At 34.6% G+C, this 72,089-nt stretch overlaps 3 protein-coding genes and 2 pseudogenes across 4 annotated transcripts; 3 read left to right on the forward strand and 2 right to left on the reverse strand.

Moving 5' to 3' along the window:
* Nucleotides 1-8,668: 8,668 nt before the first annotated feature.
* On the forward strand, nt 8,669-16,101 carry LOC143583799 (kinesin-like protein KIN-12F). The gene is made up of 16 exons (XM_077066010.1): nt 8,669-8,952; nt 9,512-9,646; nt 10,223-10,306; nt 10,388-10,513; nt 10,614-10,673; nt 10,761-10,814; nt 10,924-11,016; nt 11,090-11,185; nt 11,345-11,493; nt 11,650-11,784; nt 12,101-12,230; nt 12,326-13,288; nt 13,376-13,456; nt 13,781-13,870; nt 13,954-14,682; nt 15,824-16,101. Exons 1-16 carry the CDS (start codon nt 8,716-8,718, stop codon nt 16,067-16,069), a joined length of 3,408 nt encoding a protein of 1,135 aa, XP_076922125.1. The 5' UTR covers nt 8,669-8,715; the 3' UTR covers nt 16,070-16,101.
* A 1,313-nt stretch (nt 16,102-17,414) lies between these two features.
* LOC143583803 (putative polygalacturonase At3g15720) lies at nt 17,415-22,695 on the reverse strand (annotated as a pseudogene).
* Nucleotides 22,696-26,690: 3,995 nt separating this feature from the next.
* Nucleotides 26,691-29,916, forward strand: LOC143583813 (chloroplastic import inner membrane translocase subunit TIM22-2-like). The gene is made up of 5 exons (XM_077066018.1): nt 26,691-26,964; nt 28,306-28,370; nt 28,459-28,531; nt 28,603-28,656; nt 29,585-29,916. Exons 1-5 carry the CDS (start codon nt 26,691-26,693, stop codon nt 29,827-29,829), a joined length of 711 nt encoding a protein of 236 aa, XP_076922133.1. The 3' UTR covers nt 29,830-29,916.
* A 4,018-nt stretch (nt 29,917-33,934) lies between these two features.
* Nucleotides 33,935-36,168, forward strand: LOC143583814 (small ribosomal subunit protein eS8). Its single transcript, XM_077066019.1, has 5 exons — nt 33,935-33,948; nt 34,035-34,107; nt 35,009-35,349; nt 35,731-35,896; nt 35,989-36,168. Coding segments are annotated over exons 1-4 (420 nt in total). The 5' UTR covers nt 33,935-33,944; the 3' UTR covers nt 35,733-35,896; nt 35,989-36,168.
* Nucleotides 36,169-39,996: 3,828 nt separating this feature from the next.
* Nucleotides 39,997-48,126, reverse strand: LOC143583804 (glycerophosphodiester phosphodiesterase GDPDL3-like; annotated as a pseudogene). The gene is made up of 9 exons (XR_013144246.1): nt 47,997-48,126; nt 44,719-45,009; nt 44,308-44,420; nt 43,722-44,223; nt 43,548-43,586; nt 42,690-42,974; nt 41,716-41,858; nt 41,059-41,549; nt 39,997-40,286 (listed from the first exon to the last, which is right to left on the reverse strand). The product of XR_013144246.1 is annotated as a glycerophosphodiester phosphodiesterase GDPDL3-like (transcript).
* Nucleotides 48,127-72,089: the final 23,963 nt, after the last annotated feature.

Consider the following 72,089-nt stretch of genomic DNA (forward strand, 5'->3'; position numbering starts at 1 on the left):
ATAGGTTTTATCGTATTTTGATTTGCTCAATTCTATGAGATTTAAAAAAGATACTAATGAAGAACAGGGCTTCTTGAAAATTGATACATGCAAATAATTTAGCGAACAAAAGTAATGAAACCATAGTTTAATTACTAGGTTATTGACCCGTGTACGACACGGACGAAAATATAGAAATCGCCAAGCAAACACATAAATAATTTCAAACGACAAGTTATTTTCTAATATATTTTTTGAGACAACAACATGAATTTTAACTACAATTCACATTCATACGTACAAAGTATTGAAATACATAAACTTACAAAGAATGACTCTACATAGTAGAATGTTTACGAAGAAAATTTAAAACTTTAAAACATAAACTTCATTAACTTTATAAAATAATATTGAAAAAAAACAAATAAGCTTCACTAACATTAGTCTGGAAAGCAAGCAAATCAGAAAATAAACATCCGGGAAAGGTTGCCGATAATCATCCAAGAATGATTCGGGCTTCTTTTTTTCCTAGCCGGGAACACAGTTGATGATATAAACATTCATGCACCAATCTAACAAACATAGTGACTAACTGACTGTGAAGATAATTTTTACATTTCATATGAATAGTCTTGCATCGTAATAAATTAAAGCACGAACAAAGCGCATTTAACAACCAGAACCAAATCGAAACATTTTTAAAATGACATGTTTTGACCACAATCAAATTGTAAAGTTTTAAGAATGACTCATTTAAACCCGAACCAAATCGATATCTTCTAAATTTGACCCGTTAAGACCTGAACTAAATCGATACGATTTTAAAAGACCCGTTGAAACCCGAACGAAATCGATACCTTTTTATATTGACTCGTTGACCATAACGAAACCGACACCCTTTTAAAATGGCCCATTTAGACCCAAGCCAAAGCAAATCGAAACATTTCTAGCCGGGAACACAGTTGATGATATAAACATTCATGCACCAATCTAACAAACATAATGACTAACTGACTATGAAAACAGTTTTTACATTTCATGTGAATAATCTTACATCGTAATAAATTAAAGCACGTCCAAAGCGCATTTAACAACCAGAACCAAATCGAAACATTTTTAAAATGACATGTTTTGACCATAATCAAATTGTAACGTTTTAAGAATGACCCAATTTAGCCTGAACCAAATCAATATCTTCTAAATTTGACCCGTTATGACCCGAACTAAATCGATATGATTTTAAAAGACTGTTGAAACCCGAACGAAATCGATATCTTTTTATATTGACTCGTTGACCGTAACTAAACTGACACCCTTTTAAAATGACCCATTTAGACCCGAGCCAAAACAAATCGAAACATTTCTAAAATGACTCACTTTCATAAATGAAAATTGAAATAGCACACTTGAAGACTAAGAAGAAAAATGAAGGACAGCACATACATCGGTCTTAACTTTTAAAATCATTTCTACCAAATGCGAATTCATTATTACCTGTTATGAAGATCCAAAAAACTCTATAAAGCTTCAATGACTTCAACTCACTTGAAAGTTGAAATTCATGTGAACTTTTCACTTAATTTTTAAACCCTTCATATTCTTTTAATTTTCAATAGACACTAAAACCAAACACCAAAAAAACTAAATACAAATTGTAATGAAACTAAATTGAAAAAAAAAAAAACTAAAACAAAACCAAAACCGAAAACGTAAATAAAACTAAATACCAATAAAACTAAAACAAAAACCAAAATGAAACTGAAAAGCTAAAACAGATAAATCTGAAACCGAATTAAAAACAAAAACTGTAAAATCCACGAAACTGAAACGAAACAAATTTATAAAAACTAAAACCGAACAAAAATTAAAAACCGAAATGAAACCAAAATAAAAAATAACTATCATGAAATGGAAAGAAAGACCCAAACTCATTAACACATTTATTAATAATAATATAGTAGATTAGAATATGTTGAATGTAATTAAGTTAGATGTAATTTAATATAATTTTGAATTATTTTATTAACAATAAATTATAAGAATGCATATTATTTATGAAAAGAGTTATTACTTTAATAGTATAGTAGATAAATTTTAAAAATCGAAAATTATTGTATTTTCTAAGAAAAAGTCTTAGAATACAATTGACTTTAGCCCTTTTTTATTACATCAAATTTCAAACATATGAAAACTTCTCATATGACTTAGAAAGTTAATTAAGGCCGGCAATTTAGACATGTAATTGGATACACGACATAATCATATACGACTTTTAACAAGTATTGTGTATGATCGTAACAGGTTTCGTGTACTAAATAGATAGACACGAATCGACCTTTTAATTTTCGTGTCTAAACAGATAAATATATGTTTGCTTGTTAAGTACTCGTTAGTACCTGATTAGATTTTTTTATAACTAAAAATATAATTATACTAATATGTATTGCACCCTAACTACTTAACGCTAATTCTTCACCCATACCACACCATTGTTCGTTCATCGACAACTGCAGCGGCACACCCATTGCCACATCTTCGTTCTCCCTCCTCGCAGCCCATATATCCGGTCTCCCTCCTCACACACTATGCAGCGGCAACACCGCCTTCCTATTAGTTGCTCTCACCATCAGACACCGTCTCCTACAACCAGTTTTCTCTTAAGGTACCCAAATCGAGCCCTCTTTTGATTCGAGTATAGTTATATGCATCTAGTTAACTTTAATTAAACAGGTTTTTAAAAATGTGTTTCTAAGCAACTCTTATCGTGTATACCTAGTATTAACAGGTCCGTATTTGAGAAACAGTATACGATAAGTTTTGGTATCGTGTACAGGTATACATGTTTCGTGTTCGTGCTAGCCATATCGCTAACATGTACTTAAACATGCATAAATAGGTTTTGTCCATATCTATCACTTACTCTTTATTTATTACCTATTCAACCTCTTGAGTTATAAGCAAAGTTTATCAACAATATTAACATTATAAATCAAAGAGAACTTTCAACAAAACATATTCACCACTTTAGTTTTCTCCATCCATTTTCAAGTCAAACGTCATAAAACATAATCAACTTTGGTTATCATTCATGTGACTCACCACTAGGCCAACTTCTAATGGTTGATTAAACTGGTTAATACACCATTTTGAGTCTTTGACGGTTTAAACTCAGTTTAGGCTTATGACACTATAGGACCAAACCCAATCAAGCATTTAGATGATGCATTTGTGATATGGCTGGTGAGTTGATAGAGAGAGAGACGAGATAGAGAGGGTGGAAAAATCATTCTCCAAGTGCATGTGTTTGTGGTTGTGATCGCATTTTTTTATTGTGAGAGGGAATAAGAGAAAATGAAGAGAGAGAATGGTTTGCGGGAAAGAGAGAAAGGTTATTAATTTAAATATATGATTGCGAAATTACATGAATACTCAAACTATTACTTTAGTTGTCATATATAAGACGGTCATGAAATCGTATAGCTACATATTCTTTTGTCTCGTCCACTAATATATAATATATATGTCTAGTTAAATTGTCACGTATGAGTATTTATGTAGTTATTACAGTTCTTTAAATTTGATACGACTTATTTAACAATAAAGTATAAATATTTAACGGATATACTTTTTGTATGTATTTGTTTTTGAAAAAGTCAGTAGTAAAAACAAATATATCTCCATCAAACCATGCTCATCCATAACATTGTGCCTTCGCTAACTCCAATTTTCGCAATAGAGACATGAAGTTGATAACTATAGTTGATATCATATGCCATTCGACACGTGGCATAGTGTAATTGGTTATTAATTTTTAAACATAAATAAGATTTAAGTCTAGACAAATATATCTAGCACGACCCGCTTATTACCCATATCAACCGAACACGACACATTAAAGAACGGTTAATCAGCACGCAACACGTTTAGTAAATTAGTTAGCATGTTAAACCGTTTAAGGGTTTTTATAAAAGCTCATTGTTAAAATTCGAAGTTAAATATTTTAATTAATTTATTCCAACTTTTAATTTTTTTCAAACTTTACATGAACTTTTCACTTCCAATAATTTTATGTTATCAGCCATTACCATTAATTCTTCGATCGTTTCTGTTCGGCTCCGCTAATCCGAGCTAAATATGTATAACCAAGTTTGCTGATTAGAAACGAGAGATTATGAAACAAAAATAAATTAAATTAAAATAATCTTTCATTTTCAAAAAGTAAACTCTCATACAACAAAGAAGCATTTCCAAATTCCTATAGAGTTGGGGGTGGATGGGACTAAAACTGGATTTATTAGGAGACTTTGTTGATTTGATTAATGGATGTTGATTACACTTGTTTGAACCTATCAAGAACCAAAAAATACAAACCACAACTTCAATAATTGTATCATTTTAGATTTTTGGAACAAAAAAAAAATTGTACATTGCAAATATCATGGGAAAACTTTAATCTCAAGATAATTTCATATGGCTTGGACATGTACCAAATAAATTCTAATATAAGTTAAAATGGAAAGGTCGAAAGTGTTAAGAGTTGTGACTTTATATTGGTTGATTGAGTGTGATTATCTTGGATCAATCCTTAGTAAACTAGACACTTGTCAATAAAATTAATCGAGCAAAAGTTAAATACCTTTATGTTAATGTTATTTTACGGAATCAGGAGCGGGGAAACACCCCTATACTTCAATAGAAGGCTTGCCTCAGCAAGTCGATCCATATTGAAGGATTAACACGTGACCGCTTATTTTTTTGTCGTTTGAATTTCTTGATTAACTCATTAATGTATCACATAAGATTATTGAACACATACCGTTATATAGAACAAATTTGGGCAACTCAACCATTTCACATGATTTTGTTTTTAGTAAAGTTTGGGTTAACATGTTTGACTAGCATAATGTAAAATACAAGGCAACTCGACCTTATTTTTAAGAGATAGATTTACCGTCTTGATATATTGACTTGTAAGAAGCTAATTATATGAATGCAACTTCAACTTGAAAGGATTTGATTAATCGTTTTCAAGTTAGGCTTACGTCTTTGCTACAACTATGAGATCTGAAGCATAAACGTATATATATATAAAATTATTATTATCCTCTAAACATAGAGAAAGTATTCAAGAAAACCACATCTCCTAATATAGAAGAATACCGTTCTTATAAAAAAAACAAATTTATCATTTATTTACTTATTAAACTTGCTAGTAATTTGAAAAATACTAACTAAATAGTATATGAAAAAATGATATAATGAGCTTATATTATTTAGATATTGAAGTTATATTATTGATATAGTGTATGTGACGTCGTGGCATGTCTAAGTTAATATGTAACTAGTGTGTTGCCCGACGCATTGTGTCGGGGTAGGTCGGTAAAACATGAATGGTGGTAAAATTCAAGCGTTGAGTCTGTAACTCGACGCAAATTTGGTCGGTTTCGGTTACGTGTGTTATTGTACATGAACTAAAACCAAAAATAAAACAAAAAAATTATAAAAATCGAGGTGGACCAGTGGGGCGGCGTTAGGTGGTAAAACTCGAAAATTGGTAAAACCCAACAGTTATCGATCCCTGACATTGAGCTGGCCGGTCTACGAAAATTCGGCCGGTTGTCGTTGCGTTAATGGAACTAAAACAAAACACGGTGAGTCTACGAATTATGTTGATTTTTGTCACGTTCATTCTGATACCATAACCAAAACAATTTTCTTCCTCAAGTTGATAACCATAAAATATATTCTTTCCATTCATGACCATTTAAAAGCTTTGTTTTCAGTTTATTCTTAGCCATGTAAGGCCTTGAGTCATTTGTATGGCTTCAATGAGGAGTACACCATAACTATGACAGATTGACAGCAAAGCCCTCTAAGGCTGAGGGGTGTGGGGCGCTAACCTGGGCGCGTGAGCCCCTCTGCTCGCGCCCCCAGGCGCTAACCCCACACCACCGGGGCGCGAGCCGGGGCGCGAGCGGGGCGTGAGCGCGGAAATCCAAGCAGGCGTGAGTGTGGTCGCGGGAGAAGAGAGAGGAAAAGCTGGTGGGCCCGCCCAAAAGAGCCGTTGATCTCTGTTTTTTTTTAAAAAAAACCTTTAAAAACTCCTATATAATACCCCAAAATCAACCCATTTCAACCATATCAAACACAACTTCAATCTCCAAACTCATATATAATATCCCAAACTCCTATATAATACCCAAAAATGTCTGGAAATTGGTACCCAAACCTAGATTCAGATTATAGTTACGACGATTTATGGTCGTCACCAGACCAATCGATGTTTTATACGGGGTCGCAAGAAACATCCGGTCGATCCGGTCGATCAAATGCTGATGGAAAAGCGAAAGGAACGTATCCGAAAGAGGTTGATCGAAGAAGACCAAGCCGAAGAATAAGAATAATGTTTTTTTAGTACTTTAATTTTTATTTTATTTTTAGATATTAATGTGTTTTTTTTTAATGTGTGTTTTTTTTAATAATTTATGAGTTTTTTTAATAATACGTTTTTTGAATATATTTATAAAAAAATAAAAAAAAAAATCCGCTGGAGCCCCTCCACACCAGGGCAGGGGCTCCAGCGGGGGCTCCAACACCCATCTTATCCAGTTTCTCTCTCTGTCACACGTCACAATATTATTGGCTGGAGCCCCCACTCGCGCCCCCGTTAGAGCCCCCACACCCCTCAGCCTAAGTTGGTAGTCAATGCTTCATCAACCAGTATCTAATGTAGAAGAGACAAAAGTAATAACATGTATACTAAAAATTTGAAACAAAAATTCTAATGCAAATGCAACAGACCCTAGAACCCGGGACACAACAAATACACTCACATCTTCTAAGATAAACACCACAACCATCCAGCCAAATGCATCACTAATATTAAAGCATAAAACTATTACTAAATTACTAAAAACATATTTCTACTACACCAAACTTCTTAAATATATTAATTAGGTAATATCCCTTCAATTTAATATGCATATAATTTTTTTTCTTTCTAATTTTACTCTTTACATCAACATATTTTTTAGTTACAAATTTTTTATATGTGTAATAGACTATAGTGAGTAGAGATCTTAGAGCATCTCTAAGACTATGCGTAGTGGTTTTGTTTCAAAACGTTTCCATCTTCCTCTTCATTGGCCTGAAAGAAAGTCAACTCCCACCATGTGTTTCCTAATAAACGCTCAAGCCCAAATTCGCCCACAAAAATGCCCAAAAAGTCAAACGCCCCGGGGCGGTGTACCCCGGCATGTTGGGGCCTTTCCCCCCTCCAAAACACCCAACTACATTCGGTCTAATGGGAATGGTGGCAGATGATGTTTTTTTGGCCGTCACCTCGATCTCTCTCCTATTTGTTCTCTCACAAAAACCACGAGGGATGAGGATGATTTCTCTCTCTCTCCCCTCTCTTCTTCTTTCACGGGCAGCTATCAATGAGGAGCATTGGAGATGCTCGTAACTCCATACATTTTACGCGAAAGAAACTTTGATGTGACGAGTAGGTTTAGAGAAAAAAAGTAACTACGCATTTACATAAAATGTCATAAGTTTAATATAAATGAACTGAAACAACGTAATTAATAAAGTAAGCTTGAACAAGAGGGCCTTTAGCCTAGCGGTATAAAGTTGTTGGATAAGGTTTTGCTTTCCCAACGAGTGAAAGTTCAAATATCGCTTTCTCCAAAAAGAGTGATAATCTAGAAATAGAGTTCTATTTGCAGTTTAAAAAAATAAATAAAATATACCAGGCTTTGCGAGTGACCGTATTAATGGTACCATATTCTTATTCATGCTCAGTATATTAGACCATGCGCTATGGTTTTAACTTAAAGCGTTTGTTAAAAGTATCACGTTATTGTCATATACGCAGTGAAACTTTAACTAACCAGCCATTTCACAAAGTTATAATGGTTAACTAAACAATTAAATAAAAGAATAAAAACCATATTGGAAAATACTCATCTTTTGATCCAGGAAAAACTCTCACCTAAGGCCAACACCAGTGAATACTCGTCCGAAGGCACGACAGTGCGGTGAGATAAAATTTGTTCAGTTCAAGGATCTAACTAGTGAACTAAATGTCGGGAACAGGAATCAAACATGTGTCACATAAAAAACCAATTCCCTTCACTACCAATCAACCACCAGCTCATTGACATACTTTTTTCTTTCTAAATAAACTATAAATTACTTTCCTACATATTTTTGAAGATTAGTACTAGAACTGAAAATATCGATCCCGAAAATCACAAATTCTTGGTACCGGTACCATACCGGTAAAAATTCGAGAAATACCGATACCGTACCGATTCCGAAACTCACCACTTTGGTACCGATTCGGTACCAAAGATACCGGTATCGATTCGGTATCTAAATTAACAACGGCTCCATCCAAGGGCAAAACTGCACTAAAAAATGAATACACATGATTTAATAAGGATACATTTTTTTTTTCAAACAAAAGCAGTTAATTTAATGATATTCCAAATCAAACACATACAAATTCCAATCTGGCAATCCTTCATAGATCCGGATCCAAATTAACAACGGCTCCATCCAAGGGCAAAACTGTAACTTCACACTCAACTCCAGTATAAAACCCAAAATCCAACGGTCTCTTTACCATTTTTCAAATTCAAATTCAAACCCTAAAACGCTCCATTAACACACACTAAAAACACACAGTTAACTCAATTGAATCGAATTCGATATTAACCGAAGGCGTACACGATGTCGAATCCATCGATCTCGAAGCACCGAACATCCGGAAGCATTTCGATTCCCTCATTTCGGAACTTACTTCCACGATCTGGATCTGTAAAGAATAAGTTGACTTCAAACCCTAACCCTAGGTTATCTCGATTCCACTCCGAAAACGTGCCGCCGGAGGATCCGAATGTTGCGGCGGAGGAAGTGTGTGTGACTGTGAAGGAATCGGTCTCGGTTTCGGCTGATCCGCATGTTAAGGTTCGGTTTCGGTTTTTCGGATTTCGGTTTTTGACATTTGAGTTTCAAAATTTTAGGGCGAAAAGAAAGGATGCCTAAAATAGTGAATTTTGTTAAAATTTATTAAATAATTTGTGAATTTTGTTAAAAAATAATTTTGTGAATTTTGTTAATAAATAATTTTGTGAATTTTGTTAAATATTTATTGAATAATTTTTTGAATTTTGCTAATAAATAATTTTGTGAATTTGTTAATAAATAATTTTGTGAATTTTGTTAATAAATAATTTTATTAAATTCATATAAAATATTTAAAATAAAAATATAAAAATCTAGAAATTCGGTTCGGTTTTTTTGGTTTTTAGTACATGCAAAACCAAAACTGAACTGAACCTAACAATTCAGTTTTTACAAAAACATAAAACCAAACCGTAGGTTTTTGTTTCGGTTTGGATTTTTCGGGTTCAGATAGGTTTTTTCGGTTTCTTGCACACCAGTTAAGGTATAATTTGAGTAATTGATTTGTGTTTTCTAGTATTTGAAGATATAATGATTTTGAGTGTTTGGATTATTTTGTTAGGTTATTGCAAGGATTAGGCCTCGGAATTCGCATGAGAAAGGAGATTTTACGGTTAGGAAAGTTTCGGATGATTCGGTGGCGGTTGGGGATCGGAAGTTTACGCTGGACGCGGTCCTCGATTCGAAATCAACTCAGGTTTGTTGAATTGAATGTTCCATTAGTTTTTTTTGTTAGTTATGTTTAATTAAAATGTGTTTGCCCTCTGTAAACAGTTTGAGTGTGGTTGTTGACAAAAATCTGTCTTTAAAATTAAAATTTTATTTTGTTGATGATAAGAATTAATGTGGATGATTAGCTTGAGGGCATGTAAAGAGTTGTTTAGGTATCTTTGTAATTATATTCATTGTAGTTTGATTAGTCTGAGTGTGTTTGTTAACAAAAATGAGTTTTTAAAAATTAAAAATTTAAAGACATTGTTAAACTTTATTATGGTGAACAGTTTGAGTGTGTTTGTTAACAAAAATGAGTTTTTAAAAATTAAAATTTTAAAGATATTGTTAACTTTATTATGGTGAACAGTTTGAGTGTGTTTGTTAACAAAAATGTGTGTTTAAAAATTAAAATTTTATTTTATTGATAAGAACTACGAAGAATCAATGTCTAGCTTGAGGGGCATGCTAGGAGATATTAGTTAGGGTTTATTGAAATTATTTCTATCTTAATTACAAGATATGATTTGATTTGTTTTACATTGTATTGGTATTGTACTAGGAGGATGCATTTCAATCAGTTGGTGTGTCCATGGTTAAGAGTGCAATGGCAGGTTACAACACTTTGACATTGGCTTATGGACAGGTAGTTTATCCACTATTTAGTAAGTAAATCTATGGAAACTATTTGGTGGCAATATCTTCAATGGTTGTTAATATCCTGCAGACTGGAAGTGGAAAAACTTATACAATGTGGGGTCCACCAAGCGCGATGCTTGAAGATCAGTCAAGCTGTGGTAACCAAGGAATTGTTCCACGCGTCTTCCAGATGCTGTTTGATGAAATCCAAAGAGTAAGCTATACTGTGTTCATTCTTGATTTACACAAAAGAGGTATATATGGTATTATGTTCTTAATATTTATCATGATTTATGTTCTAACTTTCAAATCAGGAAAAAGACCAAGCAGAAGGTAAACAGATAAATTATCAATGCCGGTGTTCCTTCCTTGAGGTAGGTGCTTTCTGGCAGCTTTCGGCAGCTTTCATCTGTCATGCTCTTTTTTTTTTAATCTAAATAATGAATTTATTGTCATCACAGATATACAACGAACAAATTGGGGATTTGCTTGATCCGACCCAAAGAAACCTAGAGGTGGATATTACTTCCTTATATTTGGAGTTTTGATTGTTGTTAATCAATTTCTTTTATTCTTTCAACTCCTTGTTTTGTTGTTGTAATAAGGAAGTTAAAATTAATCCAGATTAAAGATGATGCTAAACATGGGTTTTATGTTGAGAATCTGAGTGAGGAATATGTGATGGGCTATGAAGATGTTACTCAAATTCTGATCAAGGTAAGCAGTAATGATTTTTCTTAAACATATGATAAGGGTACTCTTACATCTAAGTTGCTTGTTAATGCTGCAGGGCCTCTCCAATAGGAAAATTGGAGCAACAAGCATAAACTCCAAAAGTTCAAGATCACATATTGTGTTTACATGTGTCATTGAGTCTTGGTGCAAGGTATTATGAGCTTTCAAGTTAAATACTGCCTTTTTTGTTGTTTGAAACATTGAAGTGATAATGCAATATTCTTAGTTGCATGCTTTGTCTTATGATTTTGCTATTTGATATCAATATAGTACAGTTTTGAACCTTTGTAATCAAATTTTGATTCATCAGGGTACAGATTCCAAGAATTTTGGTAGTTCAAAAACAAGCAGGATTACGCTCGTGGATCTTGCTGGGCTCGAGAAGAACAAAACCAATGACACTGGTAGAGTGTGTGTCAAAGAAGGAGAATTTGTGAGAAAATCCATATCACAACTTGGGTACGTCAATTTGTCATTTACATAGTGCATAGTGCATACCATTTGGTAACAAAAGATAGTTATTTTCTACATCGACTCAAATATACACTCTATAATTGCCGATAAAATTGACACAATATGATAATTAATGATTCCTTATATGATTACTTTGTGCAGAAACTTGGTTAATATCCTTGCTGGAGAATCGAAAGACATTCCATACAACAATTCTTGTTTGACTCATTTGCTGAGGGAATCACTTGGTGGCAACTCAAAACTTACTGTTATATGTGCTATCTCCCCTGATGACAAGTAAGTTATCTAATGAGAGGCGTAAATTAGCTCAAAATATAAATTATATTGCATAAAACATCATAAGTCATTTGATTAAAGATAACTTTTGTAATTTGCAGAATATTTTAAACTATTACTCTATTAGAGGTGTCCAAATTTAAATACTACATATTTTTAATCATATTTGATCACTAAAACCTCCTAAATCTCTTTATTAAAAGTTGTAATATTATAGATATGACAATTTATATGTGTGGGATATCAAATGGCTTGAAAATATTCAAATATGTAATTCAAATGATTTGAAACTCTAATATCTTGTCTTGTAATGCAGGTCTTCTGCTGAAACAATAAGCACACTCAGATTTGGACGTCGAGCAAAACTTATACAAAATAACCCTGTCGTAAATGTAATAACAGAAGATGATGTTAATGATCTCAGTGATCAAATTCGTGAACTGAAGGTATTAAGTTATTACTTTCTCTACTTAAAACGATAATTACTTTGTGACTCATTAACTAAAATAATTTAACATGAGTTGAATTTATTTGATTCCAGGAAGAGCTAATTAGAGCAAGAACAGATGCAAGTTACTCATTTGGATCCAACACAATCTGTAAAAACGGAAGTGCACGCCAAAGCTTGAATCAGTTAAGAGTTAGCCTTAACCGTTCATTGATCCTCCCACAAATCGACACTGATGTGAAAGAAGAAGTAAATATTGATGAACATGATGTTAAAGATTTACAGCATCAGCTGGATCTGTTACATAGTTCTTCTTCTGATGATGAGTTTGAAGATTCCAGAGGCACAAGGTTCTTCTCTATGGGTGGTTATAGTGACGTGGCAAGTGAACAGTATGCCAGCTGTCAAGAAGAAAGTGAAAACGAAGAAACTAGCCCAGAAGAACCTGAAATTGATCTTAAAGTCCAGAACACTAATAGCATTTCGGTTACTGTTGGCAGGCCTTCTGATGCATTCAATGGTCCTATGTTATCAGAATCACCAAAAGTTGATAATGCTACGAGAAAGAGTGTGGATTTCCCTCGAAATAATGTAGCCCGTGAATCATCAAAGATTAGTGATAAAATTAGGTCATCGTTAAGATCAAGTATGATATTTGGGGGGCCAACTGATAGCATTTCAGTTGCTGTTGGCAGGCCTTCTGATGCATTTAATGGTCCTATGTTATCAGAATCACCAAAAATTGATAATGTGGTGAGAAAGAGTGTGGCTTTCCCTCAAGATAACGTAGCCCGTGAATCATTAAAGATTAGTGATCAAATTAGGTCATCTTTAAGATTAAGTATGGCATTTGGGGGGCCCACTGAATCGTTGGCGGCTAGTCTTCACAGAGGGCTGGAAATTATTGACAATCACCAACGGAATTCGGTTTTGAATAAGTCAATGGTTGCATTGTCTTTTGATCACTTGGCTACAAACATAAATGATGCATATGTTCAAACAGATAGCAAATATATCTGTTCAAATTGCCAGGAAAGAGGATCTAGTAGTAATGAAGTAAGAATGAACTTTGATTCAGGTTTTCAATTAATTTTTGAATGTAGTTTTTTTTAACTTAATTGATAATTTTTTTGTCAGGTTGAGGTAGATGCCATGAAGAAAATGAAAGATCTTGAAAATGTTTGCATGGAACAAGCAGCAGAGATTGAGAGGTTGAATAATCTGGTTAGATTTCTCTCACAAATATATTCTCATATATATAAGTCGAGTTCAGTTCTGTTTTATTTTTAAACGGGCCATAGCAATTGAAGGAACACTATAACCGGTCAAATGGGTCGAAGTTGTCCGAACTGTATTTTTTACACCGATTTTTGGTGTAATTTTTTTTAAACAATCACGAGAAAAATGATTTTTTAAAAAATCACTCGAATAAAAACTGTATCTTACTCAAAATGTTTTGACCGGCGACCCAACCCGTTATAAGAACTCATTTTCGTTACCTTTATTCAAACAATGCAATTTAATCCTTTTTTTTTTCTCAACTTTCAGGCGTTGCAATATAAACAAGAGAAAGAAGGTTTAACATCGCCTCTTGATGAGCTCAGTAATGGCAGCATTTCACGTAACAGTCAAACAGAGGTCAGCCCACCTCATCTGATCATTAAGAAAACACACATTTCAAAACTTTCTTTTTCTTACCGTTTATTTATGATTTAATCCAGCTTCTGAGATGGAATGACGAGCCAGAAATCGTAAAAGAAACATTCGATGCAAACGAAAAAGAATCACTCCTAGAAGAAATCAAGTTTTTAAGAACTAAACTCCTTTCACCACCCAACAAATCATTAGACAGATTAAGATCATCATCAACCTCACTAATATCACAATCAATCCAGTTAAGGAAAAGTGGCACAAACCTTAAAGGAACCGAAACGTTAGAAGATCTTCAAAAGGAAAGAGAAAGATGGATGGAAATGGAGAGTGAATGGATATGTTTGACTGATGAGTTAAGAGTTGACTTAGAAGCCACGCGACGTCGTTCTGAAAAGATAGAAATGGAACTGAGATTGGAGAAGAAATGTACTGAGGAGTTAGATGATGCACTCATGAGGTCTATTAACGGACATGGTAGAATGGTGGAACATTATGCAGATTTACAGGAGAAGTATAATGAGTTGGTGGAGAAACATAGGTTGATATTGGAAGGGATTGCAGAGGTGAAACGGGCTGCGGCGAAGGCTGGAGAGAAAGGCCATGGGAAGCGGTTTTCGAAGTCGTTGGCAGCGGAGCTGTCGGTGTTGAGAGTGGAGAGAGCTAAGGAGAGAGAGTTGTTGAAGAAGGAGAATAGAAGCCTTAAAACTCAGCTTAGGGATACTGCTGAAGCTGTTCATGCAGCTGGTGAAGTGCTTGTTCGGTTGAGAGAAGCTGAGGAAGCCGCGGCGGTTGCACAGGTACCTTTTAAACTACTCTGTTTATTTGTTTGTTTTCCATGTACATGATTTTGTTTTGAAAAAATATAGGGGGAAATAGGTCAACCCAACCCGTTCTGGCTCTGACCAGATTTGTGTTTTATCATGTTGGCAATGGGCCTAATTACGTTGGTCAACCCAACCTGTTCTGGTTCTGGCCCGTTTTCCTGTCCGACTGACCATACTGGCCCGATTTGTGTATTACCATACTGTTCTGGTTCTGGCCCGTTTTCCTGTCCGACTGACCATACTGGCCCGATTTGTGTATTACCATACTGTTCTGGTTCTGGCCCGTTTTCCTGTCCGACTGACCATACTGGCCCGATTTGTGTATTATCATGTATAACGGGCAACGGGCCTAATTACGTTGGTAAACCCAACCCGTTCTGGCTCTGACCCGATTTGTGTTTTATCATGTGTATCGGGCAACAGGCCTAATTACGTTGGTAAACCCGACCCGTTGTGGCTCTGACCCGTTTTCCAGTCCGACTGACCATAATGACCCGATTTGTTTTTTATCATGTGTATTGGGCAACGGGCCTAATTACGTTGGTAAACCCGACCTGTTCTGGCTCTGACCCGTTTTCCAGTCCAACTGACCATACTGACACGATTTGTGTTTTATCATGTGTAACGGGCAACGGGCCTAATTGCGTTGGTCAGCCCGACGCGTTCTGGTTCTGACCCGATTTGTGTTTTATCATGTGTATCGGGCAATGGGCCTAATCATGTTTAAAGGGTTGAATTGGTCAAACATGTAGAAAGTCGTTCAGTTTGTTTATTATAAAATCAAATAGATCAAAAGTCACTAAAAAGTCAAATGGGTCGAATTGATTAAGCGGGTTGAGTTAAATGGGCTGAACCGGTTATTCGGTCAAACATGTCGAAAGTCACCCAGTTTGATTTTCTTAAATTCAAACGAGTCGAGTTGGTCAAACAGATCCAAAAGTCACTAAAAAGTCAAACGGGTCGAGTTGATTAAACTCATTCTATATAAACAATTTGCTCTTTCTATATAAAAAAGGGTCAACTGAGTCAATTAAACATGTCAAAAGACACTCGATTGTATTTTTATATATTGCATAAAGCTCATGAACCGCTATATATTTATACAATTATGCAGGAAAAGTTTGCGAACGTGGAGGAAGAGAATAATAAGTTGAAGAAGCAATTAGAGAAACAAAAAAGGAAGCACAAGATGGAAATGATTACAATGAAACAATATCTAGCTGAAAGCCGACTGCCCGAATCTGCATTGAGACCATTGTACAGAGAAGACTCGGATATTAAAGTCAACGACGACGTTGATGATGATGATGATCAGGCATGGAGGACGGAATTTGGAGCAATATATCAAAACCATTATTAAATTTTAATCATTTGGCAAAAAAGTTGATGAGTTTGGTTGGTTGATGACAGGAAGTTGTGTGTTTTTATTCTTCATTTTAAGTTTCTACTCTAACCTTTTGAGTCTAACAATGTCATTCATCAATTCATTGCATATGTTTTCAACACCGGGACGAATGACAGCATCGTGTTCATAAACTATTGGAACGACCGGATTGTCCAAATCGAAGCAAGTCACATAGGAACTTTGAACTAGCAAATCTATAGGATAAACGTTGTTGGATATTTTGGCATATGTGGTTGTAACCCGTCCTTATAAATATAGGTTCTATTGTTAATGTCTTAATGAAATGATTCGGATCGTTAATGCAATATACGTTTTTTAAGGTATCAAAACATGATTATAAAACAAAACCCATTTTGGTGCGTGACGTCGTGACGAACTGACGCCTTATGAGTTGTGGATGTCAAGAACACCTTTTTACATGGCGACGTCCTGGACATGGTTTAATCAGTTCTCCTGTTTCGCATCAGTCAATGTGACACTTTGTTATTTGTGTACTTTAAAGGGCCATATGTTGTTTATTTGCTCTTCTACATTTGGATGATATTGTCAACTTCTAACTTGGGCTTTCGGCTATCAATAATTGCTATTTTGTTGAGGGAATTTGCTATCATGACCCCGCTCTAGGAGAGTGGGAGGGCGTGGAGGACAACCGTCCCAGGCCCAATCACCCACGGAGGCCCGGAATTTTTTTTTGGAGAAATAACAAAGGTAAAATCTATAATTCATTTAAGTCAGTTTTATTATTATTATTTATATACTTTTACTTAGAGCCCATATGTTTGCTCGCCTTCAGCCATGAACTTTAACAATCTCGGGGGCGGCCCTATTGCTATGACACATCTCGGGTATCTCTTATCGTTTAATGGGATCACCACTGCCCAAGACAAAAACGTGCTATTTCCCAATTCAGATCACGAATACTTTTCAATTTACACCCTTTGTTAAAGTTTAAAAATCATTTGTAAAATTAAAATATTATTGTTAAACATCTTTTTACTTTGAAATGTGATTTAAAATAGTTTTTGATCATCAAAAGATATAGTTTAAGCTTGTATTTACTCCCACCAAAAATATAACTATAATATCTTTTAATAAAATATGTAAAAATTTTATAAACATCATCAAAACAAATTGTTTTGAAATAATAATAATAATAATAATAATAATAATAATAATAATAATAATATGATAGCATATTGGCCTAGTGCATATACTTGAACAATGTTGTGAATAAAACTGAAAACAATACTTTGATTTATGAAGATGTTATATAGTTCATTAATAATATTTTTACATCAATCTAGCTGCATTTAACAGCTGGGTTGGTAGAAACAAATTTCCCTTTAACATTTTTACAGTAAGAAATATTGTCACGGCCGGTAAATCCAACTTGGTTCGTAACAATTTCAGTACACTTATATTTGCCACTGCAGTTGAAGGTAATCGCTTGCTTTGTCGCTGAAGACCCGTGTATGTTAAGATACTTCACATCGCTCACCTTTACCGCGAGGTATGTTGGCTATATAATAAAACAAGTGAGTACAATTATCTATCATCTAATCTCACACTGTTTCAGACGACTGTTTGACCTATAACTTTCAAATTTGTATGGTCAAAACTAATGTTTTAAAAACCGGTTATTAACTTGTACTGGATTTGCTTCAAAAATGGTACAACTTGTTCGGGTTGAACAATTTACCATGTGATTTTATATTAATACAACTTCAAAATTTAAAGAATAACCAAAAAGTACATTAATAAAAAGATGTAAAGAAACAACCCTTGGATTTGCGGATAAGAAATTGGTTGATTAACAAATCGTCGATTTTAGTGTTTACTCGTTTTAATTTTATTCGCTAGGTTGAAAGTCATTTTTAAAAAAGATATGGGCCGCAAACAAATATCAAAAGTCTATTTGGTTTAAAATCGGTTTGCCGGTTTAAACCTATATTTAAAAAAAAAATTGGCAGTTCGATGTTTTAGCAAACCACCCAAAATATCGGGCTCTAGATACCGGATACCTTACCGAAATCTGGTATAATTGGTTCAACCGACCGGGTTTTAAAACATTGATCAGAACGGCCGTTTAGACCAATAGTTTTTAAAGTTTGACTTTTTGGTCAAAAGTGTTTTGTGGACAGTCATTTAATGATGTGAAATCACATGGGGGCAGCGTAGCTATAGTATGACCCTATGGTAATGTGACCAAAGATACAAATACACTTACTGGCGCTGGGCAAACCGAATTTTTATGTTTGATGCAGTAATGCTGATCAATTATGATCGGATTTTCTACGTTAACCATATGAATATCTTGAAACACGATCCCTATGCCCAGTTCCACCCTATGGTACAAGAACACAGTTAAAGCATATGTTATTTAAAACGTATAAAGAAATTCTATCATGCAAAAGTTGTATTTAATTTTACCGGTACTGTCTTGATTCGTAATCCATTTGTGGTCCCAGTGATGTTACAGTTATTCACTCGTACTTTTTCAACAGTGTCATGTCCACCTTGTTCCCCAAGGCTTCCAATACTACACAAACGCGCCAATAATGGAAAAAAAAACATAGAAAGAAAAAAACAATATATGTTCATTTGATACCTTATACCATGACCAGGTCCGCAATTCACCCTCGTGACATTGACATCGTACATGCCACCATTTATCGCAACACAATCGTCGCCTATTTTGTTGCATCGAAAAAGATTAACATTGCATTATAAAAGAAAGAGATATTTGATTTTAATAATCCAAACTGTCCCATTGCTAAACAAAACTTTAAAGATGTACCACAACAATCCCAAAAATATTGACTTATTGGCCGCCAACGAGTTTTTCACTAACGTGGTTAGATTCTGTTAGTTTTTTATGACGTGGAATACTTTAAAAAAAGTAGTTCGGTTTGTTTACTTTTGTTAAAAAAAGTGGTTCGGTTCGTTTATTTTTGTTAGAAAAGTAGTTCAGTTCGTTTATTTTTGTTAAAAGAAGTGGTTTGGTTCTTTTATTTTGGTTAGAAAAGTCATTCAGTTCGTTTATTTTTGTTTAAAAAGTGGTTCGGTTTGTTTATTTTGGTTAGAAAAAATTAATTTTAATTCAAAAATATTTTATTTACCACAAGCAGTCCACATCACTATTTTTGCCACGTCATCAAAAACTAACGAAATATAACCCCGTTAGTGAAAAGCGCGTTTGCGGCCAATATGTCGAAACTTGGGATTGTTGTGGTACATTTTTAAAGTTTGGCTTACCGCTAGCCAATGGGACAAAGTTTGGATTATTAAAATTCATTATCCCTAAACGAAACTAGTTAATATTTATGAACCAAGATGTATAAATCAAATATATACCGGTTTGGATATTAGAGTCGTGAATATTAATTTGTGACGACGCACTGAGGTCGATCCCATCAGTATTCTTGCTGTCTCGTGGTGCTAGAATTCGAAGGTTTCCCATATCCACATTTCGGGAATTAACAATGCTGATATGCAGGCTCGGGCTGTCAACATGAGTTGTACCACTAAGCCGAAGGCCATTGCATCGATTAAAATGTAAAGCCTAAAAACGATTCACATAGTTACATGTTAGTTTTCTCAAACTCGACAACAGTATATAACAAGTATACACTAGACATGTTACATACCGTTGGGCGATTACATTTTCTAGATGCCACCTGAAAAAAATTAAAACATTTGAAGTAGCAAGCTCTTTATGTTGGCTGATTTAAAACTCGAGTAGAATTTAGAGATTTAGAAAATTAACCTCGTCTCCCCACCACATCGAGCCTCGACCATTGATTTGGCCTGGGCCGCTAATGGTGAGACCTTGCACCCCAGTGAAATATAGCCAAAAGCGGTTCTTTGCGCAATCTTTCCATCCATTTAGTGTCTTTGGTGCAACAATGTTGCCCAAAAGCTACTCATCAAAACAAAAGGTTCAATATTATTTAAATGTGTCATACTCACTTTCATACTGGGGGTGCTATTTAAATGTGTCAGAAGTTACAATATTATTTAAACGTGCAACAATAATATTTAAATTCAGGTGAACAAAAAAGGGAATATATCCTTATATAAGTAGAAAAACAAATCAATGACATATATGTAATATATGTCAACTAGGGATGTTTGGTATTCGAATAGGACTTGAGGAACTTGAAATTCGATTCGACTCACATTTGAATTTTAAGGTTCGATTAGATTTGAAATTTGAATTCAAATTATACATTTTATTTTTATTATAAATATACATATTTATAAAAAGATAAATTACATAAGTTAAGTTATAAAGAATGAAAATTGAAAATTCGTCATTTTGGTTGTTAATTCATGTAATTGGACGCCACCATTTTGAATATTTATGATGTTAGAACTTTGAATGATTTATTTGTTGTATGGACTTGTATTTTTTGTTGTTAAAATACTCAAATTTGTAGTGGTTTTGAAATTGGAATTAAATTAAATTTTTTTAGCTTAATTCGAGTCGTATCCTTTGAATTCGATTCTACTTCATATTTACTTCTCGAATCGAATCGAAATTCAAATTAGCTATTTGGCATTCAAATCGAACTTGTAGAATATATTTCGAATTCAAATCCAACTTCAAAATTTCAAATTCGAATATTCGAAATTTGATCCGTTGAACACCCCTAATTGTCAACCGCCAAAGATATTCAAGTAATATACTTTTTATGGAAACCACGTCATAATTACACATTAATTAAATTAGTTACGCAACATATATAAGTTATTGCATATTAATTAAATACGCAACATGTAAAATAATCACACAAAAAATAGTAAACATATAAAAATAATTACGCAACAAAAATTGCACCACTTATAATACTCATGCAACTTACTTTAATTATTATGCAATCTATATTTAATCATTTGTACGCTTTTTACGTTAAATGTCTTTCGTACAATCCCATGTCCCAAATTTTTATACAAAGTTTTTATAATTACTAGGGCCTTATGAGCTCTTTAAAATTAAAAAAATAAAAAATTGATATATGGAACTTAAACATTTTGAAACTTTTAAATTTGTTTTATTCAAATTGGAAGTTGCTGAAAATATAAAACAAAGTCGTAATTTTATTTTATTTTGTTTTTTGAACGGGCAACAAAGTTGTAGTTGGTCTTTACCATTTTTGAAAAGCATATGTTTATTTTGAATCAATAAAATTACATAATTTATATAAATATATAAATATTAAATATTGAGGTTTAATATTAAATATCGAATTATAAATTTACGTATGGTCTCACTCAAAAAAATTAACGATGTTTAATGCAGGGTATATTTATGGAACATGTGTAATTTGTATTTTGGCACTTCATATTTAATAAGTTTTTATTTGTGTTTAAAACTTATGATAATTAATAAAATGAGTTAATATTCGTGACACAAAATGCCAATAATAATAATAATAATAATAACAAAACACATCCCGTTAATGAGTTATAGATCAACTAATGTTACCTGAACATGCACCGCATTGGATTTGCATGGACCAAGGAATGTAATAGGACCTACTAAAAACGATTTCCTTGGTGGTATGACAAATGTCGGATTTCGTGACTTATCTTTACATAAACCATCCCAGGCTCGATCGAAAGCCTGTGAACATAACCCTAGTTAGAAAGCATTTAACTAGGTTTGTGGTTTTTAATTATATTTGTAGTACAAATATGGATTATAATATTCTATTTCTAGATTGAAAAAGAAGACAAACGGACAACAAACTGTGTCGTTTGCTTTTTTTGGCTAGCAAAATTAAGTCTTTAATTACCTTAGTGTCATCCGTGTTTCCATCTCCTTTTGCACCAAAAGTTGTGACGTCGAAAGTGGCTGCACTTGCAGTTTGCGAGCTAAATGAAATGTAGCAAAAGCCCAAGAGGAATAGAGTCAAGAAACCCTGCAAAGAGGAGAAGATGAGTAATGTAAGTGTAATGAATCTGCCATGTTTAAAGCATCATTGGCGGTGATACTAAAGAATTTTATTTTTTATTTTTTTTACCATTTTTTAAAGGTGGTATTTTTGTTGTTTTGGTTTGCAAGCCTTGGCTCCTCTACTCAATTTATATTGTGAGAAAATGTAACTAGATTAAGTGCATGCATGTGTATGTGTATGGAGATTTAATTTTTGATTATATTGAATGCATGTTTGACTAAATACACAATGTGTATGAAAGGGCAAATATAAAATAGTCACTTTGAGTCTTGACCAAAAGAAAATCGAAAATGGGCATCAAATGTTGAGTTTGCTCTCCAAAAGGAGGTTGCGGCGCAGCTTGTTGTCCATTTACCTGCTAGCTCATCATAATCGTTTGGATGTTTTTAATATGAATCAAATTATATTGTTGAAAATTAAAACAAAAAACAAAATGTCCGGGCATCAAATTTTCCTTTTCGAAACTAGTATCCTAAACATTGAAGGAACGGCTTCACTTTAGCCAAAGCACAACTTTAATTTGTTCTTAAAAGAGTAGTTCGTTATCATTGTAGCCTAATCAATGAAGGAAGGGCTTCACTTTTGTCGAAGCACGATTCAACACCTTTCTAGCCTAATCATTTCGCTTTAGGCCCCTCCGCAAGACTACAACCTGTTTATGACACGTGTCACAAAATGATTATGTCACGTCAGTAGTTCGTGTTTATTGTGTGCGACCCAAATTGTGCCTAATAGAGCCTAACCAACTTATGTGTGGATATATTAATTGGCCTATTTTGACAATACTTACTTTTGAAAGTGAAAAATCCTATGACTATTTTGGATATTTCTTTGGTCAAAAAGAACATTTAAAATTTTTATCTTACGTGTTTCATGTGTCATGGAATTTATATTTACAACTTTTTAAAAAGTTTTTAAAATAATAGTAAAAGAAACTTTGTCCGACAGTGAGTTAATTTTCAGGGGCTAAGTGACAAATAAATATGATCCCAGTGAGTAAAACCCAAAACCAGTCGTGTTTAATGAGTATCTGGGTATGATCGAGTATTTGATTGGCATTAAAAATACTCACGTATAAAGGACACACGATGTATTGCCATTGTGATATGCGACTCGATTCTAAGGCAATGTGTAATGGACGTTGATTTGGGGTGATAAAGGGCAAAATGGGCGACAACACCCCCCCTGGCCGATATGTTGGCCACAAGGGGGGGGGGGCGACGGGATTTTGTTGCATGTTGGTGTATTATTATTATAATAGTATGTGTGTTTGACATATATATATATGATTAAGTTCATGTGAAAAATGATCTTAGTGTGCGACAAATGTGAGAATTCAATATGGATCACTAATTTAATTGTAAGTTTTAAATGTATAAAAATAAATGAAAATGTTTTAATTATAACATTAAATACATTTCTCTTCAATTATTATAACTAATTAAACCATTAATTTCTCTCTCCAATTAAATATAATTAATCAAATTCAAATAATTAAAACATATATATATATATATATATAAAAGATAAAACCATTATAATTATCTCTCTAGTTAATATAACTAATTAAACTATAATAATTAAAAAGATAAAAATGTATAATATATTGGACAATTTTTTTTAACAAATATATATAAGCTATATGAAAATGTATATAACCTACACATGTGTAGGTTATATGTATTTTCGTGTAGGTTATCTATAATTGTTGGTGCTGAAATAGCAGTGTAGGTTTATGTTTTTTTTTGTGTAGGTTGTGTATTTTTATTGATTTTTAGTGTACGCATGTGTAGGATATATGTATTTTTCATGTAGCTTGTATCCCTCCCCATTAGGGGAGATTTCAAATGAGAACCCCTTTGAGTTTTAAAAACTCGAAAGAACTCAGTGTAACGATTTTTTTTTAATTTTTTTTACGCATGCGTAATATATGTATGTTACATACACGTAAAAAAACTACAGAATTTTTTACGCACCGAGTCGACTTTTTTACATATGTGTAACGGACGTAAAAGTTATTGTAACCACTTACATCTTTATTCTCTCTCCTACTTTAATTTTTTTGCCAGATTTAATCTCAATCACATATTCCAATCCATTTAATTAAATGTGTGGCATATAATGGAGTTCTTACAACTCAACATGGTTCTTAAAAGATCCCTCCCTACATATATAAAAATTAGTAAAAAAATAGCAAAACATTTTTTTTATGTTTTCGATGTTTTGTTTTAAATGTAACAACATATATTACATGTAACAAAAAAAAACGATGCTACATAGGGTTTTTATGAGTTTTCACAACTCAAGTGGGTTTTCATTCTGTACTTTGCCTATATATATATATATATATTTGTTGATGATGAACTACATGTGTATGTTGTATGTTGTTGTGTATGCTATATGTTCTCTTACGATTAAAAAAGTGTAAGTTATCTATTTTTTTGTGTAGGACTCAATGTTGTATGTTTTTTTTATATTATAATGCAAACATGTGTGGGATTTTTTTATTTTTGTTTTTGTTTTTTTGTTTTTAGTATCATATTATTCATTCATCACAATGTAACTAAGTATTAGTTTGTGTAGGTATATTAGTTGAGAAAAATTATATATGCATCGCAAGAACTTGTAGCGTATGAATAATTTATATTTGTGTATAATAAAAAAACAAGATAGAAGAGAAATAATTTACAAAAATATATGAATTCTTTTTATTTTTTTTAATTATTATGTTTGATTAGTTATGTTATTTGGAAAGCGAACTTAATGGTTTTATTGAACTTAATGGTTTTATTAATGGTATTAATGAAATAGACGATATATTTATTGTTGCAATTAGACTATTTCATTTATTTTTAAACATTTATGATTTCAAATAAAACTAGTGGTCTATATTAATCTATCACATTTCTCGCACTAAGATGACTTCTCATCCTGAACCATCCCCCTACACACACACACACATATATATATATATATGTGTGTGTGTGTGTGTTGGGCTACAACATCACTACACCCTTAAAACAAAAATCCTTTTTTTGCTGATTGGGCGCCACATAGCACTTATTCCCCCAATTTATAGCTCCTCACTACGCATAGCCTAAATACGCTCGTTTGCCTGAATCATAAACATACTTTATTTTTATTATGTGTCCTTGAGTAATAGAATAAATTATAATTTATTAATCTACTAGTTTTTATATTTAAATTTCCTTGGCTATTAACTGATATAAAAATTAAATTATAAATGTATTTAAACACTCATAATAAACTAATTCGATATTAATCAACAAAGTGGGTACAAATATACAATAACCTCAAAACCTTTTCCTAAGTAACAAAAACTCAAACAAGCATAATAACATTGACATTAATATAGCTTATGATAAAAAATCATATTTAAGTTAAAAAGAAGTCGTCCATACCATTAATAGTACGGTTATGATACCTTGTTATAAACCTACTGCGTTGCGGCTGTTTAACGACAATAAAAATTAAAATTTAAATGCACAAAATAATATATAAACTCATATAGCCATAGCCTTGGTTAAAAAAAATATTTGAACGACTTGCTATTGGTTGGTAAAACCCACACGGTACTAAACAAATAGATTACAAGGTTAAAACTAGTCGTGACGAGTTGACTACTAATAAATTACTCGTGTAAGGAATGTAAACCGAGTAAACTAGTCGTCGCGACTAAATGACTTTTAAATAACTCGTGGACGTTGATTACGAGGCATTAAACTTATTTAGTCGTGACGAGTAAATGATTAGTGAACGTGCTCGTTACGGTTAGTTTAAGGACACGTAGCAATTTTTAATTATTTCTACAAATTACTCGTCACGACTAGCTTATAATACCTATTTCTATAATGTTTACGAATGATACCTAAAACTAGAAATTTGTTTTCATAAATGCTTATTTTGGGAATTTTCCCTTTTAAGTATCATTTGTAAAAAATTCAGAAATATGTATTATAAACTAGTGGTGACGAGTGGTTTGTAGAAACCAATTAGAACTTGGCACGTGTCATTAAAGTAACCGTAACGAGCACGTTCACTAATAATTTACTCGTCACGGCTAAATAAGTTTCATGCCTCGTAATCAACGCCCACGAGTAATTCATAAGTCTTTTAATCGCAACGAGTAGATTATAAGGACTAGTTTACCAGGTTTACATTCCATACACGAGTAGTTTATTAGTAGTTAACTCGTCGTGACTAGTTTAACCTTATAATTTACTCGTTGCGATTAAAGGACTTATGAATTACCTGTGTGCGTTGATTATGATACATGAAACTTATTTAGTCATGATGAGTAATTGATTAGTGAACGTGCTCGTAACGGTTACTTTAATGACACGTGCCAAGTTCTAATTGGTTTCTACAAACCACTCGTCATGACACCTATTTCTGATATTTTTTACAAATGATACCTAAAACTATAAATTTGTTTTCATAAATATTTGTTTTGAGAATTTCCATTTTATCTAGAAGTACAAAACCGGTTCGATATTATTAACATAAACAAACCAAACGTGGGTACATCCAAATACTATAATCTTTGTCTAGGGTTTGGTCTTTCCGGATAATAAAACCACCCAACACCACCACCAATGGCATCTTCATCAACACCACCACCGGCGGCTAATAATAATAATAATTCCGATGAAGAAACTGTTACTGTTACGGTGGTACCTGCTTCTAATTCTGAACCTGTTGTCACTAGTTCAGATGGTTTATCAATAACCAGTAATAATAATAATAATAATAATAATAATAATAATAATAATAATAATAATACTCAGTCAAGTCCGCCTTTGGTTTGTCTTTTCCGGTTTGCCGGAGACGCTGCTTCCGGTGGGTTAATGGGTTCTGTTTTTGGTTATGGTAAGTAGTAGTAACATTATTATTATTATTATTATTATTATTATTTGTGGGTGAATATTAATATGAATAGGGTGTGTGTGTGTGTATATATATATATATATTGATACGGATATCGAATTTGAGCAAAATTGGGTACCGACTACTGTACCGAATGTATTAGTTTGGTACTGTACCAGGAGCAGGGGTATTCAGTATTCGAATTGGGCTCGAAATACAATTCGAATTTGTGATTGAAAGTTAGAATTCGGTTTCCAAAAATTTGAATTCGATTCGTTTTGAATTTGATTTGGTAATCGAATTTCAAATTATACATGTGTGCTATGCAGTCAATCTTGGTTATCGGTCCTCATGTGGTCAAAATATCGGTACCAATAATATCGGCGATATTTCACCGATATTCTCGATATTAGTGCTTTAAGTCTTAATTTTCAACTTTTAGTTTTAATGTTTTGGTGTTTTGAGTCTTAATCAGTTCGTACTTGGTACAATTATTAATGTTTTGCAAGTTGCAAAAGGATAATTTGTTAATGGTAAGAGAGTATACTGAATTGTTAGTTATATAAATTCTGCATGATATTAAAATTACCGATATCCCACCGGCCACGATATCTCAAATATCAATCCTTGACCGATATCCGATATTTTTCCGCATTAACTGCTTAGCATGTGTGTGCGTGCATATGAAAACAGGCTCCTAATGATGTAAATCATATTCGGGCTACAAATTTGAGAAAAATGAGCACCGAATACCGTACCATATAGTACTGGTATTCGGGAAATTTTTTTATAGAAAATGTACAAAAATGTCTGAAAACCTGTAATTTTTATAGAAAAATAAGGGAAAAAAATGTACAGATATAGATACTTGATACCCAATAAAAACAACACTTTGTTTATCGGTGCTGAAATAAGGGCATCAATACCGAAAATACCGAATTTGAGAAAAATGAGCACCGAATACCGTACCATATATATCGGTATAGTACTGGTATTCGGGGAAAAAAAATCTGATCTCTTGTTTGAACTGAAAAGAAATGCAAATTAACTTTAATGATTTTACGAAACTTTGAATATTTGATAAATAATTATTTGGTGACTAATTAGCCAATCACATCTTGGCGTAATCGCCATTATGTTGTGTGAATGGTCAGTGAGCTCACCTATATTATTGTGTTAGAAGCCTTTGGTGTTCAAGTTTCTTTAATCTCGTTACGCCAAGGCCGTTAACTACACTATTTGTCTGCATTTGAAGCAATGAATTTAGAGGATCATTTGATGTTTTTAAGGTTCTAAACTTGCATTTTTATATATTTTAAAAATTTTATGTTTGGTATTTTTAAGGTTCCGGATTGGTTAAGAAACAAGGGTTTAAAGGATCGTTTGGAGAGGCCGCATCGTCTGCTAAGGTATTGATGATTTGATTCGCAAATAGACGTTAATAACTTAATATTAGGTTCTTTGTTAATTGATATTTTTTTTCTTAATTGTCGTCAGACTTTTGCGATTTTGTCGGGAGTTCATAGTTTGGTTGTGTGTTTCCTAAAGAGGCTTCGAGGGAAAGATGATGGTACGATTAATTTAAATTTAGATTTGAATTATGACAAGATTAACCGCGCTAATTTAAATTTGTTTTCACAGTTATTAATGCAGGTGTAGCTGGATGCTGTACCGGTCTTGCTTTAAGTTTTCCAGGTACTTACAAGTTTCATCCTTTAAATTTTGTACTTTAGAATTATGTAGATATAATAATAATAATAATAATAATAATAATAATAGTAATAATTGGATTTGGCGCGTTGGGTGTTTGACTATTTGGCGTAAATTTACAAGTGATGTGGTATATGATTAAACAGAATCAGATAATCACAGCTGTAACAAAACGGGCTGCAGGAGAATTGTTTAGATGTGCTTTTGTTTCATTCCGTCAACCATGTTTAGGTCAATCCCGTTTAACCAAACAGGTCGACCTGTCAACCCGTTTACTGAAACAGCCCGACCTTTGACCCGTCAGGCCGTCAACATGTTTAGTGAAACGGGCCGACTTGTCAATCTGTTTACTCAAACTGATCGACCCGTCAACGTGTTTAATTAAACGGGCCGAACCATCAACCCCTTTATTTAAACAGGCTGGCCCATCAACCAGTCTAGTCAAACAAGCCAGCCCGTCAACCCGTCTGGTTAAGTGGTGTTGACCCGTTAGTCTGTTTTGCTGTTTAGTCAAAAAATCCGACCCGTCAACCCATATAATGGAACAACAGGGCCGTCTATGAAAATCACTAAAAAAATTTTCGGCCGATGACAAGTATAAATTTGGACCTTAAGTAAAATATAAATTTGATAACTCATATATAAAAAGTAAATGATACGATGATAATTAGGCTATAAAGTTGATAATTTGGGCCTAATATATATAACATTTTTTTAAAAATTTTCGGGCCTCCAGGATGATCGGGGCCTAAGGCGGTCGACCTCCTTGCCTACCCATCCTAAACGGCCCGTAAATCGATTGAGTTGTTTTAACACTTTTACAACTTGATCACATGATAGTATTATTATTATTATTACTACTACTACTACTACTTTTTTTTAATATTTAATTTTAATAACTTTTTTTTACCAGGTGCACCGCAGGCTCTTCTGCAGAGCTGCATCACATTCGGTGCTTTTTCGTTCATAATCGAAGGCCTTAACAAGAAGCAACCCGCAATGGCCCATTCGTTTTCTTCCGGGCCGAGAAGAGGTCAACAAGACTATGGAATACTTCCTCCATTGAGCCTTCCTCTTCCTGGTGAACTCAAGGAGTCATTTTCTTTCTTCTGCAAAACCATTGACCAAAGCTTCAAAAAAGTCAACCGTCGTCCCTAACTCTCGAACCGTCTAGAAGTTTATGCGCGCGCTGATTTTTGTAAATTTGCAGAGACATGTTGGTTATGAGGCTCTTTTTTATTTTTTATTTTTCTGTTATTTGTTTTTAAAGTTTAAAATACCTATCTTGAATGGCATAACAAGCTTTTATTTTAAAGGTGAACCATTTCTTTTTCTTTTTTGACACTTTTTGTATGCCTATGCAAGTTTGTGTTCTTCATAGTTTATTTCATAACTAGAGTAAGTATTTTTATTTAAGCATAATATATCTTTCAGAAGCATAGTTTCTCAACTAAGAGCTCAACCCTTAATTAGTTTTCTTTGTGATCTTCATGAGTTCTAGCTATATCTAACTAGTATATTAACCGCGCGTTGCGCAGAACGTGCGGATAATTCGGTTGGTAAAACTCGAGCGTTACATAAGGGAGTCGATGCGAATTCGGTCGGTATTGGCTATGCTTGTTATAGTTGTGAATAAACCTAAAAATAATCCGTTAAATTAACTCACTTAGAATTATTAAACAAAAAAAATGTATCGGGCGTTGGTAAACCCGAGTGTTCGTAACGGTAGCATAACTAAAACCAAAATATAAATTCCTACAACTAACATGTAAGAAAATTAAATATATAAATTTGTTTATTCGACGGGTAAAACTCAGGCGTTGGTAAAACCCGAGCATTACAACGGCGAGTCGATGCAAATTCGGCCAGGATCAGTTACGTTTGTTACAATAAAAACAATGTTGGTAAAACCGAGAGTTCGTAAGGGGTACCTCAGTTTCAGTAACGTTCGTCATAGTACCACTAATACAAATTAAAAAAACTGAGCTCGGCCAATGGGATGGCGTCAGTTGGTGAAACTCGGCCGTTGGTAAAACCCGAGTGTTGTCGGCCCTGGGCTTTGAAGCAATATATCTATGCGAATTCGGTCGATTTCCATTACGTTTGTTACGGTAAAAACACCAAAATTACGTGGCCAAAAGAGGTTCCGCCACTTAGCCCAACGAGGGTCAAGCGGCACCAACATTCTCTTTTGTATATATTAGATAATTGTTAATCCCGTTGTGAAGGTTTTGTTAATGTCACCATATCTAATCGTTAACCTCGTTGTGAAGGCTTATTGGCATCAGCCGGTGTGGAGCACCACGTCACTAACACGACACAAAAATAATTTGATACGGTTTCAATGTGTGGACTCTTTTAATAATCGTGTTATATTCTCACTGAAATGTTTAACACGTTTAATTAAATAGTCATGTCGGAGTTAGCATGCTTAATTCGTTTAATACACGTCGTTGCTAACATGAGCTAAAACATGATAGGAAATTATAAAAGCTATATTTTATGAAGTCAGCCAGCAACCTATTGATGATTGTCAACCCATTTTATTACTTGTTTGATATGTTTATAACTTGATTACAAACCCTTTTTAAGATAAAAAGAGTTAAACTATGTTTGGTTATGCGTTTTAGTTTGTCTAAGTTAAGGTTGATGCTTGCACACACGAATAAATATATGAATTGTGTTCAGGTTTATCTATTTAAAACGCGAACCTTAAAACCGACGTGACAATCCTCATTGTAGGAGGGTTCATCATTTATTTTGAAACCGATAACGTGAAATACATCGAACTGAAATCAAGAAAACTAATATGAGTTTAGTTATTTGGTTAACTGAAAACCAGACAATATTCTTATACATTGAGGGATTCGAACCCCTAACACCGTGGTTCGTAGCTATGTGCTCTAATCCTTTGAGCTGCATGACCCATTATGTCTCCACCTTTGATTGAGTTACGGAAACTTTTCTTGATTTGAGTTCGGTTATCCTATTAACCGAAAACCAAACAATATTCTTATTCAATGAGGGATTCGAACCCCCCCCCCCCCCACACACACACACTGTGGTTAATAGCCATGTGCTCTAATCTTCTGAGACATAGGCCTCGCTGCGTATCCACCTTCGATTGAGTTGCGAAAACTTCTGGATAGGCATCTTGCATTGGTATCAAATTCTTTCCGTTTAAAGAATCTCTTTCTAGTTGCTCTGAAACAATTAAAAGCTTATAAACTGAAAACCCAAAAACTGTATCAATTAACACCCCTACCGCTAGAGATGTACAAAAAAGCCGAATTGGAACCGGTTGATTGCAAACTGACCTGAATCGGTTTGACAAAATATCGGTTTCAACCAAACCGACCCAGCCCTCCAGTTCCCCTTATAAACTACCAAATCAGTTTGAGAAAAAAAAACTAGTTCTAAACCGAACCGAATCGCTTTGGACAAGTTGGACCTTTCATGCTCCTAAACCGATTTGAGTCAAACCGATTTTTACCATAGTTTGACCAAATTGGTTCTGAAGAGGTAGGTCCCAGCAGAGCCCAGTTGGACCCGCAAGACTCACCTTAAACAGGGACGTCTGCGCAGAAACCAACTGGATCCGCATGACCAACCATGCTCAGAGACGTGACGTCCTTACGCGCAGTATGCAAGCTGGTCCCGCAGGAAATGCCTCCCAATGGTGAAGGACTCCGCCTGTCCCCGCAGCCTCGGATACAAGCCATTAGGGAAGGCCACCCGCGCAGCAAGGCTACACGCACAAGGCACTTAGCTCTCAATCATTCAGTGTCACCTGAAGGAATGAGCGAAGCCGGGAACAATCCCGCATAAGGGCGGGAGGGGGAATACTCCCGCTCAAATAAGCCAGTCCGTACGATACAGGAAGATCTTCTGTACTGTACCTGACGAGGTATGGGAAAAAGATCTGACTAAAGATACGACAGCTTATGGACAACAGAATGGCGAGCAGCATGCTCCTACACTGTATGTCACTATTAGCCGCTGCCTACTCACCAACTCTTGTCATACCACGTGCGTAGCCGGCAGTTGGTGGAAAAGGAATAGTATACAGCAGGCCTGGTCTCTATCAGCCGCTACCTACCCACCAACTACCAGCAGGGCACGTGCGTAGGCTACTGTTGGTGGAACAGGAACACTGTTGCAGCCGGCCATACCTCCCTAGAAACCTACCTTCGGCTATAAATACCACAAATGGTATGACCATCTATTATCATCATATCTTATTACATTATCATCATATTATACCTGATATCTGCTCTAGCAATCTCTTAATATACTTTTATATTTAAAGAGCAATCTAGTCTGATTCTCACGCCGGAGGGTGGTCACAAGGAGGAACCCCCCCTTCTCAGTGACGAGCTCACGGTGTCTGTTTTGCAGGTTATCAGAAGAACCATCTTCAAAGGGTCTAACCCCTCGTGGGAAACATCTATCTAACCCCCAGGTTACCAGTAATCTGTCTGGGGTCCGGTTAGTGTTTCTTCAGGTTCGATTTGACAAAAATAACGGCTTTGTACACCTTTACCTAGAGGTGTACATAAAAACCAGTTTGGGACCGGTTCATGGCAAACCAACCTAAACCGATTTGATAAGGAAACAGATTTCACCCAAATCGGCTCATGAACAGACCCAAACCGCCGGTTTAGGTGCCAGTTCCCCTTTTGAACAACCAAACCGGTTTTAAAACCAAATCGGTTTGAGGATAACTGGTTTCAAATCGGTTCTAAACCGGACCGAACCGACATGGACCAGTTTGGGATCTCTTGCTTCTAAACCGAACTGGTTTGGGTCCAACCGGTTTTGAACAACCTTTGACCAAACCGGTTAAAAACTGGTTGTGTACCCCTCAAAGGCTGGTCAAAACAGGTTTTGTCAAAGGGTTTTATGGACACCTCTAAAGGTGCACAAAACCGGTTTTATCAAAGGCTGATCAAAACCGGTTTGATCCAAACCGGTTTAAAAGAAAGATACTCTGGCCTGGTTTGGTCCGTTTTCTTATCAAACCGGTTTTTTTAAACCTCTATCTTTTAACTACTACGCACATAACCCATTATGATCTATCTATCTATCTAGTAGTGGAGTTTTGAATGATAATATTAATATTTGGGCCATATTACATGTATCAGTCATGGGCTTGTAAGTTTGTCCGGCCCATGCTTTAAAAACTGTATGAATCTTCATAACAATAATAACCTTCATTTCCAAACCCTAATTTCTTGTGTGTGGAGGCGCAGCGTTAACAGGCATCTGCAACCATGGGTACAACATTACCAATTTCTCATATATTTTATTGGCATTGATAATTAATATTGATATTGATGATGATTAATTGTTGTTATTATTAGGTATCTCTCGTGATTCTATGCACAAGAGGCGTGCAACTGGTGGTAAGAAGAAAGCCTGGAGGAAGAAGCGAAAGTAAGAATTTTTGTTTGATTTTGGTTTTTTTAGATTTGATACTTTTGAGTATACATAAGTATAGTGTTAATTTATGATTTTAAAGCTGGATATCAGAGTTGTAAAAGAAGCATATTGAATTTGGCCATTTCTTATGCTCGTTTCTCGTTAGTAGCATGGATAAGTAATAATAAAAAAAGCATATCAGAGTGCCTGGGCTCGGCTTGTGAGTCGTTTCTTCAAGCTCGAACTTGGTTTGGGCTCGCCTTGTTTATTATTTATCTATTAATTAATTTATATGCTATTCGTAGTTATTAAAAGCCCTCGCTTCTTGCGCCTAGGCCCATTTTTCAGGCGAGGCTCAATAAATGCGCTTCTAGTTCCTGGGCGATGGCTTTGGCATTGTCTACATGAGAAGATAAAAGACGAGCAAAAGAAACGCAAGGGTTGCTATTGAAACTTAGATCTAGGAGAAGGCAAAGGCATTATATTGATACATTTTGTTATTCAAGTGTTGGGATCACATTTTAATCTCGACTATTTTAGAACTTTTGGTACTAATTAGATGATATTAAATGTTATATAATAGCTTTTGTTTATTTTTCATATACATAAAATATTTTAAATGTTTTAATTAAGTGCGCGTGTAGTCTGAAATTAATGTATATAAATCCAAAAAGTTCAAACATAAAGAAAGCATTCGATGCACTAGGCTTGATGGCCCCAAACAACCTTCTGATACAAGTGTTGATCTCGTGCTTGATAAGTAAATGAGTTTTGTATCAGGCGCGAGCTCATTTTGGGCTTTATATATTTTTGAGTAGCTTGCGATTGGCTTGCTTGTTTGCGACTTTGCGCCCCTTCCTTGTTATGAGGATATATCGTTACATACTTAAATAGTTTCGTATTTTGTTTGATCAAGGTATGAGCTTGGAAGGCAGCCAGCGAACACCAAGATCTCCAGCAACAAGACTGTTAGGAGGGTTAGGGTGCGTGGTGGCAACGTCAAGTGGAGGGCATTGAGGTTGGACACTGGTAACTACTCATGGGGAAGTGAGGCTGTGACCCGTAAGACCCGTATCTTGGATGTGGTTTACAATGCATCCAACAACGAGTTGGTTAGAACTCAGACACTCGTCAAGAGTGCAATTGTCCAGGTGGACGCTGCACCATTCAAGCAATGGTATCTTCAACACTACGGTGTTGATATCGGCCGCAAGAAGAAAACCGCTGCAGCCAAAAAAGAGGGAGAGGTATGTTCTTGTTTGAGATTTTATAATTTTTATTTAAGTTCATATTAGAGTTGGTGATTTTAACCTGTTGTTTATAAGGAAACAAGTTAGCTTTTGTTGTGATTTGTTTATAAGGTCAGAACTCAGAAGTCATTGAAGATAGTGTTTCATATTTTTTTAATCATTAAGGATATTTTAGTCTTTTTACAAGCACGTAAGAACCATTCGTGCTAGGCTTTCTTAATGCTAGTTGGAACCATACATGTATTTTGTAAGCTTAAATTACAAAATTATACATTTCAATCGTTACACGATACTCGTGTTTTGTCACCACGGTTGTACATGATTAAGAGACAGTTTATTGTCGCCTATTGATTTATATATTTTTTTATTTTGATTACTTTATAGGAAGGAGAATGTGCAACTGAAGAGGCCAAAAAGAGTAACCATGTTGTGAGGAAGTTGGAAAAACGTCAGGAGGAGCGTAAACTGGACCCGCATGTTGAAGAACAGTTCTCGAGCGGTCGTCTTCTAGCAGCGATCTCATCACGCCCTGGCCAGTGTGGACGTGCTGACGGGTACATGAATAGTTTCTTAACTTATTATTACTTTTTTTGTGTTGTAATTAAAACAAGAAAGCTTAAATTGACGTGCTTTTGCGTGTTTTTAGATACATATTGGAAGGGAAAGAGCTTGAATTCTACATGAAGAAGCTTCAAAAGAAGAAAGGAAAGGGCGCCGCCGCTTAAAACTGTATTACTTTATAATAGTTTGGTGTTTGTTCTATTTGTTTTTGAGGAATGGCATGGCTCAGGTTTTGTTGACTTTTGTTAGTTAGGTTTGATTATGTTTGACTTTTTTAGCATTTGTCATGACTTATTTATGCATGCATGTTTGTTCTTATTTCCATAGCTTATATGTTTGCAAATAAACTGCTCTCTAGGACTTCTTTAGAAATTAGATGTACAAACCGGGTATTTTGTAGGAACCGGTATCTGGTATGGTCAACAAAAGTCAAAACCGGGACGGATAGAAACCGGTTCTAGTTATAGTCGAGTATTTAACCGAATTTTCTAGGGTTTTTTTGGAGTTTTGGGTAGGCTTGGGTCGGGTTTTGACCGGGTATTTTGGGGGAACATGTTTTAGAAATAAAATGTACAAACCGGGTATTTTGCAGGAACCGGTTTCTGGTATGGTCAACAAAAGTCAAAACCTGGCCAAGTAGAAACCGGTTTTGGGTATAGTCAAGTATTTAACCTGGTTTTCTAGGTTTTTTTTGGAGTTTTGGGTAGGTTTGGGTTGGGTTTTGATCGGGTAAAGGTGGAACCGGTTTTGACGGGTCCAGTTTTGGGTATAGGTCCTGGTAGAAACATAATACCAGGATGTACCCGTCGGTCGGGTACAGGTAAGAATCAGTTTTGAGTTGGGTACACCGGGTCAGGTCTGGAACTAGAACTCGACTGTAATAACTAAACTCAATTATATCCTAGTTTATGACGATATAAAAAAACTGACTTTTCAGTTTCGTGTCAGTTTTAGTTTGAAAACGGAAATGCTTGAAATCGAAGACAAAAAATGAACATCGCTTTCGAAACTCAGCAATAAATCGTCCATCTCTAGTTTGTTAACCAAAATTTTTGTTTAATTGTCGGCTTACCAACCATAAACTGATTTTATATTTGCTTTCGGTTGCTATCCGAATGGTTACAACTCGCAATTCTACATCTAATGTCGAATCAGAATCAACTTCAACTATGACAGAAATAAAGTATTGGGTTGAACTCTTGGTTGGTGTCAAGATAATCGTGATGAATAGTCATCGACTTTGGGGACCAAGCTATTATTGCAAAAATAGGTGAATAAAAATCAACAAAATTAATCCATAGATAAAGTACCAAGAGTTGACTCCATTGCCTTCATCCAACTTAGAATTCACGTAACACCAAAAGATCATTATATCTTAATTAGTTTTGCCACACTTCGTCTTCTTAGCTGGGGGTGTTCAAAATTTGATTCGAATTTTCAAAGTCGATTATGAAGATTTGAATTTGGTTTTAAAATATTCGGATTTGATTCAATTCGATTCATATTCGAGTATAGTAATCGAATACGAATTCATGATTTTTTATTCTATTCGATTCAAAATTCGAATTCAAATTATATTATATATTAAATGTTATTAATATATATTTAATACATAATAATTAAACCCAATAACATGAACATGCTTATATTTCTTAATTTTGCCAATACTTTAATTTTGAACTTATTATCATGTGGTATTTTAACTACTTTAAACATTATGATTATGGTTTTTGAAGTTTTTGACACAAATGAACTTGAATCAAATCGAATTTATTCGAATTCGAGTTTCAAATACGAATAGAATCAAATTTCGAATATGAGATATATTACGAATAGAAATACATATCGAATAATCCCACTTTTAGATGAATACGAATCGAATACGAATACTAGCAAAAAAATAAATTATTCGAATTATTCGATTCGATTAACTTGAAAATTCGTTACTTGATTCGATAAACACCCCTATTCTCAGCTTACGACGATAAAACTCTTTTCTTTGAACCAGCGACTCCTCTAAAATGTACACTTCATCTTTCTAAGTTGATGATTTCTTCGACTCGCTTGCATTGGACCTTTAGTTTTATTTTTCCCGCTTTCCTACTCATTACTCAGTCTAATTCAATAATTTTATTCTCGATCACATTCCTCGTTCGGGATGGGACCATTGTCCTCCTATGCTTTGGGACAATAACAAGAAAAAGTAATTAATCAACACCACTCAATAGTCAATACCCATATTAATATAGCTAAGATTAACCCAAATATATGTTTGTTAGCAAGTTTTACAAAATGACCTTAAATTGAGACACCCACAAAAATTTGATATCCCCCTATATAATAAATAAAGAAATTTGAACACGTGCCTCCTCTCATCAGCTGTGTACACGTGTTGATATTATATTCCACTTACTACCGTGTTAAACAAAGGGCATGTCCACGCCCATGCCTTATGTTTACAAACTATTTAGGCATTTGTAATAAATTTTTTAAATATTTTTTCAATCTTTTATGTCATATTTAAGTTAATTGGTTACATATTTTATTTGATTTTTTAAAATTTCATAGATTAAATTTATTAATAAATTTTAAAATAGTTTTTTTAACCCGTGCATCACAGGAGCATATAAACTAGTTTAGCATATATATATCCAACAAGCGCAATCAATTCCTTTAGAGAAAAAATTGAATCAACTTTTTCATTCATAAAAATAAAAAGCCTTTTAAAGGTGTCCAAAATTAGAATCGAAGTTACAAAAGGATATGCTAAATCAACCACTCACTAATCCTATTTTGGGTGTAAAGGAGCCAAGCCGCTCATGAGTTACTCAAGACCTGATCGATAAAAACTTGAAATGAGCCGAGCCTTATCGAGCCCGAGCTCGTGCCCTATATGGATAGATTTTTAGGCTCGTTGAACCTTAGCGAGCCTTTTATTTTTTTTTAAGTTGTAACTCTTTTTGACTTCTATGTATTAATAATGCTTGTTAAAGTTTTTTCTCATAATATATAGAAATAATTGAAGGGGAAAGTTAACGTGAAAACTAAAAAAACTATACTAAGCATACAAATCAAATAGTGTAATTATATGGCTATATGCACAAGTAGTGTAATTACACTACATACAAAACAACTACTTTACATAATTACACTATTTGTATATATAATTACATTATTTAATTCTCAATGTTTAGCACATTAATTTAATTTGTATTTGACCCAAGCCCATAATTAATATTTGATCCAAACCCATAATTAAAAATGTATATGAATTAACAAATAATAAACGAGCTGAGCTACCCGACCAACTAAAAGTCAAAACAAATTTTATGAGCAAAACCTTGGTGCATTTTCATGAATCAAAACTTGAAAGCTAGAAAAAGAAAAATGAAATGAACCCTGAATGTAAGGTTAGAGGCAACACCTAAATTAATAAGTCATAAGCAAGAACACAAAATGATTTTGAACCCAAATTTTATTGTTACATAATTATGTGTTGGTTTAGGCCCTGGTGGTTTGAAGACAAAAAGATAATTGTTGGACGAAGGCTTTAGGCCGCTCTGGTTTATGTTTCTTGTTTTTTAAGTTTCGGGTTGGGCTTGCCTGTAATTCCTTATCACGAGTGGAGAGCAATAATACTATACCATGGTTATGGACGTTATGCCAGTCTTATAATAACCATGTAAATCCTAATGCTCTTATTTTTCTGCAGTTTATTTGCGAGAGTGTTTTGCAATCCGATCCTAACATACCGTATATTCCATAAAACCAATCTTCAATTTAAGGAATTTTAATGTAGCCTTCGAAATCACGAAGAAAAAAAAAAAGCCTATTAATATTTTCTTTAAAATTCAAGTAATGCGAGTCATGTTAAATGGTCACCAACACACCGAAAGCAATAAAGCCAACCGTTTAAAGGTACAACGAATTCACAACACATGTTCTTCACAATCTCTACCTTTAATTCTCAAACTACACACGAGGAACATTAATACTTACAAACACTAAAAAATAACACGAGCCGAAAATGGTTCAAAGCATTCTTAACAACTAACGCAAACTAACCGTGTGAGAGCCGAAAAATACTGTCGTTTCAAACCGTGAGGAAGATGACTACGGCTGTGGCTAAAGTAGAGAGCAGAACCCTGGCTGTGATTGTAGGTGGTTGGCCGCTAGGTGATGTTGAGTTGCCAGCTGGCAGTGGCGATTTCTTTGTGGCGGGTGGAATAGGAGCGTCGGCTACATCAGCCAACGTTAAGATTGGGTTGGGTGCCTCGGCTGGAGGCATCATTTGTGGTGATATGATTTGCAGCAGCTGGCCCGGTTTAGCAGGTTCCATGTATGGTGGGGTCTGATCTGGTGATAATCCTAAACACGGGCTACCTGTATTTGCCAAAATTTAACAATAATAAATAAATAAATAAATAAATGACACCATATTAATTATTTACAAAGCTAGAAAAAAAATGAATATATAAGTTTCTATGGGCCCAGGACGTCCAACCTAATTCAACTAAAAATTACTTGCTTTCTTCGTTACGTAAGTTTTATTAATATACTTAGTTATTAATGTAATAATATCGTATTTGTAACTATAATCAATGTACTAACTAATGAAAAGTTGTAAGAGACGGACAAAATGCCGGCCAGGCTTCATCCCTTGAAGCCTGTTTTATTAATAATTTAATATATTTAGTGATTAATGTAATAATATTGTATTTGTAACTATAAAATCCGTACTATCATAAAGATCCGTAAAATAATGGACAAAAAATGTTTGCAGGACAAACCAACCCGGCCCGACCCAACCCTTATTAAAATCCTCTTGAAGCCTGTTTTCTTAATAATTTAATATATATAGGGATTAATGTAATAACATTGTATTTGTAACTATAAAATCCGTACTATCATATTATAAAGATCCGTAAAATAATAGACAAAAAATCTTGCAGGTCAAACCAACCCGGCCCGACCCAACCCTTATAAAAATCCTCTTGTCAGCAACTTTTACCCTCACCGACCCGGACTCTTTCAATCCGAACCCGTTTTGACCCGCCGCCAACCCGTCTATCCCTAACTGTACACAATATTCTTGTCTCTTGTCAAATTCTTTAAATAAAGCATAATTAGAGTTAATATAATATAATAAACTCACTTTTGTATCGGGCTGCAGTAGCTGGATAATCTGTAATAACCCCATCAACATTAGCTCCTAGAACATACGAATTTATTTCAACATACGGGTCAGAAAAGAAAGAAATCCCATGGTTGTGAAATAAACTCATTATTCATAAGCTGTACGTAAACCGGGAGCTTGAATGCCTGAAGCTTTGCCACCACATCAGTTTGACCAACAAGAAATCTTGCAGTTTTAGGGAAAACCGATGCTTTTCCAACAACAACCGAGTTAGCAATCTCACTGATTTCTGATATTGTTGAATTTAGAGCATCACGGATATTTTCATTAACTTCGTAAACGAGCTCATGTCGGTTGCCTTTTGCCTTGAATAGTTTCAAAACCCCGCCTTCGGAAGATTGGATTAATATTTTCTTGGTTTTTTGATTTTTGTAAGTGGAGTTATTCAGTACATTCATCACTGCATCTACAACGCTTAGTCCTTGATTTGCTGCTAGGTATGGTGCATTCTGGATGTTAAAAGAACCAAGCCTGTTATAAACACGCCACATGGATAAAGATTTTATTTTTTTTTGGGAGGGGGGGGGGGTATAATAATCATTGTTATACTCGTTCTACTTTAGTAATAGAAGATATTATAAGATGCAAAATAGGAGATGAAGAGCAAAGACTTACCTTAATATTGATCAAGAAACCAGAAATAGAAGTAGCATTGCTTGCAAAGTCGAGAAAGTCAGACAAGGTCATAAACTTTCCATCATTTTTGGCTTTCGGATTCCGAAACAAAGAGTAGTTCTTATATGTGTTGAACATTGCAGCTAACAACATAAAAGAGAAAAAAAAAAGGAAAAAGAGCAGAGGTCAGTATAAGTGTATAAAGACACAGTTAATGTGACCACCCGCTAACGCATCAAATAATATTAGAGCAGGTGAAAAAACGTAGACTAAAATCGAGAAAATAAATACTAAAACAAGGTCTGAACTCTGAACTCAAATTTTTCTTAACAAAGACAACTGTTAGTGAAAATGTAAAAACATTTTATAAAAAGACCGGAAGATACGCTTAGACCCCTCAAGTTCTGATTATTGACAAACAAGTCCCTAAAATTTTTTGATGTATTTAGGTAACTATTTAACAATGTTGTAGCTACAAGTTTAATTCTTAAAAAGAACATCTACAATGAAATTTTTTGGAAAATTTGAACTCGCTTCACGGCACTAGGTGTAAGTGAAGCTTTTCATGCATGTGAATGTAACATAAAAATTACATTTTAAGTTTCTGAATTATGGAAAATTGAAATATACAAATGGCTGTTATGGTACAAGTTAATAATCTACAAAAATGACAAGAAAAGCTTTTCAGGCATGATGAAAAGTATATAATAGGTTGAAATTAAACATTTTTCTGCTCATAGGTGTGCAGCTAAAGTAACAGTCGATTTATGACAGACAGCTAGGAGGTTGTATGCATTCAAAACAGGCGTTGGCGACTTTCAACAGCCATGATTTGTTCCCTTTTAACCAAACTAACTGATTTGACTTATTTAAGATAAAACACAGCCAAATTGACCCTTTCATAAGTAAATTGGTCGAAATAGAACCCTTTATTAAATATATAAATGAAACAGAACGGTGAGTAAATTACTTACGTGTCAAACTCTGAATCTGGCTCCATGTCAGGCTGAATGTATATATTCCAGGGCCTTCCTCAAGCTCAGCAATATTTGATGTAAGATTGCTAAAACCTGTCTGTGCAACTGTTGTTCTATCAAGTAGATTTATAGAACCTAAGCAAATAGGTGTCCCGTCACTTGTAATTTGAACAGGACAGTCGATAATATCTGCACCGTCAGAAACAGCTTTTCTATATGCCAAATCAGTACAACCTGGGTAGTCCCCACTTGCTCCTTCAGATGTGATGATTAATGGTTTTGCTGTAGCAAGAACAAAAGATAAGCCATGTTTCAGTCAAGTTGAAACAGGTCGTTTTTATGTACAGATCAAAGCAGGCTTGGCCGGGTTGGGTTGACCGCTATAACTCATTTTTGACCATTTTTAAAAAAACTTTATAATAAATTCATACACCAAGTAAGATTTCAAAAACAATAGTATTACAGTAATAATCTAAATTCTAAATTCTTTATATAAAACAATTTAGGAGATTGTAATGCACAAAAGACAAACTTTGGGTTGAGACCCTAACACTTTCCTTTTTTGGGAAAATTAATAATAAATGGAGGTGCTAGTTAAGATTATAAAAACAATATTATTACAATAACAATCTCTGAATATTTGAATAAAATGATCTAGGAGTTTATGCACTAAAACTGACTTTGGGTGACTTTCAACCCGTTTGACCCATTCCCCTTTTAGCTACCACTTATGTATTAAACCTATTTGACCATTTAAATAAAACGCAGCCTAAATGAACACATTCATAAGTAAATGGATCGAAATTGCCATCTCTATAAAATAGCCAATTTCAAACATTGTTCAAAAGGACTAACCTTGCCTAGGTTGATCTTTTCCCAGGTGAGATAAGCAATCTGCATGATTAAAGCAATAAGAATCCAAAAAGAATTGGCGATTTAATACTTATAACTGTGAAATTTATTTTTAACCACAAGTGGAAATATAGAGAGAGAAACATCAAAATGAAATAAGTTAGTGTGTAAACTTACCAAAAGCTGATGATGGAGTAATAGGGTTGTCAGACAGAATGCCGTCCACAGTGAACTTTCCATTATCAATGAAAGAAAGATACTCTGATACAGGGTCATAACTGTAATTATATGCAAACAGTGCATCATTCATAAAATCAGAAGCAAAAACTTCAAGACCCTCCTTGTGAGCGTCTAAAACTAGTGAGATAGATGATTGTAGATAGAAATCTTTATCCACAGGCCATATATACGATTTAGGAACAAGAATCCCAGAAGCGAATGTCTTGATATAAGTCAAATTTGTCAAAAGGGAACCATATGTTTGGTTGGTTGACGGCTCGGTTTCGTCCTGTCCTAGAAAACGGAAAACTAGTTTGGTTTTGCCTGCTTTGAATCTTGTCAAAATACTTCTCAGAAAGTTAACTTCCGGAGATGATATGTAGTTTATGATTACTCTTCTTGATGTGCTGATGACATAATTTCTCATACTCAAATTGTGTTGGCTGTAAAATGCATCATGCTGCAACGGCATAAAGAGAATGATTAGCAGACATGGAATGCTTTGCAACTACATAGAGTTCATAACTTACAAACTAATAATCACCTGAATGTTCAACCACAGTCCAGGTGGTTTCACTTGCTCAACAACATCTTCAACAGTTAGTATTTTGAATGATCCATCAAAAACTGGACTTCGAGACAGGATGCCTTGTGTTACTATTGCAATACAGGGTCAAATTGTGAGTAACAGTAAGACCAGAAGGGTGTCCCCTGACAACTGAAAATTTGATATGAATGTGATATGTTCTTCTCTTTATATAACTATTTATCATTTATTTGTTCATGCAAAATCTGGTTCATTTGTATTCAAATTGCAAATGTGCAACAAAGAGCAGCATCAACGAAAGTTTCAATCTCAGTCAAAATTATATTCGACATTAAGTGTAAATTTAAGTCACTCATCATAATATGCTCATGATAATATGAAAGATTAAGTAAAATATGTTCAACTTACAGAATACTTAGTCCAGGTCATCAAGTGAAAAATCCACAGGAAACCATCCTGATGTAGGCACCCCATTGACAAGGTAGGTTTTGTTCCCCTTCTCATAATCCGAAGAAATTGTGGTACCATTCTCAATATTAAGATATGGAAGGCAAACCCCAACATTATCACTGGTTAATTGTACATCACACCACAAGATCGTGTTAGATAAGCCAGTAATCAAAGCAAAAGTGTAGGCACTGATACTTGAGTCAGGAAATAATCCTGAAAACCCACCACGTGCAACTACCAAAGGAAGATCTCCTGCAAAAGGTTAGAAAAGTAAATTTCATATTTAAGAACATGTTATAAAGATAGCAAAAGTTAACAGGCATATGACAGCTTGCAATAACCAACTTAGAAATTTTTATATGATGCAAAACAAATAGGTTGGTAATATGATATGCACGAAGTATGGGCCCAATAGTCCCATCAAGTTGAAGCATCAGCCCTTGCTAGACAGTGTACACTGTATTTATCAGAATAATTACTACAATTCACATATTTTAATATCCTATCTGGTAGTTAAGCTTCTCTCAGAATAAAATACTTCAGAAGTTCTCCAAAGTAAAAACAGAATTGTTGTGAAACCAGTTATAGTTTTAGTGATCAAAATATCTTATTATTTAGGACTTCAAACAGTCAATTAATCGCTAACAAAATAAAAAAAGCATATGCACGCATATGCAATAAGTGTTTTTGAACAATCTAATCTTCTATGCATAGAATCCTTCAGAAAGTAACAGATCACAAATCCACAACACATTTACACAAATCCTTGAATTGTTCAAGCCGTGTTCATGCTTTTTCTACATTAAAACATACTGAATTAAAACACAAAACTTCCTACCTTCTCACTTCCACAGCCCTGATCCTCCAAAACTGAAATATGTTTATAAAAGCAAATCATGATACACTATCTTATTACTTAGAACTTTAAACAATCAACTGATAGTTAGTGAAATCAAAATATCATATGCATTAAGCTCGTTCTACGCATAGATCTTTCAAAAGCTAACAGATCACAAACTCACAGATTTAATGCTCAAATCCTTTGATTGCTTAAACCTTATTTTCAAAAATTCTACACTAGAATCAAGTTAAAACACAAAAACTCATGCATGTACTCTTCCAAAACCTAATTCATCCGAAATTGAAATAGTATCTGAGCACATATTCTTCTATGCATAGATCTTTCAGAAAGTAACAGATCACAAATTCAAAGCTCATCTACACAAATCCTTTGATTGTGCAATCCCTTTTCATGCTGTTTCTACATCAAAACAATAGAACTAAGTATAAACACAAAATTTCCTACATTCTCACTTCCACAGCCCTAATCGTCCAAAATTTAAATGTGTTTATAAAAGGAAAATCATGATACACAATGTCACTATCTAAGCTAAAAATAGTAATCTCAGCAACCAGTTATATTAAATAATTCAGTTAAAGTATCATATTAATTAGAACTTTAAGCAATTAATTGATTGTAGATCTTTCTGAAGCTAACAGATCACAAATTCACAGCTTATTTTCACAAATCCTTTAATTGGTTAAGCTTAATTTTCACAAATTCTACACTAGAACCAAGTTAAAACACATGCATTCACTGTTCCAAAACTGAATTCTGAATCTGAACACAAACACTGACGAATAAACGATTGAACATCATGTATACAATTACTTGCTGCATTACCAGCTGATCAAAATACCATATGCACTAAGCTTGTTTTACACCAGCGGATCCTCTACGCAAAGATCTTTCAAAAGCCAACAAATCACAGATTCACAGCTTAAATGCACAAATTCTTACTCCTTGGATTACTTAATCTTGTTTTCACAAGTTCTACACTAGAACCTAGTTAATAAACAAAAACTCATGCAATCACTCTTCCAAAACCTAATTCATCTGAAAGTGAAATCAGTTTCTGAACACAAAACACCGAAGAGTAAAACGATTGAACAAGCAGATCACAAATTCACAGCCTATTTTCACAAATTCTACACTATAATCAAGTTAAAACACAAAAACTCATGCATTCATTCTTCCGTAAAGTAATTCGTCAGAAATTAAAATCAGTATCCTAACACAAACTTATTTCACAAGCTTAAATGCACAAATCCTTCGTTTACTTAAACCTAATTTTCACAAATTCTACACTGTAATAACTCATGCATTCATTCTTACGTAACCTAATTCAACCAAAACTGAAATCAATTCCGAACAAAACAGAGTAAAATTAGTTGCTGCATTATCAGCTGATAATAATATCATATGCACTAAGCTCGTTTCTATGCATAGATCTTACGCAATCTAACAGATCACAAATTCACAGCTTAAATCCACAAATCATTCAATTACTTAAACCTAACATTCACAAATTCTACACTAAAATCAACTCAAACCACATGCATTCACTCTTCCGTAACCTAATTCATCCGGAACTGAAATTGGTACATAACACAAACACCGAACGAGATAAAATATTAGCCGATAACGAGATCAAGTATTAACCGATTGAACAAAATGTGTACAATTAGTTGATGAAATCAAAATATCATACGCATTAAGCTCGTTTTACACCGGTTGATCTTCTATCAGTTCTAAATCTCTTGTAACCTAACAGATCACTAATTCACAGCTTAAATCCACAAATTATTCAATTACTTAAACCTAATATTCACAAACTCTACAGTAAAATCAACTTAAAACACAAAACCTCATGCATTCACTCATCCGTAACCTAACTCATCCAAAACTGAAATCAATTGATAACACAAACACCGAACGAGTGAAACTATTAACCGACTGAACAAAACAGAGTAAAATCAGTTGCTGCATTACCAGCTGAAAATAATATCATACGCATTAAGCTCGTTTTACACCTATTGATCCTCTATCAGTTCTAAATCTCTTGTAACCTAACAGATCACTAATTCACAGCTTAAATCCACAAATCATTCGATTACTTAAACCTAATATTCACAAAAATTCTACACTATAATCAACTGAGAACACAATATATTCATGCATTCACTCATCCGTAACCTAATTCATAACACAAACACCGAGCGAGTGAAACTATTAACCGATCGAACAACATTCACAAGCTCTACACTAAAATCAACTCAAAACACAATATATTCATGCATTCACTCATCCGTAACCTAATTCATAACGCAAACACCGAACGAGTGAAACTATTAACCGATTGAACAAAACGTGTAGAATAAGTTAGCTGCATTACTACCTCTTAGAGTTTGCCACGGCGAGGTTTTGTTACCGGATCCTTGAGCAGCGGTTAACGATAGTGAACAGATTATTATTATTATTATTATTACTGTTATGAGGCTGAGTAGCCACCGGAGCTTACACATTGTTGGGGGTGGTGGTTGTGGAGTGTAAGATTTGAGTGTGACGAAATGTTATTATTATTGTTATTGTTATTACATATTACACGCATTTTTTGACAAATGAAATCTATTAATAGTATTTAGTAGTACCGGTGGGAAGATGTACAGTACGCAATGATGTGATATTATTAATTATTATTATCATATTCGGCCCACTTGGATTTACTGAGTTTTTTCGGCTGGGCTTGGCTTGGCTTGGCTGGGCTGGGCTGGCTAGACTTTTATTTTTTAACAGATAATTGTCTAGGTATTTGGTAAGGGGTGACTAAATAGTAAAAGATTCACCATCAGCTGGTCTAGCCCGCTTCAAGGTTATCTTCAGTTTCGGGAAAATCCGACCTACCCGAAGGCCCACCGGTGGTAAAACCAGGACGCCCTCACGATCGAACTGGAGATCACAAATATCTCAAGCCTCCTTCATTGAGCCACCTACCCCCCCCCCCCCCCAAGTGTTGTATGTGGGGATTGAACCTAAATTTCCATTGAGATACTCAAGTTTTCTACCATTACACCATGTTGGAAAAAAACAGCTAGCTGGACTTTCTAGCTTCATGAGTAAAATTTCATAAATTGAGATTTGTTCATTGTTGTCCTGAATATATTGGTGTAAACAAGTCAAACGGAGTCCAAGCTCATCTTGCGACTAGTTTTTCAAGCTTGAGCTAGAGTTTTGGCTTGTTTCAAACTCTATTTCTAAAACTTGAGCTCGATGTATGAGTAGTTTTTCAAGCTCGAGAACGACACAGACTCGACTCGTTTGTTATTAATTAGTTATTTTACTTATATGTAAACTTAATTACCGTATACTTTTAATTATTGTTTTTATATGCAAGCACCATAATATAATGTTTAATATATAAAATGAAAATTACATAAAAAGTACGCTCATTTAGATTCGAGAGCCGGCTCTAACTCGACAGGTAAAGTTGGGGTTTGAGCTCGTTTATTAAACAACTTACTTTTAAACTCGAGTCGTTTAAGTTTGGCTAGATTCAAACTTTTAACGTGTCAATCTCGAGAAGCTCACAAGCATCTTAGCTTGTTTACATCCCATAATATAAATATAATATTGTATAGCATATCATAAGATATAAAGTATGAATCTGTAGTGCGAATACGTTACAAAAGTGAAAGATACAATAATATGACGGACCCGGTAAGTTTTATATGACTGGAAGAAGTTATCGGTGTTCTAATGTTTTATGAAGAGGGATTTAAAATTACAAATGAAAAAAATTAAATTTAAGAGTTACTAAAAATCAAACTACACTATTTTTTATATTCTTTGATCATGATTTCATCTAAAGAAAACAGAACATCATTATTTCCTCTATTAATTAAGGTAGACATAATAATACTTATACTTGTATTACAAATATAACCAAAAGATAGAGTGCATTTAAAAAGCTCTTTCCAATGTGATTTATTGATGAAAAGCATGAGTTTCTCAGTGAAGACTCATGTTCAAACCTTATTAACAACACTTTGGAGGATGTATAGATGGCTCAAAGATAATTTGAAGGCGCTTAAGGGTTCGGTACAGCTGGGTTGGACTAGCTGACGGTGGCCTTTTACCATTGAATCAACCCGTACGAGGTATCTAGACAATTCTCTGTTTGTTGGCCGTTATAAAAAAATGCATTAAAGAAACTCATATAAATTATATACATAAGCATTTATTTAATACAAATACAACAAAGGCATAATAAACTTGAACGCGCTTAAGGGTTTCATACGATTAGATTAGGCTAGCTTACGGTGATCTTTTACCATTAAGTTAAACCGTTAAGTCAACCCGTACAAAGTATCTATAAAATTCTTTGTTTGTTAGTCATAAAAATGGTGCATTAAAGAAACTCATATAACTATAAATTATATAAATAAACATTTATTTAATACAAGTAAAATAAAGACATAATATTTTAAAATGTTTTACTACCCTATTAAAATAAGCAAGCCGATGGTGCAGCCGAATTGATAGCATTGGAGTGAACGACAGCTGAACATGGGTCCGCGAAACTTGACCACCTGCCACGTGCCTACGTGGGTTGATGAAAACATAAAATATTTATTTATTTAGTTATGAATATATAATATAAATAAATTATGTTGTTGTTGTTCAAAGAAACATGTATGTTGATGTTGGTGTTTGAAGGTTTATATAATATAAATAAATTTAGTGTTTACAAATAGTTGATTCCACTAAATTTGAATTTAATAATCACAAATTTAACCTCATATGGTCAATTAATCTATACCTAATTTTTAATCACAAGTTTAAGTCTACATTTAACTTATTAAAAAAATTTTGTGATGACCCAAGTGATATATCGGATGAGTCCAACGAATCAAAACCTTTAATCTTAAAAGAAAATCATTTCACTCATAGGCCAGAATTGGATGTCCAATTGCTACGTCCATCACTGATTACATTGGATCCGGTGTACGAGGCTTTGCTAGCATGATTGTGTATTGCTTAGAAACTTACGTAGAAATTCTACTTTGTGTTACTGAAATCAAAGGAGATATGTGTGGTTTATTCTAAAGTATTAGAACATTTTTACCCTTTATCCAGATTTTGTTTATAGCTTCCATTGGGGTATCACTATATGAAACAAATTACATTGAAACCAAATTAAAACCAATAAAATCGACCTGGATACTCAGAGCATGTCTTAAAGATTCAAGTGCTCTTTACAAGTTGGGAAAAAAATGCCCTTATGTCATAACAAATTATATAAGCTATTTTTTTAACAACGATTAACGTTATAGCAATAAACATATCAAAATTATATTATTAGGCATGATGTAATAACTAACCGTAAGGTTTGAGGTTTTAATGTTTTATACAGATGGCCTAATAAGTTTTTCGATATATAAATAAAAGTTAGATATAAATTTAGTGCTCCCAGGAAAAAACGGGCACGTGCCGGGAGTCTGGCCTGCCCTTGTCTGTGTCAGCCACGTGGATACCTATAAGGTGTTTGGTTGGGTTTACGTTTATAAATTATTATTATTATGTGTAAGTTGTTTTTAGTCAATGTTTGAATGAGCCTTGGTTCAAGTGACATCGAAGGGTAGAGACGACTGCTATGCCTCAAGTTCAAATTTGATTCCAACCCGATTTATCGTAATGGGCCTTTGGGTGTCAAGTTTTTTGTGTAACAGGAGATGGTGGACTTGGGCTACCGAGTGTTGTCTATATATGAGGACTCAAGTGTATGAGTCATCTTTTGCTATTGGGTTACCCCGACTAACCGAGTCCATGTTCACTATTTGTGTTTTACCACTTTATGTAACACCCCAACCGGGATAGGGCTGACGTGTTACAATACACGAAGGTATGTAGAGGCAGAAAACATAATTCCACTAATTAGTAATCTTCATAAGTATCCTAAAATTTTATTTCACTCTCTCCATCCCGCCCAAAGTAACCTGTACTGTTGAGGAAAAAATTTACGGAATGAGCCGAATGCCCGGTACGGATAAAAGGCTCGAATAACAATAAATATCTGAAAGCTTTGATTTGGTTACTACCTCAGTCGCGGAAGTTAAAGAATCCAAGAAACAAGCGTAGCTGAAAAAAAAGAACGCTTAACGATGGTAGGAGGTTTCATCGGTGCTTCTAGTGGCACGCGGTGGAGGGAGCGAGTTGTGTCATCAGTTTTGGGTTTTGCACCGTTGTGTTCTTAGCCGGGATTTTTGATGCTTGCCGGAAAATAATTAAAAGAAAACAGAGTGGGATTAGTGAGTGAGTGAGTGAGTGAGATGAGCGATTTCTTTTGATTCTCCTGATTTTTTTTAAAGGAACAAGTCCAACTGACCAGAAGCTTCTCAGTGGCGGCGGGGTGCAGCAGCTGTGGCGGCGAACGGCCGGCTTTGATCATGTTTGTCCTATGTTTCTTTTCACTCAATTCTATTTTGTGTGCAGTGCATTTAATGCTCTTTCATCCTTTATATTATTATCATTATTATTTACCTACGTAATAGCATTCACAACTCCTTCTCCACCCTATATTCATATATATCATATAATTACACTAAAAATCAATGTTTTTTCTCTCTCATGTTTAATTAAATAATACTTTTTATACCTTTATCATTATCTTTTCTCTTTCCTTCACTCACAACCACTTTTAAAAAATATTAAAAAATTATACGGTATGAACAGTAAAATCCCAAATTTAACTTTCCCCTGTAACATTTTCTCTCTCGTCTACTCACAACCACTCATAACCAAACCATATAATTTACAAATCTTCTTCACATATTTTTAGAAAACGAGCTAAGAATGCTCTAAGACTTGTATACCCATAGTACTTTAAATTGTTTTTTTTAAGTATTATTAATGTTTCATATTTTATGTTAACCGATATATGATTTGATAAAGATTTATTATTATTATTGTCATTATTACTATTATTATTATATTGTTTTAGTTATTGTATATTTTATATAGATATTCAGTTTCCAGATATTTCATTTTTAAGTCTAATATAGCATAAGAGGAAGCCTTAAACATAGCATCTATTTGTATTTGGTTGGAGGTAATTGAATGAAATAAGAAAATGAATTGAGGGAATGAAATTAATCATTACCATTCTTTTGTATTGTTCAGCTACCTATAAAAATAAAATTAATTACTTATTTGACATGTAGAAAAAAAATACAAGAATGAAATAGAAATGAATACACACACGCATACTCAATCTCAAAATAAAAAATTTCCAAAATAAAAAAATGGAAATGGCGATGGTGGTGACGGCGACAACAATGGTGGTGGTGGTCAGGCAACAATAATGGTGATGGTGGCTGCGGCATTTGTGATTAGGCAGCGATAGTGGCGGTGGTGGCCAGAGGTGGCGACGGTGGTGGAGGTGCAACAACCGCGATGATATTGGTTGTGGTGGCTACGACAACGGTGGTGGTGGCTGGGGGATGGTTAGGTCAAGGCCGTCTCCGAGAATCACTTAAAATTTTCGGGGCCTGAGACGAATAAAAAATGAGCTCTAAAATCGTATTTTAAAAGCCCAATATGGACTCAAAATAGAAAATAATAAACAAGTTATTAAAATTACTCATATAAAACACAAATAGCTTTTTTTTCCCTATGAAAAAAAGAACATCAATTGTAAGAACTGAACCCATGACCTTTAATTTAACACTCTTACCATTGAACCAGTAACTCGTTTTGTAAGTTTTTCTATTAAAACAAAATTATATACAAAATATATATTTTTTTAAACAATCACGGGCCTCCGGAAGAGTGGGTCAGGATTCGTCATCCTCCTCGCTCTCCCTTTGGGCTAGGCATGGGTTAGGTGGTGGTTGTCAGGTAATATTGTTGAGCGAGTAAGGTGAAAGATTAAGTCCAAGTGTAGTGGGGCAACAACTTGGCCCCTCGCGATATGTGGGGCAACATGGATTTATTGCATTGTGTGTTGTGTGCATGTTAAAAATAAAAAAAGGGACTGCAAAGGGCTGTAACACCACTAAAATGAAAATCGCCCATCTGCTGATGTGACGCCACGTATCGAAAATTGTCCCCAATAGGGCTGCCATTTTTAACCGCAACCCGAAATCTGACCCGAATAACTATTAACCCGGACTGGAAAGTACTCGTACTCATGAAACCCGAACCCGAGTACAACCCGAACTAATACGAGTCGAGTACTGACTGCTTTTTAATGGGTTTCGGGTAAACCCGAATAACCCGTTTGACTAAGTCTTCTATTCAATTATTGTATCTCCTGCCTTAGCCTAATCGATGAACATTTCTGCCTATCCAATTCCTTTTTTAAGACGCGCTTATTTCGTTCCGATTCTAACCCCATTTATCGATTACTATTCCAACATTCATTAATTCTAGAGGTTAGCTATGACTATTTATTCAATCAATCGATCAGTTTTTCGGACTCAGCTCACTAGTCTACCGAGTTATTCATTTCATCAATCGAACCGTTCTTCAGACTCTTTCAATTGGATTATATGGCTTGTTATTTTCTTATGTAAGTTAAGATTTTAGGATGATATATTTTCATGAATTCTAGCCTCACACATACATATATACATATGTATGTTTTTTAGGTCAAATACTCGAAACCCGATTAACCCATACTCATACAACCCGAATCCGAATAATCCAGGGGAGATTAGGTTCGGGCATGAGTACTCGAAATAATTTCTCGAACCCGAGGAACCCGACCTGAGAGACTAAAACCCGAAAGTACAACCTGAATAACACCCCTGCCTCCATTACAAGTAACCTAACAGAATAATAATAAAAAGAGGGGGCGAACAGGACTGATTTTGACGGAACGGGAAATTTCATTAAACAACCAAACAAAAAGGGGCGGACATGACTGATTTTGACGGAACGAGAAATTTCATTAACCAACCAAACATTTTATTATTATTATTATTTTTTATTAGTTCGTACCTACCCTTACCAACAACTAGTAGATGAAGCCCTAGACCAATTTGTTCAGCAATCACTCCTCAATTGGCCTTCAAATCTCAAGGAGTGTGTGTGTATATATATATATGTTTACTAATGATCATTTGATTAGCGTGTTGGATATAACTTAAACTTGCTTCCAATAGTTTTGATTTTGTGATGATTAATTACACCAAATGTAAATGATGTGCAGATGGCTGATGACATAAACGGTGAAGTAGTGGATGATAACATCAACAACAACATTGATAATGATAATGATAATGATAATGATAATGAAGATGATGATGTTTATGTTCATGGTGTTTGTGCTATATGTGATAATGGTGGCGAACTTATATGGTACCTGCTACTACTTTTGAGTAGGGGTGCAAACGAGCTGAGCTACTCGAGATCGGCTCGTTAAAAAGCTTGATTGAGCCGAGCTTCATCGAGCCTGAGCCCGAGCCCGAGCTCGAGCCTAAAAGTAAGCTCGTTTAATAATCGAGCCCGAGCCCGTGCTTCACTTATCGAGCTCGAGCCAGCTCGCGAGCCTAAATGAGCTTGCCATTTATATGATTTTTTAAAATATATATTTAATAATTATTAATTAATATACATGATGTTATGAAAAAATAAATAATATATATATATATAAATAATTATAGCTATATAAAAATAATTGATAAATAGTCAACGAGCCGAGCCTGAGCCGAGCTCGAGCTTGAGAATCTACTCACGAGCCGAGCTTGAGCTTTGAAAATAGAGCTCGAAACGAGCCGAGCTCGAGCTTGAGCTCTGTGTAAGTTAAACGAGCCGAGCTCGAGCCTTTTCGAGCTCCGGCTCGGCTCGGCTCGGCTCGTTTGCATCCCTACTTTTGAGCTTTCAACGAACACGTTATCTGACAAATATTTGTGTTCATGTTCGTTCGTTTTAAAAATGAATGTGTTTGTTTATGTTCGTTCATTTAAAATCTAAATGAACAGGTCACGAACATGATTGAACAAAGGTAAATGAATATATATGAATAAACAAAAAAACATAAATGAAAACACGTAAATGAACACAAACGAACAAAAATATAAAACGTTAAGTAGTTGATTCATCCAAAAATGAACATGAACATAAATGACCGAATGAAACACGTGTTCATGTTCGTTCGTTTAATTAAATGAACACAAACAAACAAATATAAAATATTAAGTAGTTGATTCATCCAAAAATGAAAATGAACATAAATAATGACAGAACGAAACGGTGGTATAAAACATGAAATGGTGTTCGTCTATGTTCGTTCATTTAAAATCTAAACGAACAGTTCACATACATGATTGAACAAAGGTAAATGAATATATATGAATAAATAAACAAACGAACATAAATGAATATAAATGAACACAAACAAACAAATATAATATATTAAGTAGTTGATTCATCCAAAGTGTCATCCAAAAATGAACACGAACATAAATGAACGAACAAAATACGTGTTCATGTTCGTTCACTTAATTAAACGAACACAAACTTTTTGTTCATGTTATAAACGAACTTTGCCGAATGGTTCACTGGCGTTCGGATCGTTTACAGATGTGGCCTCAACCGAAATAACCAATCAGTTTTCGGTTAATCGGTTCGGTTAATTTTTATTGATAACCGAAATCAAATTTGGGCTAAAATTTTTACTTAGAAATACATGAAATGGAATACATGAAATGAGGTATAAATACATGAAATGGTTCATGGAGATGTAAATACGTGAAATGGTGGTATAAAACATGAAATGGAGGTATAAAAGCTAGAAGTACATGAAACTATTAATAGAAAAATGAATAGTTCGGTTCGGTTAATTTTGGTATAAAAAAACCGGTAATTGCTTTTTGGTTGATTCGGTTAGCTTTGGTTCGGTTTCGCGGGGTTTCGGTTCAGTTCGGTTATTGCTCACCCCTAAACTGTAAGGTGCACTCTAGTGTTTAGGCACTTAGCTTTGTTAAATTGATTTTTTCCCTCCATTATGTTTGATACGCTTCAGCTCATTGCATTTATACTATGCACATTTATACTTTCAGCTGTGAAGGAGGATGTTTCAGGGCATTTCATTGAAGCCCAAATTCTGAGGCCGCACGAGATTCCAATTGTGAAACTCTTCGTTTAACTTCTAGGGAATTGGAGGTGAGTTTGGATGATATAAACTTATAGATATTGTTTTGTTTTGTTTTCTGTTTATGCATGGCCTATCTTTAGCATGACTCGTTTCCTATTTGTATTCTTTGCAGGGTGTATACGTATATCACTGTGAGAATTGCCGGTATAGTCTACACCAGTGTGCTGTTTGCGGTGAACTAGGGCGTTCTGATATATCTTTATATACAGAGGTATGTAATACTTGAGAAAATATTTTCGTTGTATTTTTCTGATGATATTCAACAATTAATTTATTTAATCTTTAGCATGAGAGTACTTTTCGTCTTGATTTTTTATTGCTAAAAATGTTCCATGGAAAATTATTATGTTACTTTCCTGGCTTTGTTTCTTTTGGGGTCATCAGTATGAGTTTTTTCTATTTTTTTTGTTCTAAAAATGTCACTTTCATGTAGGGCTGTAAACGAACCGAATTGAACCGGACAAGACCTTGTTCATGTTCGTCTGTTAAGATTCTATTGAACAATCGAACGGTTCATGAGCACCAATGACTAAACTGAACGAATATTCGTGTTTGCTCATTAAGGAAATGAATTTGTTTGTGAACTGTTCGCGAACACAAATGAAGATAAACAATGTTTTATTTGATTTTGCTAACCGATAATGGTCTGTGTCAATGGTTCGGTCCGGCTACCAAGTTTGTGTTGTTTTCTTAACAATCATAAGTTAATTTGCATATAAATAATCACATAATAGTTAACTATTTGTTTTATAGTTAATAATTTTTTATGAATTTATATGATAAGATTAGAAAAGTCACTAAATATATATATAAAACTTTTAATGAACAAACATTAGCAAACATAAAGGGACGTTAACGGACACCTTATCGAACGTTCATGAACACAATTGAACGAACATGGCCTTTGTTCGTGTTCGTTCATTTAGTTGATAAAACGTTCATGTCCGTTCATTTATTAAAAGAACGAGCATATACAAACTTCTTGTCGAACGTTCGGTTCGTTTACAACCCTACTTTTATAATTCTCATATTTTCTATATTAAAATGTTATTTACAAACCCAACGCCACCTAAATTTATTGACATTAGAGACGAAATTTTGTAATTTTACATTGAACAAAGTTTTTGATTGGTATTGTTTTGCAGGTTTTTCGTTGTCGTTATGCAACTTGCGGTCACTTCTACCACCCAAAATGTGTAGCTAGGCTGCTTCAGAAAAATGATATAACCGCGCAACGAACTCTTAAACATCAGATTGCTGCAGGGGAACCTTTCATATGTCCAGCTCACAGATGTGCTGTCTGTAACCAAATCGAAAACAAAAGGGTGGTAGATTATCAATTTGCTATTTGCAGGCGATGTCCAAAAGCATACCACAGGAGATGTTTACCTAGGTTATATATATATATATATATTTGTTTTATTCATATATTCTCTTCATCCAAAGATACTATTGTCTATTACTTGTAATTAACTTTGATATTTGTTTTTGTTCTTTTTGGAAATTTTGCAGGGGTATTAAGTTTGAGCATGAAATTGGTGAAGATGGTGACGACGACGACGTTAGATCGTGTATAACAGGTCAGAAATGAATACTACTCGTTTAACTACTTTATATTTCATGTCTATAACACTGTTGTATACTTCATGTACCAAAAAGGAGAAATAATGGAGTCTAGCCTCCTAATTTTAAATTCTTTGAAAAAAGTTAAAAAATTACATAGTGTACGTCTTATTAAACAGGTTTAATCGTGTCTTAAACGGGTACCTCTTTCAACAGCACTCCCATTGTCAGGGCTTGGAATGGACTTTTGCCTAAATCGCGTGCATTGATATATTGCTTGTAAGTTTGCAACCTTTTAATTAAAGGTGGTAGTTTTAACCTGTTCGTGTAAAGATTGAACAAATAGCTAGAAACAAAATGGGTGAAAATTGTTTCGAAGGTCGCTTAAGGTGTCGTATTTTGCTAAAAAAAATATAAAACCTCCTAATTCAAAAAGTTAGATTGTTATTCTATTTTTTTTAATGGTAAATTATATCAGAATAATTATTATTAGTAGGGGTGCAAACGAGCGGACTTGCTCACGAGCTATTCAAGCTCTGATTGATAAAAGCTTGAAACAAGCCCGACCTCAAATAAAGCTCGTTTAGCTATCAAGTCTAAGCTTGAGCCTTGTATGGAAAGCTCGTTTAGGCTCATCAAGCTCTTACTACCCGCACGTATTTTTAAGTTTTACCTCTTTTTCACTTTTATGTATAAATTTCACACTGCACAACCGAGCTCGAGCCAAGCTTTGGCTCGTTTAAGATACTACACAATCTTGAGCCAAGCTTAGGCTCGTAAGTTTTTTCTTAAAATATCTTAAATTAATTTAAAAAAAAATTGGATTTTAATAATTCAAACTATTAGATATTGGCCAATATTAATCCCAACTAACAATGTAACTAGTGATAATCCCAGCTTTCAACTTCCTTACTAACTTCAAACTCAGGCTAACAAAGAGTTAACTCCGTTAACTTATGATGATGTGGCGTGTATGTGGCAATGACTTGGGTTTTTCAAATTTAGATAGATTTATTTGGATACAATGCTTTTAAAATTAAAATAAAAAGAAACATTAAGTCACTATTGTTGCATCATCCTTCCCCCACTCAACCCACCATTATCCGACCACCATTTTTTCCGGTGACCACCACCAATATTCAGCCATCATCTCCTCCAGCCACCATCTGCAACTTCCTGTCTCTCGCCCTCCTTTCTTCACTCAATTCGACCATTACAGCATCAGCTAAAAATCGTCGGCCACCACCTCCGACACAACAAAACCACCTGAAACCTGTACTTACCCACACTATATCTCCTAATTCATTCGATTTTAAATCTGAGCAAATTAATTTTTAGATCTAATTTTTGTTTTCGCCCCCACTATTTATCTTTCGGCGTGTTTCAAGCAAACATCAATTGAACGATTATATTTCAGATCTGGTGAGAGAGAGAAAGGAGACTGGACGGATGATCTTTCCCAGCCGGATTTGGAAAAAGGAAACAAGTAGAGAGAGAGAGAGAGAGACATGAACTTGCAGATGGTGGCGGGGGATAGTTGTGGCTGCCGGAAACGATGAATGTGATGGCAATGAAAGATGGCCGAAAACGGAGATGATGGTGGCGGTGGCTGAATATTGGAAATGGTGATGGCGTTGAAAGGTGACGCTGGCGGTGGTGAATGAAGTTTGGCAGTGGTTGGAGGCGGTGGTTGGTAGTGGTTCGACGGGAAAAGGAGAAGACGTGCAGCGGTGGTTGTGCGACTAGGTTTATTGACAAACGCATACACACATAATATTTAATTATTAAAATTTTTTTAATATTAAGTTTTCTAAATTTTAATTATAAAAAATTAGGTTCAATCATTTTAATAGTAAGGGTATCTTCGTCATTTCACAACACATAACTAAAAATTTAGATAAATTTAAAAAAAAATCCAAGTCATTGACACATCAAACATCACATCATCATAAGCTAACGGAGTTAACTTTCTGTTAGCCTGAGATTGTTGTTAGTAAAGAAGTTGAAAGTTGGGATTATCACTAGTTATATTGTTAGTTGGGATTAATATTGGCCAATATCTAATAATTTGAATTATTAAAATCCAATTTTCCTAATTTAAATCATATATACTTTAATCAATAAACAGGCCGAGCTCGAGCATAAAAAAACAATTTACAAGCCGAGCTCAACCTTTAGAAAAATAGCACGAAACGAACCGAGTTCAAACTCTAGTAAGTAAAAACAAGCGGATTTCGAGCCTAGTCGAGCTCGGGCTCGTTTAGAGCATTCCCAACCCATCTCCTAAAATTATGTGAGGAGGGTTTGTAAATTATAGGGTGGGGTTGTGAGTGTAAATTATAGGATGGAGAGAGAAAATGTAGTGATCTTTTGTAAATTTGGGGAAAAAGTAGTGAATTTTTTGTAAATTATAGGGTGGAGAGAGAAAACTGTAATGAAAAAAGTATAAAAAATATTATTTAATTGAACAGGAAAGAAAAATGTAGTGTTTTAGTATAATTATATGATATATATGGATATAGGGATAGAGAACGGAATGGGAATGCTCTTACGCCCCTAAATTTATTAGCCCAGCTTGCAAAGACCACTATTTTTAACTAACATTTATTCTGGGATTTGTCAGAGAACATGAGATTGACCCGGACCTAGGCACTGCTGCAAGAACCATAATATGTAGGAATGTTCTCGCTTGATCGTTGGTGATTCAGTAGAAGACTATGAATGTAATAGCATTATTAGTAGATATAATACATTAATACTGTTGTAAGAAGTTAAAATTATCTTGCTATGGTATGTTATGTTATGTTTAATGTTATCTTTATTATGTTTTATGTGTATGTATGCTATGCTTCTTATTCATGAAAATTTTTTCTTTCTTATATAGTTCAACTAGGTTTTATTCCGAGTACTACATACATGGGTTGTTTTACATTTTTCGTTTCTAATACTTATATATTTTTTAGATTTTAATTTTATCTATTGTCGTCATCATTATCATCATCGTACTCAGTATATCCCACAAATAGCAAAACTATGGTAGGGTCTGAGGAGGGTAAGATGTAGACAGCCTTACCTCTACCCCGTAGGAATAGAGAGGCTGCTTCCGGTGAGACCCCCGGCTCGATAGTAGTTTTGCATTAAGCCTTGGGCATAAGGCACATAACACTCAATCATCGAGGCACTGGCCGATTGGTTCATGTACCCTTGTCTTTCGGCTATCAACGCCACCACATGATGCCTGATTAACCTTCCGCCATTTTTAATGTTATTTTCATGAGATTAGTAAAATAACGGCAAAATTATTGAATTTCATTTTTGCCCACATGAGGGTTCACACATATATACGCTATAAAATTAGTAAAATAATTTTATTTATTGTAAGGAAGTTAATAATATACTTATGGTTTGATGATGAAAGGGTTTCACAAATAAATGAGATACCATAACCCGTTTAAAAACTATCTGGATTTGGTGAGACTAATGGCCCGCTTATTTTTTTTAACTATAAAATTGTTTCTTAATTATAAATAATATATTTTTTTTTAAAAAAAATTGATATTAATTTTTACTATATCTCTATTTTATAGGATTTTCATATCAAATATTTGGTAAGATTAATTTTTAATTTAATAAGATGTTATAACCCGTTAAAAGGTTATCGGGATTTGGTGAAACCTAACCCGTGAACTCGGATCAAAATGCATGGGAAACCTCTATTTACAAATAAAACAATCTGGTTGGTTGAAAGAATGTATGGACCGCTTTTAAAGGTTTCGTATATATATTTCAGACGGGGAAGGTTCATGTGCATTTTAGTCTTATCATGAGAATGTAGGAAAAAATAGCAATTTATAAAAAAATGAGAACGTAAGACACAATATCAACTACAGTACCAATCTACATAAACAATTATTTGTAATAACAAAGAAAAAACCTAAAAATTACAACAAAAGAATCAAAATCAAGAACAAAATAATAACAGCAAATACCAACATATACTTATATCAGCAAAAGAAAAAATCAAATAATAACAACAAAATATAAATTAGCAAATACTTATAACGTCTCATAATCGAAAATTAGCAAATACGAACCAAAAATAACATAAAGCACTTATAAGAATAAACCTAATATTAACAGCAATTGGTTTTCACTGTTTTCATGTTAAGAATAAAATGTATTTGATCATGTTTCTATTTAAGATTAAACTAATATAATCTCACCAAACAACTCTCCCACTTTGTCAAAATGATGTTCGAACCGAATGATTCGGTTGATAAGCATAAAGCTTACAAATTCTTTATTCAATAACAATCAACCGCGTAAACAAAATGCCTAACGACTTTATTTTTTATAAGTAAAAATAAACAATGGGTCGGGCCAACTTCATGGACCGGATGATCCTGCACCAACTATCTTGACATCTGCTATCCGTTCGAATGGTATCTCTTGACCATTCTGTAACGTAGCAGTTTCAAGATGCCAACCTCAAACCCGGTGCCTAGCTTGGATGAACTCCTTTGGTTGATGTTCGTCATCCAATCCGGAAAGCATAGATAACCCTTGATGTAGCACATCCTCGCACCACTAATGTAACACCCCGACCAAAGGCGGATTATACATCGGGGCGCCACATATTGTTTCATTACTCGTGACACTATTGGATGTCAATATTTAATAAATATATTCATTCGCGCACGCGCAGAGTAAACACAAGATAACATAAATCAATATATTATAAGGCAAAATATTCGAACAACAATAACTTGTCTTGATACATTTTAATCTAGGTCCAAAATAAAGAAAACTTCCTACGTGTCCACAAGCTCCAAAAACAGCTACAGCAAACCTGAACATGTGTTAAAATAAACGTCAAACACTTGCGTGTTGGTGAGAAATCAAGTTTAATAGATAATAATAGATAACAATAAACACTGCGCGCAACACGTGTATGTCTGGTGTTTAACAAGGGTGTAATCAGATTGTGATCAAGCCTAAATAGATCATAGTTCATAGTTCAATCCGTGCTCCCAAATGAGCACAAAAACAAGAAAACATCTGTGCAAGTGTAAACAAAGAAAACCGTAAACGATAGGTCTCCCGTGTTCATCTAATGGATCCATGAAAACTTCGGAATAGGCCGAACAAAGCGGTTAATGATACACACATACAAATAAACAGCCAAGTAAACGTCCTCAACACATGGGATACTGCGCGACTAAAGTTCATCAACCAGTTTAAGACTCAAGTTTGTACGAACACATGAACATCCCAAAACATTAAAAATAAAAAGGGATTAGGTACGAGATTACTCACTTGATAGACGATGCGGTGTAAGATAAAGCAAGAACCAACTTTAAACAAGCACAAGTTAACCTATAAATAAGATTATTGTTTTAATGATTTGTTTTAAGTCCTGATTATAAGTTAGCATAATTAATAAGTAAATTATTATATATAATATATATATTACCGGAAAAGCAGGGCAGAACAGGAAGGAAGACGGAGGCAGAGAGGAAGACGGCAGAGAGAGCAAGGAGCAAGAGAGAATAGGAGAGTTTAAATTAAGTGTTTGTGTGCGATGTGTTAGGAAAAATAACATTATTATTTATAGAGAAACCCTAGGGAACACCATCCCTAGAAAAGGGGAAATGATCTCCAAAAAGTAAAAGATTCCAAAAGCAAAAGATATCAAAAGATATGGCAGCTGTAGGGAACAAGGAAAAGCTGACAGGTAACAGTAAACAGGCATGGGCGGGTCAGATAAAGGTATTGGTCAAAGCATGGAAAAGCAGATCTCAAAAGATTATGTCAGTCACTTTTCCTGTCAACCAATGGGGTTGGTGCGCATGCTGCGCCAAAAGTGGCTTTTCAGACATAAGACAGGTTAGGTCAACAGCACAAAAGATAAGATATCAAAAGCAAACAAAACAGAAGAAAGGACACAAGACAGCGCGAGAAAGCTTCGAGCGCGAAGGCAGACACAGAAGGTCAAGAGAGCGCGAAGGCAGACAGAACCAACCTTTGCGCGCCGCGGAAAGAACTATATTTCTAAGCGCGCCGCGGGAAGAACTTCAATTCTAAGCGCGTCGCGAGAACTATATTCCTTAGCGCGTCGCGGGAAGAACGGGATCCATAGCGCGCCGCGGGAAGAACTAAAATCCTTAGCGCGCTGCGGGGACAGTTCGTCTCGCGTATCGCAGTAACAGGTGGTCTTCACGCAGGCTTTCTTGTAAGGGGTCTGGCGCGTGGAGCTGCGCAGACAACCTTAGGCGGGAAGGAACAAAGGACAGAAAAAGGTTAAGAGGGGTTCAAGGCTTAAGGGCGGGACGGCGACAAGAGGGAAAAGAAGGCGGAAAGAGAGAAGAAGAGGGACGGGACGGCGGAAAGAAAGAGAGAGAGAGGCGGGAAGGAAAAAAATATATTATTATTATTAAGAAGAAAAATATAAGTATAAATAAATATTAAATCACAAAAGAAAGAGATCGGGTCAGAGAAACGGGTACCTGGGTCGGGTCGGATCGGGGCAGATGTCACAACTAAAACCTCCATCATTCAATACCGTCCTTGCATTGCATAACGACTGAATATCTTTTGCCCGGTTGTCCTATGCAATGGCTGGGGTAATCTATCTTTGTACAATCAAGAGTTACCAAAAATTTGGTATTTCCTTGATCCTTACCATTATCAATTGATGTCTTATACAAAGCGGGTTATGAGTATTCTATACTCTCAATCGGACGGTGATTCTTATAATACTTGGGCTAGAGAGATAACTACTTTGGCTTCAAAAACTTTATAATTCGGTTTTGCAAGTAATTCGACAACGTCTCGTACTTCTTTGAATCTGACAAATCCAAATGGTATATTGGTTTTTAATAATCCAAATTATCGTCTTTTGGTCGCTCTCGGTCCCAATTAACGAATTGGCTGCTGACGGTCCCAACTTTTAACGTATTTGTTCCCAACAGTCCACGACTAACAGAATCCTAACGCCATATGTTATAGGTCTTCGAAAAAGCGTTTTTAACCGGAAAACTCACATTTTTTGCAGAAAACTCAACATTTTTGTCCCAGGCATCTTTGTAACTTTGTATCGGACATTTAGGAACATTTTTCTATTAAAACCCCCAATTATTGAGGTCGCCGGAACCCTAGAACCATAGTCGGAATCGGTTGGTGGTGCACAAGTGGTGGTGGTTGGTCGGTGGTGAGTCAATTGGTGGTGGTGGCGGTGTTCGGGTGGTGTTTTCTGGAAAAAAATGTGGCGTTTCCGACAAAAACGTTTTTCCGGCAACCTGCAACTAACGGTGTTAGGATTCCAAAATACGTTAAAAGTTGGGACCATCAGCAGCCAATTCGTTAGTTGGAGCCGACAATGACCAAAAGGAGATAGTTGGAATTAATAAAAATCAATATACCAATCCAAATCAATTCTCTCAAATATCTTTCTTCCTTGCCATGTAGGCATCCGACACCTTGCCGAATTGGTCATATTCAATGCGCAAGTTTGATTTATCTTAATAAATGAAAGTCATATCACCCTTCAAAGTTGGACCATTTGACTTGAAAAATCAAACCATATAACCGTTGAAAGTTTGTGTCGATTTTGTCCATTATTTTTTTAACAGAATAGACCCGGACATGGTCTATTCTTAAATAATTTTCATGTTGGGCTCTCAGTTGGTAATCTTTTGAGCATGGGCCCATATAGAATAATTCAGAGGGTTTGGTTTTTTAATCGGGTATCTTGATCTGTACCCGAACTCGATACCAAGACCAAAGGAAAAACTTGAAACCGATGCCCAACCAAAAGTACATGGTCTAGATCCGATCTCAATCTTTTTTGAATATGCAAATTCGATCTGACTTGGATTTCGCTTACTTTAAGCCTATATGGTTAGTCTATTTTGTAACATATTAGTTACATACCTTATGTGTTATGAATTAATTATATACCTTATACGTACAAATATATATATATATATATATATATATATATATATATGCTATAAATTACTTAGCATGTAAGCTAATGAAACTGAAAGTAGCTCGTTCTTGAACGTGGGGACTTGTTTCGTAAGGTTACTTAGGGACGTAGTTGTTTCTCATATGCAAGGACTTACTCTCAATTGATATTAAAACGGGAGGTTGGTGCCATTAACATCTTTTACCAAAGACAGTTAATAACTTGATGTTGAGAGTGGAGAGTGCGGAGATTTAAATGAATTTGCCAGCAATATATTTGGTTTCGTGTATTTTAACGTGATGGACACTATTTCGTGTGTGTATACATGGAACACCTTTTACTATGAGAACTCGCATTATAAAATAAAACGCTCACTCATTCTTTCAATCTTAAATAAATTAAAGTTAAGTAAAATGGTATAGATGTATTGCTTATTGCTTCACTTACCTATTTTAGAAGTAAAATTAAATATGAATGATATGTATATAACATGCATATGTGTAGGTTATGTGTAGGTTATATTGCATGCTTATACGTGTATCAATTTTCATAAACGGGGGAGGCTGGACTCAAAATTTTCAGTCGAAAACAAGTAAATTTATACCATGTATAAAATTTTTTTGACAAAAATACATAAACTTACACTACTTATAAAGGAGGGGGGGGGGGGGGGGGGGGGAGCCACGCTATGCCATAATACAAACTTCTCCTTTGATTTCAGTTACGTTAACGAGATGGATAGAATCTGCAACGAAAGTGTAACTATAGGGACAAACATAAGAAAGTTTAAAATTTTAAACTAAAATTAACAAATCTGAAAAAAAAGGATAATTCCTTAAATGTCCCATCTTTAGAGAGATTCCAAATATATCCTCCAATGTTGTCACCTTACTAACCCTTCTTCGCTGCTACGTTAGGAGTTTGAGACGACATGTTTATAAACCCGTCGGCTCCCCGCCATGTTTGTTAGCTGGAAACCCGTCGCCTCCCCGTATTGCTAGCTTACAAATTAAATCAATAGATCTTGTTACTTAAAAAATTACATATTTAAACAAGATACACATAAAATGATTTTGATGGCATGCCTGATTTTTCTTAATAATATTATTATTATTATCTAAAATCTTATATACAAGAACTTAAAAACCAATAAATTTAAGAACATTCAAATATTTTTAAATTAGTTTAGGATCCATGTTTTTAGTAAAGAAAAAGTAGAATATTTTGAGCTAACGTGGTAGGGAGGCGATGGGTTTTGAGATAACGTGGCGGGGAGATGACGGTTTTAAGTAACATAGCGGCGAGACAACGGGTTTATAAACATGCCGTCTCAAACTCCTAACGTAGCAACGACGACGGGTTAATAGGAGGACAATGAGGGAATTTGAATTTTAAGAGGACATATTTAGAATATCTCTATAAAAAGTGAACATTTTGGGAAATTTCACTTGAAAAAACCACATGAACGAAAATCATAGTTTACATGAACTAAGAAAAAAAGACATTAATGACCTCATTCACAACTTTTTGCGTTTAACATAATAAACCCATACCTAGAACCGAACAGATTCCGAACCGGTTTAAAATCGATTATGTAGAAACCAGTTTGGAACCAATTGAAATTATAGGTTTGGAACCGGTTTGTAATTTTCTCCCCAAAAACCGGTTTGGAAAACCGGCCAAAACTGGGCAAAAACCGATCTAAACCCGAACCAAAACGATCAAAACACGAACTGAAACCTATCGTAATTGATCAAGAAACCGGTTTCAACCCGAACCGAAACCGATCATAAACCGATTTTGACTTTTGTTGACCAACCCAAACCGGTTTTGAGTTTTAAACCTGCTTGTGCACCTCTACCCATAAGACTAAGTGTTGTTGTTGAAGCTGACCTGAATTCATCCAATCATATTGTGCCACGTGGCGCTGATTTGATCCAACCCTTCAACCCTTGTCGGTCGTGCCACCAGTGAATTCACCCAGTTGTCGTTCGCGCCGCTGAATTCATCCCTTCGCGAGCCAACTCTTCAATTTTCTTCCTTTAACCCAAGCTCGCTCGCTCGCCCGGGGTCAGTGGCAGATCTAGACAAAAATCTCAAGGGTAATGTTCAAAAATTTCATGTTTACCGTATTTCATAATGTAAATGCAATTTTTTTTTCTTTTTGCCTTATTTCATACAATAACCAAATTATATATATTGTTAGAACTTGGTGTTGGACCGATATCATTATTTTATTGAAATTTTTGTTTAAAAAGTTTGCTAATATGACTTTGTCGTTTCATCTTTCAAGTTCTTTAATTTTAGAAGAAACAAAATTTAAACCATAAACCCATAATCAATTCCTATTTACACATAAACCATAAATCCATAATCAATTCCAATTTAGACATAAAACCTAATCCTTAATCAATTACAATTTCCAATTTACATTATCCAAATGTCCAATCAACCATAATTAATCATTGAAATATACATTTGCCCATAAACAATTCCAAATTAATAATATATATGAACAAATTAACAATTACAACTTTAGGTAAAAGTAGAAGATCGAATACTTAACTTGAAAAGGTTGAAGTCGAACCGTGAAAGAGAGACTGGGGGAACACCGGCCGTCAACTTTAGGAACATGAACAATGGTTTTATTTGGTTTGGGATTTGATTTTGATGGGTTTTAAACTTTGGGTGGGCTTTAATTGGTTTTAGCTTTTAATTTGGTTGGGCTTTAAACAAATAGGAGTAACACTATATTTTCCCAGTGGTAACGAAATACGAAAACCGACAACAAAATAAATAAATTTGCATTACCGATGAAAAGTTGAGGGGTAGTTACTTACTAGGTCTGCCCCTGCCCGGGGTCACGACACCTGCTCGCAGCAAATGGTGAAACAAGGGTGCTGTGCTGTCACTTTGGCAACTCGGTGAAGCTGGTTGCTTGCTTACCACAAAACATTGTTTTAACATCATCATGTTTTGTGTGCACGTTTTTTTCATATCTATATATCTATATATATATCTATATTCTATATCTATATATAATATAAAACCCCATCTGCCGTAATAATAATAATAATAACAAACCTAGCTCTCATCTCCTCACCGTTCTCGAATTCTACCGGCTACCTAACAATCCACACATACATATACACACAGGTATATCATACGCTCTAATATACTTGTTCGTACATCAATTTCCATTAATATTATCGGTTCAATTGTCTGTTACGGTTAACCCTAGCCGAACGAATTGTGTTTCACGTGAAATTTGGGGATTTGATTACTCGGTGGTTATTAGTAATTGTATATGATATGTTCGTGTTGTTGAGATTATGAAGATATGTGTGGTTGTTAGATACGTGCAGTTTTGAAATTGTGTTGATGTAGTTTTTGTTGTTGAGTGAGTTTGTGGATAAGTAGGCGCTAGGTTTGTAACGAACCTGTTTGGCTGGAAGTTCGGTTATGTTTGTTACGGTGAACGCTAGCGGAATGATTGCGTTTAATGTGAAATTTGGGGATTTTGAAAATTCAGTGGATATTTGTTGTTATATATGATTATGCTGTTGTGATTTTGTTCGTGTTGTTGAAATTGTGAAGATACGTGCAGTTTTGAAGTTGTTTTCAAGTAGTTTTTTTTGTTGAGTGAGTCTGTGGACGCGTCAGCACTAGGTTTGTAAACGAACCTGTTCGGCGGGAAGTTCGTTTATGTTTGTTACGGTGAACACTAGCGGAATGAATTGCTTTTAGCGTGAAATTTGGGGATTTTGAAAATTCGGTGGATATTTGTAGTTATATATGATTATGCTGATGTGATTTTGTTCGTGTTGTTGAAATTATGAAGATGCGTGCAGTTTTGAATAGTATATGTTTAGGTTACTGTGAACGTGTAGGAAGTTCGTTTATGTTCGTTAATGCTTGTTACAGTGAACACTAGCGGAATGAATTGCGTTTAACATGAAATTTGGGGATTTTGAAAATCCGGTGGATATTTGTAGTTATATATGATTATGCTGATGTAATTTTGTTCGTGCTGTTGAAAAATTATGAAGATACATGCAGTCTTGAAATTGTATATGTTTAGGCTACTGTGTGTGTGTAGGAAGTTCGTATATGTTCGTTAATGCTTGTTACAGTGAACACTAGCGGCATGAATTGTGTTTAACGTGAAATTTGGGGATTTTGAAAATCCAGTGGATATTTGTAGTTATATATGATCATGCTGATGTAATTTTGTTCGCGCTGTTGAAATTATGAAGATATGTGCAGTTTTGAAATTTATATTTAGGTTATTGTGTGTGTGTAGGTGTGTATTATTATTATTACTGTATATATTTAGTTTTTGTTCTTGAGTGAGTTTGTGGGCACGCTGGCACTAGGCCTGTAAACGAACTGAACGTTTATGACCTGTTCGGCGGGGCGTTCATTAATGTTTGTTATTGTGAACACTAGCAGAATGAGTTACGTTTAACGTGAATTTGGGGTTTTTGTAGAATCAGTGGATATTTCTAGTTATATTTGATAATGTTGATATAATTTTTTTCGTGATGTTGAAATTATGAAGATAAGTGCAATTTTGAAATTGTATATATTAGGTTATTGTGTGCGTGTAGGTTATTGTGTTCGGCAGGAAGTTCGTTAATGCTTGTTTTTCCGCTCACGTGAAATTTGGGGATTTTGATAACTCAGTGGTTGTTAGTGATTGTATATGATTACATTGACATAATTTTGGTTGTGTTGAGATATGCTGTTAGATACATGTCATTTTGAAATTCTATAAATTTAGATTACTGTGTGCGTGTAGTTGTATGTTATTGTATAAGTTTAGAAGCAAAACAAGAAGTTGTTTCATCATTCGTGCAAATTTAGTCGACATGCAAGCACTCTAGAAACACCAAATATGTCTGCAAGAGGACTTTCTTAGATTATACTGTGATTTTGTTAAGATTTGTTAACTAGAATGTTTGCATGCCTTGGTGAAACCGGTTCTATGCCTAATTGTTTTTTATGGTGAACCCTTCGGAACGACTTGTGTTTCACATGAAATTTGGGATTTTGATATTATGAAGCGTGAATGGAGATATGCTGTTAGATACGTGTAGTTTTGAAATTCCAGAAATTTAGGTTACTGTGTGCGTGCAGGTTAGATGCAAAACAGGAAGTTGTCAGCCAGAGGACTTTCTTAGGAAATTTTGTGATTTTATTAAGAGATTTGTTTTTATTAAGTCTATTGGTATTTATATTTGATTACGTTGATATGATTTTGTTCATGTTGTTGCTATATACGTGCAATTTTGAAATTCTGTAAATTTAGGTTACTGCATGCTTTTAGGTATATATTATCGTACATCTTTAAAGGCAAAATAAGAAGTTTTCCAGATAGCAGTTATTGTTCATTGAAAACCCTAATTTCTTCTTGTGAACCTTGACTCTTGAATTCCTATTGAGTTTGTGGACACGTCAGCACTAGGCCTATAAATGAAGGAAACGTTCATGAATTGTTTGGCGGGAAGTTTGTTTATGTTCGTTTATTTAATAGACGACAAACATGAAAATTATTTTTTGTTTAATTAAATGAACGGACATGAACATGCGTTTTGTTCGTTCATTTATGTTTGTGAATATTGATTTATGTTCGTTTATTTACGTTTCTTTATCACTTTATGTCTGCTTGTTCTAAGTTTGAATAAATACACAAGTTTGTGTGTGTGACTGTGTGTGTGAATATAATACATTCAATACATATATATAGAGAGGCTTGCTTGTTTTTTTTCAATGGTGTTAACTTTTGTTTACGTCCG

This window comes from Bidens hawaiensis, unplaced genomic scaffold (assembly GCF_021521415.1).
Source record: "Bidens hawaiensis isolate Kalapana, Puna unplaced genomic scaffold, B.hawaiensis_p1.1 tig00032532_1, whole genome shotgun sequence".
In the NCBI taxonomy this organism is placed as follows: Eukaryota; Viridiplantae; Streptophyta; class Magnoliopsida; order Asterales; family Asteraceae; genus Bidens; species Bidens hawaiensis.

Coding starts and splice junctions, on each gene's coding strand:
- LOC143583799 (XM_077066010.1), top strand. CDS start 8,716: ATGTCGAATCCATCGATCTCGAAGCACCGAACATCCGGAAGCATTTCG. Junction 11,494..11,649: donor AAATCCATATCACAACTTGG/GTACGTCAATTT, acceptor TACTTTGTGCAG/AAACTTGGTTAATATCCTTG. Junction 13,871..13,953: donor CACGTAACAGTCAAACAGAG/GTCAGCCCACCT, acceptor GATTTAATCCAG/CTTCTGAGATGGAATGACGA.
- LOC143583813 (XM_077066018.1), top strand. CDS start 26,691: ATGGCATCTTCATCAACACCACCACCGGCGGCTAATAATAATAATAAT. Junction 26,965..28,305: donor GGGTTCTGTTTTTGGTTATG/GTAAGTAGTAGT, acceptor GGTATTTTTAAG/GTTCCGGATTGGTTAAGAAA. Junction 28,371..28,458: donor AGGCCGCATCGTCTGCTAAG/GTATTGATGATT, acceptor AATTGTCGTCAG/ACTTTTGCGATTTTGTCGGG.
- LOC143583814 (XM_077066019.1), top strand. Junction 34,108..35,008: donor GCCTGGAGGAAGAAGCGAAA/GTAAGAATTTTT, acceptor TGTTTGATCAAG/GTATGAGCTTGGAAGGCAGC.